The sequence below is a fragment of the Uloborus diversus genome, chromosome 1, assembly GCF_026930045.1.
Source record: "Uloborus diversus isolate 005 chromosome 1, Udiv.v.3.1, whole genome shotgun sequence".
NCBI lineage: Eukaryota > Metazoa > Arthropoda > Arachnida > Araneae > Uloboridae > Uloborus > Uloborus diversus.
Window position 1 is genome coordinate 64604180 of NC_072731.1, and position 72089 is coordinate 64676268.

General features: G+C 34.6%; 1 protein-coding gene across 1 annotated transcript; it reads left to right on the forward strand.

The window, feature by feature from the left end:
• The first annotated feature begins 12330 nt into the window (after positions 1-12330).
• On the forward strand, positions 12331-45874 carry LOC129230058 (protein ABHD11-like). Its single transcript, XM_054864447.1, has 7 exons — positions 12331-12392; positions 15699-15780; positions 34336-34486; positions 35859-36032; positions 40118-40300; positions 44071-44267; positions 45739-45874. The coding sequence occupies exons 1-7, from the start codon at positions 12386-12388 to the stop codon at positions 45872-45874; spliced, it is 930 nt and encodes a 309-aa protein (XP_054720422.1). The 5' UTR covers positions 12331-12385.
• Positions 45875-72089: the final 26215 nt, after the last annotated feature.

Below are 72089 nucleotides of genomic sequence, written 5' to 3' on the forward strand. Positions count from 1 at the left end.
ATATTTTGTTTTTTAATTCAACAATTAGCCAAATTTGATAGTGTCAACCATAATGCATAAATTAACTAATATTGTAGTTACCTGTAGTAAGGTTAAAAGTTTGTTTATGCGTAATGTTAACGTATTTGTGAATTTCATTTTATTGCAGCAATTATTGAAGGAAACATTTTCATATGGTTCACTTTCTTTTTTTCATGCCTAGCGATATTCAGTATAAAAGGAAAAGGCATGTTAATATAATATATTTTCAGATCGCTTGCTATTTATTTCTGAATCATTATCGCTATCATATTGTAAAAATAGGAGTTTGCCTATTTTTGAAACATTTTTCGGTTCAATGCTTAGGTAATAGGGATTTTTCTTGTAACATATTGACACTAGATGGCAACAGCAGCGTGTGTGCATTAGAGTGGACCAAAAAAAGGATATTTTCTAGAAACAACTTCTAATAGCAAAAAAAAAAAAAGTTTGTACGTATTGCCATCCGGGATACTTTCACGCCGAGAAGAACACCGCGGCTACGTACCGTCCTATAGCCAGTGCTAAGGTAGTACAGTAAAAATAGGGATCGGACCCAAACATCCAAAAAAAAAAAGCTAAACCTGGTGCAAATTGTTTATTACCCTCGCAATAAGAACAGGTAAAAAGTCCCACCCAATTGTGCGTCGGGTTTTGGAATGGGGGGGCATCTAAAAATTGCTATTTTGGGTATTTTTCCAGAAATTTTAGAGTAAATTTAAAGTGGGAATATTATGTTTTACTAAATTTAAAATCATGAAATTAAAGGTGTTTGACCCCCAAGAGGGATGACGTAACCCACCAATGCTACAGATCCCCCCCTATCCCCATAAAACGAAGCAGTACCCCCGAACCCCTCTCCATACGTTTCATATAGAAACATTATTTTATGCCAAGTTAAAGTTAGAAATCGAGTGTGTCCATTTTCCAAGATCGATGATGCACCTCCTCTCAAAGCTACAGCACCCCCCCCCCTGCTTCACCAAATAAAATAAATCCTCACCCCCCCCCCCCCCCTCTTCCCTTTTATTTCAAGTAGAAGTATTATTTCATGCAAATCAAAAATGCATTAAATCAGGACTGTCCACTCCATAAGAACAGTAGCTCATCTCCCAAAACGAAATTATATACTAAAATATAATCTTTCCCCCCACCCCCTCTAATGGTGCACATTTGATTAAATGGCCAGAAAAATTACGCTGAACTGTTTTTTTGCTTTCAAATGATTTTTCCTAAGTTTCTAACAAAAAGTTTTTCTAGATCCTCAGCACACTCGTTATTGTTGCAGCTATGTCTAACACAGTTTGTGCATATAATTCAGCACTTCAGTCCACTTTCAGACTTTTCAAACATTCACTATATCTAGTGAACTCCTCAGAGCAAGCACAAGGTTTGAGACGCAGAAAGTCTTCTAGAGCAGAAGGTTTGGCTGTTGTAATAGGACGCAGATTATATTTCTGTGGTGCTTTCTTTGCACCCATCAAAAATGACACTAGCTTTCCCATACTTACAAATTACCTATACACTGCATTGCTGGCATATTTCCTTGAAGTTTACAGATCATTACCAAAAATATGATCAAGCAGGTATCTTCCATCTATTACATATGAGGCAGTGAAAAGCAAAGGGATGCAAGTGGGAAAATTAAAAATTTGGAGATAATCAGTACAAATGGTTGGTGAACCTCTCGTCTATGTTGAGGCAAGAGATGGTACTAGTAGACCTGGTAGTTGCTTCTATACAGCATAATTTAGAAAAGAAAATCAATGAAAACCTACCTAGGATCAGCGCATAACTCGTACCAAAAGTTTTTAACAATTTGTTATTCCATCTTTACTGTTCATACCATTCGGTGTAAAAGATGGTTTGGGCTTACACATCTTTACCAATAGTAACTACTCTCCTAACAGAAGCTAAAACATAACTGTTTACCTCCTTTACAAAGAAATGCCACAAAATTGTTTGCCTTTCAATATCCTTTGATGTTACTACCCGAACGTTAAAGGTCTCATCGCAACTCACCTTATCATCAGCGAGCGATACCACTACCAACTTGAGAGGGATGAACTTCTGGGGGCTTTAGAAACGGATTGTGATTTCCAAACTGAGAGACAAAAAGGTGTAAATATTTAGCATTCTATTGTTGTATTGCTCATTGCTCTCATCAAGACTTGTTCTATCGTTGAATCACTACAGGTTCTAGACCACCTGAATTTGTCACTGAGTTAGATCGTTGTATAGCTGATGTTTGATGTGATCAATTTTTTTTTTTTTATCGCATAATGTACTCAAAAGTTTGAGATAGTGTTGAAAGTATATGTCCGCCATATTTAGCATAATTCACATAACCAGCTGCGTAAAAGAGAGGTAGCTTGGGTGTTTGCAAATGAGAACCCCCCACCCGACTTAGAGAGTGCAGAATTGCAGCATTGTCCGTCTCACTATTGGCAATTTCCGGTTTGTCCCCCCCTTACGGTGATGGCAAAAGATTGTAGACTAGTTGAAGTTTGTTAATCAAGAAGAAGTAGGGAAACTTTGCTCAATTTGGACTTTTTTTATGCTGCACAGGAATTTTGTTTTCCAGCGCTCTAAACAGTTTAATAACTCCAGTCACAAATAATTTGGTTACTGAGCTCGCTTAGATCTTTTAGAATTATCATTCTGACATTACTATATCATTGTGTGGCATTTTGTACTTCGGAAAAAGTTTAAATCAAGGAAATTTTTTCGTGAACTTCACTGCAATAGTTGATTTTAGAATATAAATTCAGCCCCCCCCCCCACCAAAAAAAAAAGGGAAGGTGCACCCCTTAAGTGTGACGGAGTATCCATCAAGAATAAAAGCCCTCAAAAAACAAAGAAACACCCCTTGAAAAAACTGCCTTAAAAATTCCAATGACGCAAAGCCTGCTCCATGACCCCCCCCCATTCCCCCCCACGCCTGTGCACCCCTGTTAATTAGAATTTTTTTCTGTTAGAGTTTATTATTTTACTATTATAGAGTGGTTTCTGCGAGTTTTGAGAATTTTTTTTAAGTAATAGAAATTATTTTTATTTAAATAGAGGATTATTTTGTCCCCCCTTCCCCCCAAAACCCGACGCGCAAATTGCTGGGACTTTTTACCCCCTTCTTGCTGGAAGGGTAAGAAGTAATTTGCAACAGGTTTCACTTTTTTTTTTTTGGATGTTTGGGTTTGGCCATTTTTTGGCCTAATTTTACTGTACTAAGGCAGAAATACATGAAATACACCGTCAGCTCAGTCAATTCCAGCCGTGGACTACAGTTTCGGGCTCAGTATGCAAAACAAACGCATAATTTAACGATCAGTGACGCTTCGTGAGAGGAGCCAGAGGGGGCCCAGGCCCCCTCACTTTTTTCAGACAATAATTTATAACTTTTTATTTGTTTTGCGTTTTTTTATGCGTACGTGCTTGAAATTAAAAAAAAAATGGATTGTGTATCTTCCTGCTTATAATCCGCGGATTGCCTGTTAAAAAGTGTAAAATTAATGAGGTGTGTATTATAAGCTGCTCCAGATTATCTGTGTCTGTGTGCGTGTGTTTTTTTCCCTCGGAACCTCAATATTTACCATGGAGCTATGAGTAATAAGGAGACGACATGAGCGAGATACGCTGAAGCCGTTTCGGAAGCTTAGTTAACTGTTCTTTTGACTGGCAGCCATCTTGTGGTGTTCAAAACATTGAAAGACTGCATTTCATAACATGGTGTGTTTCTGATGTTCTTTTGCACCAAAAGGGTTCACTTTTTGCAATTGCGATTTTTATAAATGGTTCGATTTCGCTGTTACGATTTTTTTACTTGATGCTTTTATTTTGATTTTATATCGACAAAATTTTATGCTGTAGCCATATTATATATTATTTTTTAAAAAAATGAGCAATAATTCGCGACTATTGGGAAAATTCGCGAAAACAGCGATCCCCGCACTTTTTGCGTAGTTACGGTAATTATTTATTCTTTATTCCCAGTCAGACCATGTAAAATCATAGCAGAATGTTTAAGTATTCACTTCTTTAGCATCTGCTTAAAAGGGATGGACCAAAATCGGGAAAATGATCACGTTTTTGAGTGTTTTTTTCAAAGAAAAAAATCGGTAAAATTTTTCGGAAATTCTGGCCCGCGTATAAGTCGACCTCCAACTTTAAACATCATTTTTTGTAATAAATTTTTCGACTTATTCGCGAGTATATACGATAGTGGATTACTTGCTCAAGGTCTTTTGGGAGCTCTTTTATTACCATTTTTTTAACCTTCTCGTCTGTAATGTTTATATTCTTTTGCGTTATTTAATTTATAATTAACCGACATTTATTCAATTACTATTTTTTTTTGTAATGGCAGCAACAGTGACAGTAGAAATTAGAATGATAAAAATGTTTTGATGGAATGAATGTTTTTCTCACCCGTTGTAGGCGCAATCTATCATTTTTACTTTCTTCTATATCTAATATATAGAAGAAAGTATTGGATTCGTGCAAATTTTCGAATTTCGAATTTTGACGGATTCGAACGTTTTGAGGTGTGCTGAGTCCATTTCGACCATTTTTGGAAAATGTCTGTCTGTCTGTGTGTGTGTATGTATGTGTGTGTGTGTGTGTGTGTATGTATGTGTGTCACGTCTGTGTGTGACCAGTTTTTTGTGGCCGCTCTACAACAAAAACTACCGCATGAAATCGAACGAAATTTAGTACACATATGTGCCCCTATGTGAACTTGTGCCCATTAGTTTTTGGCACGAATTCCTCCAAGGGGGGGTGGAGCAATGGGACGTTTTTCGAGTTACGCGTGCTTGCTATTCCTCAGGAAGTTACTGGCGGAATCAAACAAAATTTGGTCCATATGTTGGTATTAACAGGAACAGGTGCTGATTCAATTTTGGTGTCAATAACTCAAACGGGGGTTGAGCTATAGAACGTTTTTTGTCGTCAATTGTGACTGCTGTATCTCAAGAAATAATGAACGGAATGAAAGAAAAATTTATCGGCAAGTAGCCCTTAGTGGGTATAAGAACTGATTTTATTTTTGTGTCAACAGCTAAAAAGGAGGTAGCGCAATCACCCGTTCTTTTTTTCCATTTTGAGTGCCCTATCTCAAGAAGTAATGCTACGTTCTGGTTGAAATTTGGAATATATGTGAATCCATATGTAAACAGGCTTTGGTTCTATTTTGACGCCGATCGCTCCAAGAGGTGTTGATTTTTTTTTTTTTTTTTTTTTTTTTTTTTGCGAATAAAAATATTTTTATTAATGCAACAATAAGAAAGATAAATCGTAATAGATTATCGTCTGCGTATTTCTCGTGATTTTAATTGTATGGAAATGATAGGAAATATTATCTCAATGATTTAAAAATTTTAACTGTTGCCATCTTATGTTTGTTAACAAATAAAATATTTGTAATTCATTCAAGCAAGGCTTTTAAAATAACTTTCAATTTTCGCTCTTTGCTTTGCTTTTGCAATAATTCAGACATTGGGATAGTCGTCAAGTTTTTGCATGTGTCATTTTGTTTTTGTTGGGAATATTGCTTCCTCGTCAAGCATGGGGAGGGATCAGAAAAAAAAAAAAATATATATATAGAAGAAAGTTTCGTGATGGCCACAACATACTAGTTTATTTTATGTCAATGTAATTGCCCCTTAATTTATTTTTTGTATATTTAAAATTTTTCTCAGCAAAAATACTTCTGAAAGCTGATCAATATTATTCTATTATCCGAGGGCTTCTTAACGTTATCTATGGGTAAAAATTTGGTTATAGGATTTTTTGTTCGTATAAGCGGAGCATTCGTTTATCCTTTACCTAATTAAGCAGGCTGACAGTATTTTCTTTAATCCTAAAGTACAAGTGCTGTCCAAGAAGTATCTGACCTTACTGTTTTTGTGTGAAAAGTGTAAATAAAACTATTTTTGTTTATAATATATTTAAACTCATTTCACAGCAATTGTTCAGTTTTTGTTATTGTTCTGAATCCTTTTATTTATACTTCTGTGGTACAATGCTTTTACGCAAGTCCTTTTTATGTCGAAGTGGAATATTATAAGGGTTTTATTTCCTGTACGTTTTCAAAAAGTAATGTTGTCCTTGATTCAAACATTGTAAAATATTGTACTCCCTTTATTTTTTGGAATAAATATTCAAAAACACATTTTGTTGCTCTGGAATGTGCTTTTCAAAACTGAAAAATATATTTTATATTGATACAAGTAATATCCAGAGTAAAAATTCCTGTTTTTTTTTTGGAAAATAATAAACAAAATTCGGATTTATTTGATTTAAATCCGATTTTTTTGATTCTATAGAAAAAAAATTAGAACATTTGTAAAATATAATTAAATTTAATATTGATATTTTTCTAAATTTACCACTATTATATTTTGAGTATTTCAGTAAAAAGCTTTCATGACATGATGAAAAATCTGTTTCATACAAAGCATATGATTCTTGTAAAATTTAATTAAAATGACATATTAGTGCACTTTAAATTGGTAAAAAAAGAGGAAAATAAACAAATTGGCCTTATAGCATATGTCTTTTTCTAATCTTCACTAGCTTTGTTATTTTTTTTTTTTTTTTTTTTGTATAAAAATTATATTTTACAATAGGAAAGAGCTGGCAATTTTATTTGCCCACTTTCTGGTAAAGTATTTCGAAAACTGGTCCCGAGACCATCTACAATTATAGTTAACAAAAAATGTATAAACTTCAATCTCTTCGATTGATGATTTCTCAAAAATAAATTTATGAGCATACTCTAAATTTTTTAACAACAATTTATGCTTGGAGCAGTATTAATAAGTTTATCTTTTCCAATGTGTACAAAAATGCACACAATATAGCAACAAAGTATGGAATTTTTCTGCACACCCATTTTATATCTATGTGCAACAAAATCCCTCATTGTTTTCATAAAAAAAGTTCCTTAATCCAGTGACTACTTATTGAAAAAAATATTGTGCAGACACAAAAAAAAAAGAAAAAAAAAATGTGGTAAAAGAGAGATAATTTAAATAAAAATGGTCAAGTGAGGAAAAACACCTAGGACAAAATCAATATAATGAAAGAGGGTTAGACTAAAAAAATTCAGAACTAATAAAATTAAAAAAATTCAGGGAGATTTCCAGGGTTTAAGTTAAAAAATGATTTAAATCATTGACACCCAGGTAATATTTTTGATATGTAATCCTAAAGTATTCAGTAAATAAATATTTGTAATATTCATTTTGATTTGCATCTTCCCTTTTCAAAAAATAAGTTGGGAATAAGTAATTCAAATCAAGTGGAAAAGGCTCTATTCATTTTCTTATTCCCATCTTTCAATTATGTTTAAAGCTCTTTTTGAGAACATTTACTTAATGCAAATTATTTCGTTGGTTTTAGTTAATTTTACTTTACATAATACTTGATGAATAAAGTATTCAAATATCCAGTGGTTTAAATTTATTTCAAACACGATACGTAAAGGATTTGTTCGAAAAAAAGTCACCGTTCTTTATATAAGAGCCTTGAAATTATTACTAGACGGTTGGAAATAAATTTTATACCCTGCTTTTAGCATTATTTTTGATAAAACCTCCTTCGCTCTGAAAAACACACACACACACACACACACCCTATACCAAAACAGAATATATGCACAGTAACAGCATTTTAATTCTTGAATTAATTGAAGAGCTCTTATTCTTAGAGCAACGATTTTCCACCATTTCTTTTCATTAAACTGACGGGAAAAAACCCTGGATTATTGCTCTTCAGAAAACCATAAATTATCTATTATTGTTCAAAAGCAAAGGCATTGAGTCAACCAGCGCATCGAGTCGAAAGCGTACGATGAAAGCCACAAGATGGCCGCGAATCTTCGCGGTTGCTTCACTTCCACTGCGGAGTTTCAGTGGTGATGTCTTCTCCTTATTACTCATAGCTCCATGATATTTACAGTAGGATTCACCGAGATCGTTACCCTGCCTGTATGTTGTTTATTTTGCTTAACTTGAATATTCTTCTCATGCGATACACACTATGTAAGATAAACAACGGGAGGAGGAAGAAGCCTTCATTTGCACAAGATTAAACCGTTCGCTCCTTTTTCGACTCTTTGTCTTCAAATAATCAGCGTACTATAATGACAATTTAGAAAAGAAATCATTATTTTTCAGATTATTTTTTGTAATAGTTTTGAAAATACCTTACAAGTTATGACTCTTTTACGTTTTTAATTTAGTTGTTAAAATTGTATGTTCAATCAAAACTTCTTTTTTTTTTTTTTGCATCGTGCATATTTCAACTAAAAATCAAATATGCATGTTTCAACACACTAAGTTATGATTGAAAGCTAAATAATAATAAGAAATTCTCTTCATGATTTGAGCCGCACTTTTCTCCGTTTGTGGTGTCATTTTATTGGAATTTTTGAAAACTACAGGACTACTTAAATTGTCCTTTCTGACCCAGAAAAGTTATTTTGTCTTTTGAGTGCATTATGAAAAGTGCTTAGTATTTTTTTTTTTTTTTTAATTCTGTTATTTTAAATTACTGCTCTTGTAGTTTTAAAGAAAATGTGACAAGTTATCAATAATTTGAAGAAAATAAAAAGAGTTCAATATATTTTTTCTTTGTCTGCATAAAAATTCTGAATCTTGCTCATGGGCGCCAGCAGATCCATATGCAGAAAGGTACACCCGCATGTAAATCGCTACGAATTTTTTTTACTAGTTTTTTATTTTATTTATTTATTCATTATTATTTTTTAAATTTAGTTTATTTTTATTATATTTATTTTAAAGCAAATACCGAGATGTATTTTCATCTTTGTTAAAGTAAGTTAATTAATTTATAATTTTTACGTATTTCTCTAATCACAATATATTTGCACTTTTCAATTTGGCATTGCTTAAAATTAAAATTTCTCTTTTAAAATAACTAGTTAGTAAAAAATTAAAAATAATATTAGTATTAAAATATTAAATTAATATGACTTTTTATTTTTATTTTATTTTTTTTACTTTGAAAAGCCAGGAGGTAAAAGGTGCCTCCCTTGCAGCCTCTTACCAGTGCTGCAAAGGAGGCGTACTGCAGCGCCGGAAAGCCTACTAGACATAAACGTGAGATTAATAATTTTGGTGATGTATTTTTCAGTTTTTTCCTATCTGATTAACTAAATTTTATTTTTGAAAGTTAGGGGTGAAAGTTCAAAACCCTGCCGACAATCATGGACCTAAACATGAGAGTAGTATCTTTCGTGATTTAACTTAGTAGTTTAAGTATTTTGTAGCTTGTCCTGCGTTTGAAAGGAATTTAGTTTTACTTATTCCATACAAATAATTATTTTTAAAAAGTTTAAATATTAAAAAAATATTTTAAAAAAATTTAAACTAGGGGGGGGGGAGGTTGCGAGTATACTCATGATCTTTCCTCCTCACTTTTTCAAGGTACGAGCCGCCATTGAGTAACGTTGATGGCATTGGGAGCGTGGCGTCTGCTGTCGAAATTAGGTTTTTTCGTAAAGAAAAATGTTAACTAGTTGTGCGTGTAGATGAACGAATAATGATGATAAAGAAGAATGCAAGGAGCAGGAAATATCCCTCTATATCTTTCCATATTCAAATACAGAGCTAAAAAAATAAATCGGTTGTCAAGATCAAATCACGATTGTCAAGGTTATCACGACGGCCATGAATGACCACAAGGATTTTATCGGACTAAAAAAGAGTACTGAAAGCCATCTTGTAAAAAGGAGGAATACAAATTTTATGCCTCGAGCTGCTGAAGAATAGTAAGTTATTTCGTCATTAATCTAAACTTTATAGTCATTATATTAACATCAGTTTTGCCCATGTAAAGTTGAATGATATGTATAATAACTCGTGAATTTTCATTTATTCCCATTAAAAAAAATCAAATAATGGAATTTTTATAAACAAACCATTCTTTTTTTTTCAGTTATTGATTTTTTATTTATTTCTTTAGTTTTGAGTATAAAAAAAGTTGTAAACTTGTCTCACTATTAGTACAAAAAACTATACCACCAAGTGCAAATAAACTATAAATTATTTTCTCTTGTTGAATACAAAGGTTTATTCTACTAGACTACTCAACTACTTGAATTCGTTCTTATTTCCTTCATCCCCGAACATTAGTTCTCAGGTTAAATACATTTTCAACATTCAAACACAGCTCATGCGTTCCAGGGATTCAGATCTATTAATTGTAAATTAATGTGATATTTGTCAAGTAATATAAATACTGTACAAAGTTTTAATGATTAAAACTAGTCTCTGGAGCTGTGCCATATTTATATCTTTTTAGTAATTTCTTGTTGAAGAGATGAGGAACACTTATCATTCTGTATTTATCATTGAATGATTCAACATAATTTTCTATACTGTATATATATTATGTAATTTCGCCAAATCTTGTACCACAAATTGAATGACAAGTAGTACAACTTTAACGCAAAATTACTTTTCTGAGTACCTACAGGTCTGCTTTACTGTTAGGCTATGTTCGGTGTGAGGACCCATGGAAGATATAAACATTTTTGACAGAGCTGTAGTCTCGTTTATCAATAAAAATTTCTTTAAAAATCCTGTTCTCACATAGATGATAATTTTGAGTTATAAAAGTTAAAAATATATCTCTGAGTGCAGGAAAGATTCCCTTTATATTTTGATCTATTAATGAAGCATATTTTTTAGGGTGGCAATTAATTAGTCTATTAATTTAATCAATTATTTCTTTATGTTTTATAAACAAATGTACTGACTTGAAATTGGACAAGTAGGGGAACATGGGGCAAAGTGAAATAACGGGGCAAAGTGAAATGTTCAAATATTTACTCTACTTTTAGAGCCACCTGCCTAGTCGATAATTTAACTATGTAGTAACACATGTAGTATTTTTCAGTCTCGAAAAACTTACCTCTAAAGATCAAACAATATGATAATACAAGCAATTTTCAAAAGTTGATACTCATATTGTAATATTTCGTTGTAAGTCAAAAATTATTTTTGTTATTATTAAATAGTACTTATTGTTATTAATATTTTAAGTATTTATTGAGACCTACTAATATACGGTGCAGTATTTATTTGCTTAATATTAAGCTTATTTGTATTTCAAATGCTTTGTACAGTTAGTCAAGTGCATGCGGGGCAAAGTGAAATACAGTCCATTTCATTTACTTATTCAACCTTTTATAGAATCATTTACGTATTAGAAAATAAGATGCTCCATTCATTCTTTCATTTAAAAATCCCCTTATATTTATATTTGTTCATTCATTCACTTATTTTCTTCTTAGTTCGCTATATTATGCAAAAATTTAATATTTTTCACGCATTAACTTATTTATGTAATATTTTATTCCTTTATTGTTTCATTTTATTTTCATTTCTTCATTCATTCTTTTATTTACTCATTTATTCTATCAAAAATATCTTTAACAATCGAATAAAAAATGTTTCATTAAAAAACTATTTTATTTTTCACTTTGCCCCATGAAAAAAAGAAGGGAAACATTTCCACCTTTTTTTAAAGGTACAAATTTACTGTCAAAAATAAAAAATAATGTTTTAGTGCAAATTTTATTATAAAATATAGTGTTCTTTCTTTATGTACCGTAATTTTCAAAACAAATTTCCATTTTTTTCGTTTTGAAAAAAGTAAGTGTTCTTAACCATTTCACTTTGCCCCACATTCCCCTACAATTTTTTGTATTTTTAAAATAATGGCAGGTAGCTAGTCAATTATATTAATCATTTATAACTTCATATTTGATTGGCAAATGTACCAAACCACAGTTAGTTAAAGCTTATCCGCTTCAAAGCGGGTTTTTTCAAATGTTTGTAAAGTTTGATGATAAATAAATATTGAGTTTGAAATAATACAAAAATCACTTTTGATTTTGAAGTTCAAGAACCCTGATAGGAAATAAAACCGAAGTCGTTGCGATAAAAATCCTAAAACTACAATTTTCGAGTGTTCTTCAAAAACCTACCCGCTTTGGACGACCCTCCCCTAAGTAATTACAGTAATTTTTTAACACTTTTTTTAAACGTTATGAATTTCTTTACTTGAATTCTCAGGGGGAAATGCTATAACTGTTACGTCTATTTCCCCCCCCCCCAAAAGGATATCAAGGTCAATGTTCTGTAGAATAATATATTCTCATTAGATTGTAATGTTCTAAGAATAAAGGGATGGAGTTCGTCTGTGATAAAACAGATAACTAGAAACAATCACATTATTTATGATAATTTTATCAGTAACTGATTGCATAGAAAATTTAGTAAGCTGTAAAGTATAGTTCATAGTAACAAACCGTAAAAGCTAAATTGTTCAGTTTAGAATGTCAGGTATGTATCTTAATTTTAACTTTTTTCCATTAAAATCATATTTGTTTTTCGAGTTAATTCATTAAAATTTCTTTTATTATTGATGTTCATTTTCTTTTGTATAATTTGACTAACTGAGAAAAGAAAATCGCCTACTATAATCTTTCTTTTCTTTTCTTTCTTTATTCTTGGTATATTTAGATAATTTTTGATGAAATTATTTTAATGTAATGCCGTTTTGTTTATTAGGAAAATAATTTAAAGATTTCAAAAAAAATGTCATCATTAATTACCTTTTACTTATTTATTTATTATTTCTTTGCTACTGAAGATTCTCAAAAGATTATAACGTGTCCCCCTGTCCCCGTTTAACCTGTGAGACCTCTATTTCAGCAACTGTTAGTCCCAGATGCTTGCTGGTCAAAATAAGGTGCGGAGCGTTCAGATATTGAAAGTTTGAAGCGAAAAAGAATATTAGTGAAAAAATACGAGATCCATCTTTTACACGGACCCTTGGTTCCCAAGCTAACACTTAGGGAAATAAGCTCCCTTGAAAAATAATTACAAAGCAAACAATTAGTACGAGAAATATTCATCGAGATATGAAACACATCTTTTATGACTGACACCTTTTTATTAACAAATAGCCGCCTTCGGCGACCAGCTGGTCCGCCTTTTTACGCCATTCGTCTTTTCGTGCCTGGGTTGCACCCTTCGGCGGCTGCTTAGACAATTTAGCGACGGTATTAATCAATGTTTTTCTTTATGCATCAATATTATCATTCGCCTTTTTACGCCAATGTTGCCGCCTTCGGCGGCTGCTTAAATAAATTTCGTAGCGGTATCAATCAATCTACATATATCTATATCATTAGTAGTTTGAATAAAATATTTTCTAGACCTATCTCCAGTTCCGTCGTTTGGAATACTTTAAAGGAGGGGAGGGGAGACTCAAACGGCGTACTCTTCATGCAATTTTTGTCGAAAAATAACAAAAAGCACTCCCACTTTTATGTGAAAGCATTGTTTTTTCAAAGTCATGATGTGTGTGTGGGGGGGGGGGCATTGACACCCCGTTGAAGATTTTTAAATGACGGGCATGTCTCTTTCTTGCAGTCCATCTTTTATATCGACCTCTATATTTGTCTATCTATCTATCTAGATATACGATCTATGCATATCTACCTCTAACAGTAATTAACAATCTTTTTTTTATATAAGTATTAACTCGAACAAAAACATTTTTTGTCCACTCAATCTCTATCTCTGTATCTACCTAACCTAACCGCCAATCCGTAAGAGAAACAAAAATCATGCAAAAAATCGCGAGCTTTATTTATTTAATTAAAATAGCCCGCAAAAAAAAAGAAAAAAAAAAGGCTCTATGTTCCCCGTAGTGTGCAAAAAGTAGCGCTTGGAAAAAGATAAAAAACTGAAAAAAAAGTAAAACGATTTCAGTTGGATCACGTGATGAGGTAGGTTCGGAACTCAGCCGGCAAGCGAACAGCTCGCATTGCGATCTCCATTAAAAAAATTGTAAAAAAAAAACTCTTTCGTATTTTTAAAAACTTTTTTCTTCTGAAGGGGGCGGAATGTTTTTACTATTACCAACTAAAATTTTAGAATTGAGGGTTCAGTACTTTTCGCAGGATGGGCTTCGAAAAAAACTAAACCCAGGAAAAAATGAAAAAATAAAGGTTTTTTCAAAAATTTATAAAAAATACAAAAATTACTCTATTTTCAAAATGTTTTCATTCATCATATTTAAAATTAAATTTCCTACAGTATAGTATAAAAAATATCCGTCTGGCGCGATTGGTTCGGGGTCTGTGAGGTTAAAAGTACGAAAAAGTGCTAAAAATAACATAAAACATTAAATAATTTTTTTTGTAATTAAAATATCAAAAATCTAAGCCCGAGGTGCACATCTTCAGCAAAAACCGTACCTGCATACCAAATTTCATCTTTCTAGGCATTACCGTTTTCCCGGGATGCGCGCCACACACACACACACAAACATCTTATTTTATTATATGTATAGATACATTTAGAGGGAAATATGGCGGGGTTTAAAAATATATGTGTGCATGGAGTGTGTTTTTTCAAATTCTACGAGCAATTAATTTTAAATAGCAGTGAAATATATATATATATATATATATATATATATATATATATATATATATATATATATATATATATATATATATATATATATATATATATATATATATATATATATATTACTTCGATAGCCTGTCATTCTTCTGAAAGGGCTATATGTTCCAATGTCATCTTTTACACAGTTCCTCAAAACTTAAAACTCGAATATCTCCTTGTGTTTCGGTCGCAATTGTTTCAAATTTTTTGTGCTGGAAAGCTGGAATTGTCTTTCAATGGAGATTTTCCTCCTAAATATAAGTTAGGGGGCCTGAGGTACGTAGCACAAATTGCAGATTACTGCACACAAGTGTTTCATCGTTACTGGGAACGTCTTTTTCAATGCAAAAAGTAATGAACTTATGGATGAAAAGAAATCCTACAAAAGCCAAGAGCTAGATAAGCATACAGCTTAAAAGATAAAAATAGCGGATTAGCCAAACACCAATGAGGAAATTATAAACGGAGAAGGAACAAATAAGAATGCAAACAAAGGCCAAGAGCTTTCTCTGAGGCACAGTAAAGCCGAAAGAAAGAATTCAGTTTGACAAAGATTAAGCCGAAGCTTAAAGAGACTTTTATTGCGCATTCAAGAAAATTGCTTTATTGTTCTCACATTGACAAAAGCCGTCTCTTGTTTTCTGAACTTTGACATCCCCTTTGGGATTGGTGGTCAATTGTCACGTGACTTATTTTAATTTCTCTAAATAACCAACGCCTCCTTAATTATAAATGCCTATTGCATTTGCCTTGAAAAGTGTACCGCCGTCAATGTTCGCGTTGACTTCTGGTACGGAGGACAGAGTCATCTGGCGGCAATGAGACTAATGCGTTACTATGACAATTGATCCAAACAATTCAAATCAAATTGTTACTTGGTTAATTTCAAAATTTAAATTTAGAAATTAACCACTTGTGTTCTTTGCTATCAATTTCTAATACCTTCCGATAGGTGGAAGTGGCCTCTGTACCAAAATTTACTTATCCTCGTTCCCTTGATTTGTGTTCATTTTGGCTCTATGTTAAAATCGAGAAACAGACAGGCAACAGTTTAAGGGACCGTTGAAATAACTAATCGAGAAAAAATCACACCACCTAAGTTTTTAAGTTGAAATTCATCGGAAATTTCACCGTTTGCAAAGTTTCTTTTTGTATTCTTTTTTCCAGGTAATATGATGTACCTAGCAAGTGCCTTCTTTGTTCTGATCTCCTTCCAGCTCGTGACGAGTACTCAAATCACGAATTTCATGTAAGCATTTATTCATATCTAGCAAAAATACCCTTCGTTACTTGGGTCAGTAATAATTGTGAGAAACAATCACTACTTTCATTCATTTTCTTTTTTAACTGAAAGAACTCAAAACACACCGCTTTGACGTGGTTAAAGATTGAGCTTCTTCCGTACCCATAAAAGTGAAATAGCAGTAAGTATAAAGAAAACAAAAGCAACGAAAACACGACGTTTAAGCACATAAAAATTTGAAGAATTTCAAAAATATGAACTAACAAAAAACGAAGATCATCAAAAAAACCGTGCGCTTTATTTATTTAAAAAAAAAAAATAGTACGCACAAACACATACGCAAAAAAAAAGTACGCTACTATGTTTCCCTAAGTGTGCAAAAAGTAAATTTTCCAAATAATTAAATGACTTTAAATTCATGTTTGCTCCTGAGAAACCTTGATTCAAAATTTTCATTATGATTATTATTAACTAGCTGTACCCGCATGGCTTTGCCCGTAATAGAAAAATTAAAAGGCCTTTTGTTCGCCTGTATATTTACAAATAATGTATGGTGAATTTCCTCGCCAATTGGCTTCTACCCATGTTACGGTTCCACATTATGATAATTTCGTAATTTACTCGTACATCTTATGATATTTTTGTTCTTAAAATTGGAATAGAAAAAGAACCACATCGAATTTTCGAAAAATCGCTTCGACGTGCACATCCACATGCTACAAACTAACTTTGTGCCAAATTTCATGAAAATCGGACAAACGGTCTAGGCGTATGCGCGTCACAGAGATCCTGACAGACAGACAGAGATCCTGACAGACAGACAGAGATCATGACTGACAGATAGAGATCCTGACAGACAGAGAGACTTTCAGCTTTATTATTAGTAAATATATTGCTGTTGTAAGGCAACGAATTTTTGTAACAATGGATTTATATATAATCACTTAATGCGGAAATTACATGAAATTTACTGTTTTCCATTGTAGCTTTTTTAAACTGAGTTTTTAGGAATAAATTATAGCCTACGTTGCTTCCTGAGAATGTAGCTATCTTTAGTGAAAAAATGGTTAAAATCCGTTCAGTAGTTTTGAAGATTACCCCGGACATCCTTACATAGAAAAGTAGCCATTTATGTAGAGGATACAAATCCTAAGAAAGCAATAAATGTCATGCTTGCTCCAGAGAAGCCTTGATTCAAAATTTTCATTATGATTACTTTTAATATTGCTGTTGTTAGGCAACGAATTTTTGTAACAATCGGTTTAATATTTAATCCTTTATTGGGAAATTACATGAAATTTACTGTTTTCCATCATAGCTTTTTTAAACTAAGTTTTTAAGGAATAAATTATAGCCTAAGTTACTTCCTGATAATGTAGATATCTATGGTGAAAAAATGGTTAAAATCCGTCCACACACAGTAATTTTGAAGTTTACCCCGGACATCCTTACATGCAGAAGTAGTCATTTATGTATATAGACTAGAGGACCCGACAGACGTTGTTCTGTTCAAACTTTGTAAATTGAAAATTTGAAAATTTTCAATGAACTATCAAGTGTTTGAACCGTTTCGTTGAAGAAAATAAGTAAAAAGAAAATATTTCAAGCTGTTTGATTGAGCAGTTGTTTAATTAAATATTTTTTTCTTCCATACGTGTTGGAATGTTCTTTCAGCCACACTCAAAAGATAAAAAGCGTCTTCAGATCTTAAATGTAAAAACTAACTACCTATCTACAACAAACGGGAAATCCCGCTGCAACGTCCCCCATATGAAAAAATAATAAAACAATCGAAAAAATATCGTTTAAAAAATGATAAAAGTAAAAACCATTCAGTGAATATGCGAAAATCAGTGATTCCTCCCTCCCCTCCCAATGTAAAATAAACACTTTCTTCACCTAAAATTACTAAACACTCTTTAAAAACGAAAAACAATTCTTTGCAATTTGAAATATTTCGCCAAATAAACAAAAAATACAATAGATTACATCAGCAGTAGATTTAAAATGTAAACAAATGATTACGCAAATCTATTTTTTATAGTCAAAATCGCCAAGCCACCACGTTACTGTAATCCAGCCGATCAGTGAGCGAAGCTAACTCCGACCGATTAGCGGTCCGATCTTTTAATCGAAAAATTTTTAAAACTTCATATATTACCTAATTTGTTCTTTCCACCAAAGAAAAAGATCTCCCACTGCACTGATCTTTTTTGTACAGAACAACCCTGTTGTAATTTATCTGGACGAAAATAAAATTTGTTTCGCCTTTTAATTCCATCATCTTTTCATTTAATAATGTACTCATTAGTTGATAATCCTTAAAGTATTCTTGGCATTGGTGCCAAAACTCAGACGGATTTCAGCCGAGAAACAACTGTTGCTACGTACGGTACTTTCTGATCATTTTTTTAGGAAAACCTAAAGCACCGATCCGGTCACATGGTTCAACTACGACGACAGAACCAGTGGCGGATGGGACAGCATGAACCGGCCCTGGCATTTTACAGGCCAGCCAAGCCCTTAAGACTTGCTCCTTGAGACGCTCCCTTGGGGCTTTTTTTTTTTTCAGATGTAAAATATAGAGCGGATACATTTTCTAGTTTTAAAAGGGAGTCACCATTAGAATTTGAGTATTAAATTAGGAGAACTGCGTTTAGGAATGTGGAGAAAAATAATCAATAATACAAACACCTGCATAGTAAAAAGTGTAATATTTGTGGTGATGACGGGGGGGGGGGCACTCCCCCAGAATTTTTTTCAAATTATAGCTTTAAAAACGTATTGTTAGCCTTTTTAAATGATCATGGGCGATGTTTGCGGGAGGGACTTTTTGGAGAATTCTCCCCAAGCTTTTTCAAAATCCGAGTCCTAAAACATATGTGTAAGCTACGTTTGGAAACACTTGGGGGGGGGGGGGGGTTAGGAATTCTCTATAGGCAAAACTGCTCAATTGAAGTTTCCAAAGCGCCTATTTTGGGGACAGTTGACGCTCTTTGGGGGGAAAGGCTTTTGAACTGTAATATTCGTGCAGATGATGGGGTTCGGGGGCACTCCCCCGGAAAATTTTCGAAATTAAAGCTTCAAAAACGTATTGTTATACTATTTTTAAATGATCTTGGGTTATATTTGCGAAAGGGGGTACTTGGAGAATTCCCCCAAAACTTTTTCAAAATCAGAGCTTTAAAACGTATGTGTAAGCAATGATTGGAAATACTAGGGATCAGGGAGAAGGGAGAGGTTCAAGAATTCTTTCTAGGCAAAAATTTTCAATTGAAGTTCTTAAAGCGCCAATTTAGGTGACAGTTGATGCTCTTTGGGGGGGGGGGGGGGGGCGTGAAAAGAGAATGAAAAATTTCAATGAACGTCTTTAAACTATCTTTGAGAATGATAGTTTAAAGAAGTTCATTGAGAGCAAAGATCCGGTGCCCTCCATCCCTTCCAAAAAATTTCTTTCTAACTAGTTGTCTAAAAAATGCATTCCAGATCATCATAGGTAATGTTAGGGAAAGAGGCTCAAGGATGCTCTCCAAGAATTTTTTTGTAATTGAAATCCAAAGAAAGGGATTGTTTGTCTTTAATAACGTAAAAAGGGACCGACAATTCTCTGAAATTGAAGCTAAAAACATTGATTTCATCGACATTCAATGACGTGAGGGGGAGGAGTATCGGGGTATAATTTGGAATTGGAGCCCATAAAACAAAATTTAAGACGGCATTATTGATGATGGCGAGAATGTTGGGCACGAAAAATTTTCGAAGTTAGCTTTTAAAACGCAATTTTTGACGATCTTTGGTAATGTTAGTGGGTGAAGCTGTTCAGGGACCTTCCTTCGGTAATTTTTCGAAATTTGAATTCTGAAACACAGTCGTAGATGATATTCGCTGATGTTACCAAAGGCTCTTATTAAAAAATCTTTTCGGAATGGAAGCCCTAAAAAAGAAATTTCGGATCATATTTTGGTGATGCAAGGGGGAGGAGAGATTCGATGTCCTCTGAAAATTTTTTAAATTGTAGCCCTAAAAACGAAATTTTAAATGATCCTTAAAGATGGGGAGGAGGCGCTTCTGCAGGGTTTGGGTTATCACTCTCCTGGAAGCTTTTCGAATTTGAAGTCCTAAATACAAATTGTAGGCCATCTTTGATAACAATAGGCGATAGGAGATGGGACTGGGTTCCGATTTAGATAATTCCCTACCTTCTTTCAAAATAAAATTTAAAACACGTTTTTTATTTACCTTGGAGGTGTAAAATGAAGGATAAGACTCGAAGATCTCTCTCCCTTCCGCATTTTTTTTGCTAAGTCCCTATCTTTTTATTAAATTATTGATACAAATGTTATGGAAAACCTCCCCGCAGTATTTCTTTTCCAAAACCATTTTAGTTCTTTGGTTTTTTCATAGTAAAATTTTCAATTTTCAACCTGATGTTTGAATTTGTTTGAAATTAAAGTGTGTTCAAGATTCGTTAAAATAATATTTTAACATTTTGGACTGATGTGGTACTTTTCAGTGGCACCGTAGGTCTTCTCCAAACTTTATTTTACTTTAAATATCCTCCAGATAGAATATGTTAATAAAGTTTTACTTTATTTTCGTTTTATGCATTCAAACGCTTGGTATTCATTACAATATTTTAAATCTCCCTTACTGCATTTTAATTTTTTTTTCTGTTTAAAACAATCTTCGGCGGCCCCTATGAAACCGCCATAATTATTTATTTATTCATTTATTGTATTAAGTTGAAACTTGTCAAAGGTTTGCAGTGGCGCAGCCACGGGTTTTGGGGTTCAAACTCCTCCCAGAGCTCGAACACATTCATTTTCTCCGTACAAATCAAGGGAAAAAGAAGTGTTTCAACTTTTCCAAGAGTGACGGATTCAAAAACAGATCTAACTACTTTAAATGATCGGGAAGCAGCCACGAATTACTTTCCAATTCTTAAACATACAAGTAATAATTCGTGATAAGCACCTCTATGGGTATAAGAGAGCTAAAATGAGCTTAATAAACAGCAACAAATTATGGTTAATCAACACTTCCAGCACTGAACAAATCCTTTTTAGGGGTTCCTTCCCATTTCTCATTGAAATATGATACAGTTATAAGTTAGCATTTGACATTCAAAAAGAAATTGGTGTATCTGAAGACAATAGTGGAAATTTTCAATTTTGAAAATCCCCCCAGAGAAATTTTCTGGCTGCGCCACTGTAGGTTTGTACTATGTACCGAATCCTTTTTTCGTTGAAAAAAAAAATCTTAATTTGTCAGAATGTCTCGAAAATTTTCATCTGCCTTTATGAGGTAAATTATAATAAAGAACCTTGGGTGTTCCTAAATAATATTGAAAGGTTTAATTGTTTAATAATTAAGGGTTGCATTTTCTTTCAAAAATTTGCTAAAAAATACTTTATGTCACGCGAATTGTACTTAGTATTTTATAACTACTTTTTTTTTTAAATACTGAGAATACTGAGAACGTTCTCTTTATTTTATTTACTTATTTATTTTTTACATCCCTAAATTAAAATTACCAGCTTCAGTTCTATGCCTCCCCGGTGACGACCCTGCCTGTACATAGTCATTGTCCCCTACAGACTGTTATTACAGGCAGCTGTTAGAGTCTTAGAAGGTCTTGGACAGTTATGCAACAAAATTATCTTATCGGCCGACCGATGAATTTACAGACATACAGTAAAACATCTGATTACTCACAGCATAAGTTTCCAGAGTTTTTTTTTTTCTTAATTTTGTAAAAAATTACTTTTCTAGCAGCAATTTTATTTTAAGTCGTTAAGAAATACACCATGTTATTACGATATTTTCAGAGATATTAAAATAGTTTTGTTTTGTTTTTTTAAGAAAAAAAAATGAAAAGAAAAATCAGGGTCTTTTTTTTCTTTTTTTACTATTCAATTGAAAGATTCAATGCGGCCCAAACAGAGGAGGCCCACCGGGCATTTGCCCGGCTGCCCGCCGGCCCCATCCGCCACTGGACAGAACACACGTTTTGCATGAACCTTCCAGTACTTAACTTAAAATATATCACTGGACCTAAAATCATTGTTTTCAAGAGAAATGAAGGCTTCACTCTCTACGTTTTATCTATTCTCAATTGTGTGACATATCACAGTAGGAAATTTCATTACAAAAAGCAAAGCTGGCTTTCTTATTGTCCTTTGGCAACGGGTTAAATATTTATTTCAATTCTCGCTCAACAATAGGTTAAAATAAATATTAATCATTTGGGAGTTATAACCATTCAATGTTTAAATTAATTAATTAATTAACAAAAACGTTTCCGATCCGATCCATCGCGCTTTGAAACCATGCTTGCCACAATTTAATTACACACAAAAAATTTGATCAAAATCGGTCCAGCCGTTTAAAAGCCTTATGGTGAGAAGCGTCCGCACAGAAGATTTTTATATATTAAGATTTAAAGAAAGGGTATTTACAGTGGAACCTCATAAATCCAGACTAATTTGGGTTTCAAGTCGTCTGAATTAATGAAAGTAAGGATTAAATAAAATAACCTATCAATTAAGCCAAAGTACGTTAACAAAGTACGGTACTCATTAAAAATAGCATTTTAAATTCAAGAGATTGAAATATAAAACTGCATAAGGGAATATTACACAAAACGGCTTTCAAAAATAAACAATTGCGCTAACTCACCTTTTATTTGTACAGTAGTATGTAGTGGAAAAGGGGGCATATGTAAACAACTTTTTCATTATTTTATTTTACAAAAAATATTATCAATTTTTAAGAGCAAAAACGTCTCCATGATTGAAAAGTCTTTTCATTTTGTCATGTAATTTTTCCCTAATTTTTTAAAGCATATTTCTTTACTTTATGGAATTCTTGAAAAAATGTCTTCAATTACTCACATGCAACATGCTTATAAACATAATGAAATATGATAACGAAAAATTAGGCATGATTTCTGTTACACTTGGACTGGTGAATGCATCCGTATCCTATACCAATTGTATTGAACAAAAACATTTTACCTGAAGGAAAAGAAAAAAAAAAAAAACATTTGAAAAGCACATGCAATCAATACGAAAATCAATATTGGGTCAATCCATACAGGTTCGACGGATGAGTGCGCTAGACCATTTTTAAGTTTTTGAAACATATCCTTAAAAAAGCTGCATATGAAAGATGTTTAAAACCACTTTTATTTTATTTTTTAAACTGGACCTTTGATTTGTTTAGAGGTCATCAAAAGTGGTTTTCGCATTCAAAAATGGGACTTTTAGAACTTTTGGCCAAAATCTATTTGAAATACATTTATGGTAGTTAATTTTACGCTTTGATGTTAAAGTGCATAAGATGATAGTCTTACATGCTGAGTTACGTGGCTGTAACTTAATAACTAAAATAATGGCAACAGGTTAAATCTCAAGGTCAAATGTAAAAATCTTACTCACTTCAAGGGGGTATAATTCGCGTAGGGGACGGAAACACGACATGAAATATGGCAAAAACTAATCACTGGAACCACGCAAATAAGAATATGTAAATGTTGCTGTGTGTTTGTTTACCCTTTATAGATTAAAACTCCTCAAAAGTCGGAAAAAGGACAAAAATGACATTTTTAGACCCCCGTAAACCAAAAGAGGATGGAATTAAAAATAAAATTTCGTGGCCAATTGAATGTTCCATTCAAGTACTATACATGTTATATATGTTGTTTTGTGTATTTGGTTTGTAAAAACGATACAGGTCTTTGAAATTGAGTAATTTTGCTAGTTAATTCACACACTAAAACAGAAATAAAAAGTGTGAAAACTTCATTACACCTTCTTAAATTGCATATATTTTGCTCTAGATAATATTGTAACGGATTCGGTGCGACTTCCACTTCTGGATAAAAACACAGGAAGTTTATTTACACTATGTACAGGAAAGATCGTCAACAACTGCTAAATTATTCATCAGCAATTAAGCAATTATCACACAACACCGTAAACTCAAAGTTTACACACGTATTTACTTCCAAATACGAAAACAACACAGCGAAATGCCTCGCAATAAACAGAGCAAATACGCTCTCAGTTTGAAATCTCAATCGAAACTCAACTTTTTATCCATCGCTAACGGCTTATACACACACCGAAAAGAAATCTCTCAAAGATTCCAGAAAATGCTACAACGTTCTACAACTACACTTTCATTGATAAAATCAGTGAATGAAATAAGAAAAAAAGAATAGGGGGTTGTATACTTTAGCCATATGTTAAGGGGTTGTATATTCATTACGGGAAACTATTTACAGGTTACGTTAATAGAATAATTACTATTTACAGAATTTGTAACATTGCCCTCTTCCCAAGGACTGCACGTCCCGGGCAGTACAATCCCCAGAAAGGGTGCAAACTTTTATCACAAGTTCACAAATACACAAATTAAATAATAACCAATAATGCATAGGAAACACAATAATAACAAGAAATATTACTAAACATTAAAAGCAAAAAAAAATTATCTACAACTTTTATGTTATCAACCATGGTTGTTTACGTAATACTCATGAACTATGGCCATAGTATGGGGCTAACCGATCATAATGTACAACCCTAGGTTTTGCATTAGGTGATTTTTGGATCCTCACTACGACGTCTTTTAGTCGGTTAAGGACTTTGTAGGGCCCATCCCAATGCGACTGCAATTTGGGTGACAGACCTTTCCGTCGGATGGGATTCCATAACCAAACCTTGTCGCCTTCGTTGAATTCATGTCCAGTAGACCTTGTGTCGTATCGGGTCTTCATCTTCTCCGCCGCGATGTTGATTCGCTCTCGTGCGAAGTTATGAACGTCTTCCAACCGGGCCTGGAGATCCTGGATGTATTCCTCAGGCGATGCAGGCGCATCCGGAGGACGACCGAAGACGAGATCACAAGGTAGCCGAAGCTCTCGTCCGAAGAGCATCTGAGATGGGGCATATCCGGTAGTCTCGTGGACAGCAATGCGGTAGGCCAGCAGGAACAAAGGTAGCTTCTTGTCCCAATCCTGTTGATTTCTGGAGACCATAAGTGAGAGATTATTCAGGATTGTGCGGTTAAATCTCTTCAGCATGCCGTCCGATTGTGGGTGTAGTGGTGTTGTCCTAGTTTTCTCAATTCCGAGATTTTGACATAGGCCCTTAAACACAGCAGAGATGAAATTCCTCCCTTGATCGGAATGAATCTGCAAAGGTGTTCCGTATCTCGAGATCCAATGTTGGACTAGAGTCTCTGCTACGGTGGTAGCCTCTTGATCTGGAATGGGATATGCTTCCGGCCATTTGGTGAAGTAGTCGATGGAAACAAGAATGTATTTGTTCCCATCAGCAGTTCTTGGTAGAGGACCCAGGATGTCGATACCAATTCGTTCGAAAGGAGCTCCAACGTTGTACAGATGTAGCTTCCCTCTGCTTCTTTTCTTCGGTCCTTTACGAGCAGAACAGGCGTCACAAGAATGGCACCACTTCTCCACGTCATCCTTCGCCTTGCTCCAGAAGAAGTGCTCCCGAACTTTATTGAGGGTTTTCAGCACACCAAAATGTCCTCCAGTCGCACTACTATGTATTTCTTTCAGAACATCTGAAATCCTTGATCGGGGAAGTAGTAACTGCTACCTAGACGTTTTGCCGTCATCAGATTCCCATTTTCGGTACAGTACGCCGTTCCGTAAATGGAATGAATTCCATAAAGCCCAGTATCGTTTTGTTGCAGGACTAAAGATAGAAACGTCCTGCCAGCTAGGTCGCCGACTGTCACTCTCCATGAACTCCAAAATTGGTTTTATGTCGGGGTCTTCAAGTTGATCTTTTCGAACTTGGTCGTCACTCCATGGATCAGGTTCTGATGATGTTGGAGTCACTGTCACCTGATAGGCAGTAGGGCTAGTCGTTCCATACTGTTTCTCGATTCGGGAACAATAATTGCAGTTCTCAGGACAGGGTCTCATTGATAAAGCGTCTGCATTACCGTGAGACAACCCTTTTCGGTGCTTGATCTCCATGTCATATTCCTGGAGCCGCTGTATCCACCTGGCTATCTGGCCTTCTGGATTCCTGAAGTTCAAAAGCCAAGTTTACGAGGCATGATCTGTCCGAAGCAGAAATTTTCGGCCGTAGAAGTAATGATGGAAGTGTTCTACAGCTTTCACTATGGCCAGTAACTCCTTTCTGGTGACGCAGTAATTTCGCTCCGACTTTGATAAGCATTTGCTCCAGTAAGCGATGACATGTTCATTGCCGTCAATTTCTTGGGATAAAACAGCTCCGATGCCTCGTGGCTCGCATCAGTGTCCAGGATGAAGGATTTTTCAGGCTGAGGGTAGGCGAGGATAGGCGTTGATGTTAAAGCCTCCTTCAGTCATAGAAATGCATCTTCGCATTCTTTGGACCATTCAAACTTTTGCTTGCCGTCAGCTTATGCAAAGGTCGTGCAATGTTGGAAAAACACTTTACAAACTTCCTGTAGTACGTGCAGAGCCCCAGGAAACTTCGCAGCTGATGGATGCTTTCGGGACGACTCCAACTCTTGACCGCAGATACCTTTTCTGGATCGGTTTGTACACCTTCAGAAGAGATGATGTGACTAAGGTAGTTCACTTCCCGGCGGAACAAATTACATTTGGACGGGCTTAACTTCAGATTGGCCTCCTTAAGCTTTTGCAGCACCTTCTTAAGGTTTGCCAGATGTTCTTCGAAACTGCGTCCCACGATGATGATATCGTCTAAGTAGAACAGACAGGATTCGTAGGAAAGTCCTCTTAACACTGTCTCCATAAGACGCTCGAACGTAGTTGGTGCATTTCAGAGGCCGAAGGGCATCACTTTGAACTGCCATAAGCCTTGTCCAGTTGTAAACGCTGTCTTCTCTCGGTCATCAGGGTGTATCTCAACCTGCCAGTAGCCGCTCTTCAAGTCCAGGGTCGAAAACCACTTGTGTCCGGAAAGAGTGTCCAAGATGTCGTCTATCCGTGGAAGAGGGTAACTGTCTTTCTTGGTGATTTCATTCAGCCGTCGGTAATCGACACAAAATCTGGTGGAGCCATCTTTCTTTCGGACCAAGACGATGGGAGACGCCCAAGGACTGGATGAGGGTTCGATTACATCGTTCTCCTTTATCTCTTTCAGGAGGGTCTCAACCTCTTCCTTCTTGGCGAACGGTAGTCGTCTTGGATGCTGTTTAATAGGGAGGTGTTCTCTAGTGTAAATCCTATGCTGCGTTAAATTCGTACGGCCAACATCCTCCGATGTAGAGGAAAACAGATGCTTGAAGTCGTCCACCAATTGTTCCGCAGCAGTTCTTTGATCTTTTGATAATGACGCACTCCCAATTAACTTCGATGTCAAGCACTCGGAAGACACAGTCTAGGGGGAATTGATTCTTCTAATGATGCAGTTTACTAAAGTACAAGTTGCTAACACTTCACCTTTTCGGATATTCCTTGGCCTTTCACTCACGTTGGCGACTCTCACAGGAATTACATCCTTAGAAAGGTCCACAAGCGTAGATGCCACCAGCACTCCCTTTAGGCTATTGCTTAGGTTAGGGTATTCAATGAGTCCAAATCGAAAACTATTCCTTTCTTCAATGGAGCCAGGTATTAATGATTCTGACCTTGAGGGAATCCATAAATCTGTTTGGGCTATTATTTGATGAGCGGATTTTACATCATTTTCAACGTTGAAGATGGCTATGTCTTCTCTCATCGAGTGCAGTTCATTAGTCTTGAAGCCAAGGGTGAAGTCGTATTTCTTTAAAAAGTTCAATCCGAGAATGAAGGGGTCCGTGATATCCGCAACGAATGCCGTATGATGGTAGGTGGCATTCCCGAACACTATTTCCAAGTCCACTTTGCCCTCAATCTCAATTTTGTCGCCTGTCACAGTCTGGAGACTTACGCGTGGCGATGTGCACAACAGTTTCAATCCAAATTCACGAGCCACGTCTGTCCTAACGATTGTCACATTGGCTCCACTGTCGACAATCAGTTTGCAAGGATTCCCATTTACATGGGCGTAAATGAAAAGTCCATCTCTGCCACTACTAGTAGAGGAAATCTGCAGAGCTCTGGTGGAGGTGATTTCTTTCCCTCGCGTAGCTTGGCGAGCAGGATAACTCCTTCAGTTGCTTTTCACTACCGCATTTCCAGCACTTCTGCTCTTGTTTCTTTTGGGCTGTTATGCTGTTCAGATGTCTTGCCAAGTCACCGAGTTGTCTCTCAAGTTCAGCGAGGTGGGACGACCTGGAATCAGACTCATCAGCTTCATGAGTCCGGATTAGATGGCGATCCACACGGGTTGCTTCTTGGGCGGCCTCGTATCTCATCGCATACTCAACAGCAGAATTCAAGTCTTTGACATCCGCCATCCGAAGAGCTTTCTGGATTTCCGGATCTCGAACCCCGTCGATAAAGTAGTTGAGTGCCAGGTTGTCTCGAACATCCGCAAGACAGTCGCAAAAAGCAAGATGAGACAATCTCTCGACGTCCGCCGCTAGCTCTTGCAGGGTTTCCCCGGTTTTCTGGAAACGGGACTTCAACTGGAGTCGGCTGAAATCTTTCTGGCACTTCTCACCGAAGCGAAGCTCCAACGCAGATGTGAGGGCGGCGAAATCCAGGCGCTGGCTGTCCGGAAGGGTCTGGAGAATGCCCGCTGCGTCACCTCTCAGGGATGCTGCAAGATGACAGGCCTTGGTAGCAGAGTCCCATCCGTTCGCTTCCGCCACTATCATGAATTGAGTTTTGCAAACCTGCTACGAAGTTTTCCCATCAAATGTGGCAAGTTTAATGGACGGTCGAGCAACCGATGTGGGAGCGCCAAACTGTACAGAGCTGCTTTCCGCGGTCGCCAATCTCCTTTCCACGTCCTTAAAGAGCTCTTCTTTAAGTAGATGAAATCTTCTATCTTCTTCTTCAAATTTATTTTCTACAGCATTGAATCGGCTTTCAACGGTATCAAATTTTTCTTCAATAGCATCAACTCGATGCTCTATGTCATTAAATTTATTTTCCATCACAGTCTTTACCGAAATAAGGTCGTTTTTAATTTCTTCTTGGTTAGACGTTAAGTCCTTTTTCAGCACCGTTAAATCGCTTTTTAACTGGTCTTGATTTGCCAACATACTTGCAGTCAAATCACTTTTTAATTGGTCTTGATTAGCCGCCAATTCATTTTTAACATAGTTGATTGCATCAAGAAGTTGTTTTAATTGTTCATCCATTGCGCGAGTAATCACCATAAAAACAAAGTCTATAAATTCTAACAGTCTTTATGAAAAAAAATGTCCAAAGTCACACTTACTCCAAGAAAGTCCTAAAGTAGCCCCACGTTGGGCGCCAAATTGTAACGGATTCGGTGCGATTTCCACTTTCTTGTAATGAAAACACAGTTCTTGATAAAAACACATTAAATTTATTTACACTATGTACAGGAAAGATCGTCAACAACTGCTAAATTATTCATCAGCAATTAAGCAATTATCACACAACACTGTAAACTCAACGTTTACACACGTATTTACTTCCAAATACGAAAACAACACAGCGAAATGCCTCGCAATAAACAGAGCAAATACGCTCTCAGTTCGAAATCTCAATCGAAACTCAACTTTTTATCCATCGCTAACGACTTATATACACACCGAAAAGAAATCTCTCAAAGATTCCAGAAAATGCTACAACGTTCTACAACTACACTTTCATTGATAAAATCAGTGAATTAAATAAGAAAAAAAGAATAGGGGGTTGTATACTTTAGCCATATGTTAAGGGGTTGTATATTCATTACGGGAAACTATTTACAGGTTTCGTTACTACAATAATTACTATTTACAGAATTTGTAACAATATATTATACCGAAAAAACATATTGTAAGCATAAATATAATTATTTTAATTTGATAACTTCGAATTATTTGGACAAGAATGAGTAGTTCATACTTGATTAACAGCTTAAGTAGTTAATTTATCGACTATACTGGTAATCTACACATACAAATTTTCTATACATACAAACATGCTCTCTGTACAATAACTTATGAAAATTTCCTTAAACTAATGCAAAAACATTATATACATAATTGGAGGAAAAAAAAGTGCGTTTTTCATTTCTTGTTTGAATGTAGTTTTGAGAAAATGAACTCACACAGTAGTTCTGGTGGTGACACAGTATGTGGCGTACTGAAATACTTTACTCAAAAACACTACAAAAATAGAAAATTTTTTGTTAATTTATGTAATCACGAAACGGATATCAACTTGAGAGCTAAATGGCGTTTCTAGTATGCAATATTACATGATAATAGACAATGTAACGGAATCAGAGGAACGGTAAAAAGATTGATACTAAGACTAGCTTGCAAAGAACTACTAAAAGTCACATTTTAATTCCTACAGAAATGTACACCTTCTGCATTTTTGCTACTAAATATTGCATGTATCCTTGTGAGCACTCAGTATATTAAACTAGCTGAAAAAATGCTGCAAGAAAGGTTTGTCTCTGCAAATAAAATTCCCAATACAACATCTAATCACTGCTTTATGCAACCCTATTTAAATATTATCACAGTAAAAGTATTGTTTACTAGCAATAGAAGTGAAGAATAGTGTGTTTCTAAAAACACTATTAAAAAAAACTCATTATTGTCAAAACGGTTATTACATAGCTTGTGTTGATCACTAAATTTAGAACCCCTGTCATTGTCTTGGTCCTGGTACAGTTTCAGAGTATCAAATTATGAATGTGGCTAGTTAAAGCATTGCAAAACACCATATAGTTGAGTCATCATTACAACTATAGGACTACAAGGAGAGTTCATTTTCTTAAAACTGCACTCAAACGAGAAATAAGAAACGCACTTTTTTAAATTCAAATTTTGTATGTATAATGCTTTTGCATATGTTTAAGGCAATATAGATAAGTTAATCTACAGAGCGTATATTTGTATGTATTGAAAATTTGTGTGTAGATTATCAGTATAGTATAGTCTATAAATTAACTGTTTAAGCTGTCAACAAAGTATGAACTACTCATTCATGTCCAAAAAATTCTAAGTCATCAAATTAAAATAACTATTTTTATACTTACAATATGTTTTTTACTTCCTTTTACAAAAAGGGAAGTATTGTATCCGCAAAGACATTTTCACTCAAAAATCGACCTTAATTTCAATTTTGCTCACCCCCAATGAATGTTGAGTTTTTTTTTCGACTCGACCACACGTGGATAAGTGCCTAAGAACGTATAGACAGGCGAACTATCCATTTTTACGATTCCTGTGTTAGTTAAAACGAGTTTTCTCGTGACGTCTGTATGTATGTATGTATGTTTGTGCATATGTGCCTATGTATGTCGCATAACTCAAGAACGGAATGTCCTAGAAGGTTGAAACTTGCTACGTAGACTCCTAGTGGGGTCTAGTTGTGCACCTCCCCTTTTGGTTGCATTCGGGTGCTTCTATGGGGGGTCTTTTGTCCCTTTTTGGGGGGAAATCATTGTTAATTTCGATGTAAACTCAAGTGGTGTTACAATTTGGCGGACACTTGGCGATAGATCGCCAGTCTTTTGGTCGCCAAGTTTTGTCTCCAACTTGGCGACAAATTTGGCGATTTTTTTTTAAATCTTGTTTCTATTAGGCCACTGTTGGTGATATTTAGAGAGGAAACTATTGAATCACATTAAAATTACCAATAATGGGAAAATGACATTAAATTGGAGTAAAAGGAAGTCATCTAAGTTCAGTATAATATATTATATAGAGCACAAAATACGTAAATTCAATGAAGTTTTTACTTTTTGTTTCTGTTTTAGTGTGTTAATTAACCAGCAAAATTACTCAATTTCAAAGACCTGTATCTTTTTCACAAACCAAATACACAAAACAATATATATAACATGTATAGTATATGAATGGAATATTCAATTCGCCAAGATTTTTTTTTTTATTCCATCCACTTTTGGTTTACAGGGGTCTAAAAATGTTATTCTTGTCATTTTTCCGATTTTTGAGAGTCTGTAATCTATAAAGGATAAACCTACGGGCGTTATCCCCCTTTGAAATGAGTAAAACTTTTACATTTGACCTTGAACTTTAACCTGTTGCCATTATTTTAATTATTAAGTTACAGCCACGTAACTCAGCATGTAAGACTATCATCTTATGCACTTTAACATCAAAGCGTAAAATTAACTGCCATAAACGTATTTCAAATAGATTTTGGTCAAAATGCAAAGGTCTAAAAGTCCAATTTTTAGCCTACTTTCCCAGTAAAAGTCAGAGAAAGAAGAAAAAAGCATGAAAGAAGGCTTAAATATATCCCGAAAATCAAAAAAAAAAAGTCAAAAATAAATAAAATAGTTAGATGAATATTGAAAAATTAAAAATTGGAAAGTAGGGTATTGAGATGTGGAAAAATGTCTGTCGGTCTGTCTGTCTGTCCCCCCCTAATAATTCCATATTTCACTTTTTGATTTGAACTATTTTTTGTTCAATTTTGAACAGTTCAAAAAAACTTAACATTAGCACCTACGGGGAAATTCAACGCAATTCCGAACTGTGAGGCGAACTTGCTTCAAACAAGCTTTGTAGGAAAAAGATTTTGATGAAAAACTTGTATATAAAATATCTTTTTGATTTGAAAAATTTTCCGTTCAATTTTGAACAGTTCAAATCCCTTAAAAATAGCCCCTACAGGGAAACTGAAAGTCAATGTAGATTCTGTACTTGAAGACGGATTTACTTCAAAGAAATTTTGTTGCAAATAACTCTTGACGCCAAACTCCAGACTTCGACTCCGAGAATTTTGGGGCACTTGACTCCAACTCCGACTTCTGTGCCCGACAATTAATCGGACTCCGACTCCCCGACTTCGACTCTGACTTCGTAGTTTTGGCAAAAATTCATACACGGAGGACAAATGACTGACTCCTATTCTTAAATATTCGACGCCGACTCCTTTATCTCAAAATGAGATTGACTCCGACTCCGCAGCTATGGTTTTAACTGTGAAATAATTATTGTTGATATGACTTGTTTTTATTTTTACGTTAAAGTTTCAATTTAGGTACTCAGTTTTGGGCGAATAAACTCGAAGTCATTTATGTTTCTACATAAAGATATGCGCAGACGATTTTTTTTTTTTTGACAAAGAAAATTATTTTTTTTAAGTTGACATATTATTTTTTTTTTTTTTTTTTTGGGGGGGGGGGGGGGTAAGTGCATTAATTCATTTAAAAAAATGTTTTTGGCAACAGGGGAAAAAGAAACGATTTTTTTATATGATGTATTTATTTTAAGGAGCTTATTAATTTTAATTATTATTTTTTCGTTTTGAAAGCTGTTAAAGATTTTTTTTAATGGAAAAAAGTGTATTAGCTGCTTTGTTTAAAAGTTACTGCAATTTTATTTGTTCTTCTTTTTTTTTACGCATAAAATTTTTTTAGATGAGTGGGGAATATTTTATTCCTAGAAATCAGCTTAAAGTATTTTAAAAATATGTTTGAAAAAATTTGCGATTTTAGCTATTTTTGAGAACATTGATCAGGTACTAGAAAGTAGTATGGGTATACGGGAAAGTAGGCTTGTCTAGTTCTAGACAAAACTTCTTGTTGCTAGCGAAAACTACTTTTATGACCTCTAAAAAATCAAAGGTCCAGTTTAGAGAAAAAATAAAAGTGATTTTAAACATCTTTTGTGTGCAGCTTTTAGGCATATAAGTTTCAAAAAAATTAAAAATTGTCGAGCGCACCCATCCGTCGAACCTGTATGGATTGACCCCGTTTTCAGTGCTCCAGAAAATCAAGTTTGAAAGTTTAAAATCCTAGTTTTTCTTCATTAAACGGTAAATTTTTGGGTGATTTTTCGCCCTGATCCTCCTTTCTTACCCTTTTAAATAGAGCAACAAATTCGACTCTAGTTTTTTTTATGCAGATGGAGTTCAAAGTGATCTCCATTTGAATAAAAAAATATAAAAAAAGAAAAAAATTTGAACTTTTGACATTTTGAGTTCAATTTATGTTTTTCGTAATCCTTTGTGTGTGTGTAAACGTGTGTGTATAGTGGTGTGTCGGAGTGTAGGCATGTGTGTGTGTGTGTAGGGCATAGACGCCACTGCCCATGAGTAAGACAGCGGAGTTCTTCGAGTTAAGTTTTATGCATAAGCCTTGTATGAAAGCGAACTATTTGTAACCATGGTGACCAGAATTTGTCCTCTTAATAAATACTAAAACAACGAGCTAAACTTATTCTTGTCGCCGTGGCAATCTGAAAAATCAGAGCAACATCAACCAACTTTGGTCAAGTGAAAATAATAAATAGTTCGTGATTGCTCAAAAAAAAAAAAAAAAAAAAAAAAAAGAAAAAAAAAGAAGAGGGGGGGGGGGGAAGAAAATACACTATTTTGTCTTTTTTCCATGCATTCTTCATTTATAAAGAGAAATCTAACTCTATGTAAGAGCTCAAGTTATTTTTACCTTGTTGGAATGATTAAAAATTTGGCAATAAAAAGCAAAAAATAAACGTAACTTCTTGTAAAGAGATAAAAATTTTACGTAGGTTTGCTCCAGTTAATCTTGATCATGAATGTGCTCAAAAAAGTGGGGATATTCAAAGTGAAGTGACCATTATTCTAATACACGGTATGGGAATGACGAAGGAAAACTGGAATGGCGTATTTGAAAATCTGGTTTTCTCGTCCGGCAGAAGGGTAAGTGCGCATTTTTAATTCATTCTCTCTCATTTTAAATTAAGTCTGATGAATACTAGTATACACACATTTGTTTTGTTCGTATAGAGCTACCGATTAATTTGGGCGGTTGATTTTCATGACACTTGATGACGTTAGTGGCTAGTGCGTTGCGGATTAGAGCCGCTATATATACAGGCCGACGCATCAGCTTAAGTTTAGCCTTTTTGGATCGGATTTGTCACTGTTGCAGAGCTAGGGTTACCAGAGCAAAGTTTCGGACTTCCCCAAATTGGTTAGAAATAATATTTTATTTAATGAACAATTCACGAGCCGCTAATAATTGCTCGTACTGAAAAATTACCAAATGCGATAACTTGCCAGAAAAGACAACCACTCAAACACGCGCTCCGATCCAAAATGGCTGATCTTAAGCTGATGCGTCGGCTCGCATATATAGGATATATAGGGGCCTTAGATGCGGGGATTATCCATAGAATATTTATATATGCAATCAGCTAATCGGTAATCCATTCGAGCGCTCCAAGTTAGTCGCCCGGTGAGACCGGGTAAATCAGTTCCTCTATTCGAACACACTCATTATCAAACTTGCAGATGAGCTTTCTGCTTTGCAAATAAAAAATGATTAAGATTTTTGGCACAAAATGAGGACTGAAGTTATTTGCACCGGGTTGAACTGTTTAACGTGCAGAAATAAACTATTTCATTATAACATTTGTTGTATCTTATTTACACGTCACTTTCACACTTTTTATGCGCATCTCTAGGTTGTACGTTAATTTCCAAACACCTACTGAAAAAAGGGAACGGCCACTGGCACGATCTGGCAACATGGGCTCCTTAGTAAATGTGGGGCCCATGACTTTAACTTTCGTTTATGCGTTATAGATTCAGATCACCACGGTTTTGCCCAGGTAAAATGTTCAATGCATACCGTATTTATTATTCTATGCTTTTTCAGGTATGTGCTTTCAAGACATAATCTGTTAAGTGTCAGAAAAGGGTGTAAGAAACCAGCATAGAAAATTATATAAAACTACTTTCGATTCATCACTCCAACTGCAGTCTGAGGGATAGTTTTAACATGAAGTCTAATGTCTTCAATGTTTCGGGTATATCTTAACTATCATGTTTGGTCAATGACAATGGATTTTGGTGAAGGCTTTTCAAAGTAGACAAAGGTATACATTGATCACAGAATAACATCGCATTTATTAAAGTAAAAAAACAGTGAAAACAATAAATTATCAGTAATTTAGCATGTTTTCTTATTTCTGTAAATTAATCTAAGTATTTTGTAATGAACCATTTTCAAATTTATTCTGATCTAAATTGCAAATCTCTACTCATGCCAACGGATTAATTGTTTCAGGTGTGTCGCGTAGATTTACGCAATCATGGCAATAGTCCGTGGTCCAATGAGACAAGCGTGGGTGCTATGTCTCACGATATAGTTCACTTTTTGGATGAAATTGGAGCGAAGAAAGCCATCCTCGTGGGACACAGTCTAGGTGGAAAAATAGCAATGCATACAGCTCTCAACTATGTGAGTTTTGACTTGAATTAATCTTTATCTTACTACTATTATATATGCGAAAGTTTGTCTGTATGGATGCATGGATGTATGGATGTTTGTTACTCTTTCACGCAAAAACTACTGAACGGATTTTGATGAAACTTTACAATAATATAGCTTATGCATCAGAATAACACATAGGGTAGTTTTCGTCCTGTTATGGGGCGCAAAACCCCCTTAGGGGAGCAATAAAATACAATTTTCGTATAAATTCTCTAATATAGGGATGAAAAAATACTTGCACATATTTACATTATATGTCCATCGAAAGCTCTGATTTTTCTGCTGAAGATGGCACCTATTCGAAATTTCTAAGTAGAATAAAAAACGAGTTATGAGCTTTTTAGTTCCATGTTCGAAAGCTTTCCTAAACTCAATACAGTATTTAGTGTATCATCTCAACTCCCTGTCGATAGCGACAATTGTTGTATTGTTGACTATCTTTGCTTTTCGTGACTGTTCAAGGCTTTACTCAAATCAAATCTTGAAGCATGATTTTTGCACAAGATTGGCAAATAATATATGATTTGGCTGATCATTTTCTATTTAAACGGAACTTTAATGTAATTAATGGCTTTTATTATTATTTATGCTGATTGAACACTTACTCATTATCCAATCAACCAGCAGATCGCCAAAATTTTTGCAGAAAGATTTCCGTAGCTGAATTTGGCAGTTTTTTTCAACGTCGCTGTTTTTGAAGCTGAAGACTACGTCATAATGTTTCTCAGCTTTCACAATGTAAACAAAATATCGCCAATCAAAGAATCTTTAAAAAACTTTTTTTACTGTGATAAATAATCCAGCAACTAAATTAGGCAAATCCATAAACAGCCCAAAAACTTCCATTAATTTTCCTTTTTGCACAATTTCAAACAATCGCCAAATTTTACTACTTATTTTGGAAACATTTCGGATGAAACTCTTAAGCACCATTTTATGGTGACCAAAAGTATCTCAGCTCCTGGCGATAGTATCTTTGTAACGAAAATTAATATCATATCGTTTTACAAAGTATGGAAAGAAAGAGGGAGCATCATCGAAGGTATCCCAAAACGATTCCCGCAAATTCGGTAATTGAAATTTCCAAAAATAACTAAAGCAAGTATAAAGGGATTACGAGCAACTTCAATAGCAATACAGAGAAGGATTTAGACTCCATGTTAAAAAAAAAGTATCAACAAATTAATCTTTTTAAACATGAGAAGAATAATTTCATGTTTTGGAAATTTGTATATGCGTAAATATAGTTCTTTCGTTTTCTAAATCAATACTATTTTGTTCTTTATACTTATTGCTATTTTACTTTTATGGGTAAGGAAGAAAATCGATTTTTAATCGCGTCAAAAAGATGTGTTTTAAATTCTTTCACTTAAACCAGAAAACAAAAGCAAGTAACGATTTTTTCTCATAATTATTACTGACCCAGGCAACGCCGGGTATTTTTGCTAGTTAATAATAAAGCTGAAAGTCAGTGTCTCTGGATGTGTGTTACGCGCATAGCGCCTAGACAGTTCGACCGATTTTCATGAAAGTTGGCACAGAATTAGTTCGTAGAATGGGGGTGTGCACTTCGAAGCGATTTTTCGAAAATTCGATTTTTTTTTTGTCCCAGTTTAAGAACATTTTACCGAGCAAATTATCACAACATGGACGAGTAAATTACCATAACGTAAACGAGCAAGTCGCCGTAACGTGGGCGAGCAAATTAACATAGCAAATTGGAGAGAAATTCATTACTCATTATTTGTAAATATACAAGCGAATCAAATAACCTTTTATTTTCTACTACAGGCAAAGCCGTGCGGGTACCACTAGTATGTAATAATTTAAAAGATTGCACTCCATTGAAGGTCAACTCTACGGTAACAAACTTGTCAATTGAGTTGTTTCCCTTTCTAAAAAAATATTTTTTTCTGAAAGAGTATGGTCAGAAACATGCGGTGAGTTACTCTTTTTTTCCCTCTTAATTTTGGCTTATTTTCTCTCTTAAGAAATAATCTTGAAAGACGTTCAGTCGCTGTTTTCCTTTTCACAGCCGACGTCACAAGTGACCAAGTCGCTAGGGTTACCAGAACAAAGTTTCAGAACATTGCCAAACTTCACAAAATGAAAATTTCATTTGACAATTCTCGTCTCGCTAAAAATGGCTTGCTAAAAATCACCGAAAGGCGTTAGTTTTCCAGAAAAGGCAACCACGCGCTCCAGTTCAAGATGGATGTTTTCACTTAAGCAATCACACGATAGAACATTTTGTTTTAGAAATCTGATATTTAAAAAAACTAATTTAAATTTAAATGTTGAGTAAATAAAAGTACTTTTAGGCTCCATGTTGTTATTATTATTATTATTTTTTTATTATTTGCTTAATTCTATCCGTGTCCGTGACTAAAAGTAGAACTTTTGATTGCACTCCGATTGTTGCAAAAAACTTCAAATATGTTACATACTTGCTTCATTGCACGATCTGTACAGAAAACGTGAACTCTACTTCCACGCAATGCAAATAAATTTTGGAGATTTCGAGAAACAATATTGAAGTTACATTATTTTGCTCAGTAATGGACGTATCTCGTACGATACGTCCGATACTGAGTTTCAAAAAGTGTTCTCTCAATATTGTATTTGGAAATATTCAAAATTTCAATGCATTACATAGAAGTGTTTTTCATTGAAGTTCATGCAACAAAAAAAACGTGTTTGGACACTTTGTAGCGTGTGGTGTGCAACGATTGGATGCCTGAATTGCCATATCGATTAACTCTACTTTAAAAAAAAAATCATTTCTGCTTTAATAGTACTTAATCAGTGCTTAGCGTGTGAATTTATATTAAAGTTTTGGTTTAGTACAGTACATTTCTGACCTTGTGATGGCAGAAAATGTAACACGAGGTCCTATTTACTCCTATGGATACATATAACACCATCTTCTCCATAACTATTCTCTACTTTTCGTTTTATGGAGTCGGTCGGTTGGCAAGTGAGGCATCCAATTACTGATATATCTGTTACCGTGAAATTACGTTAGTTAAACATCCACGATGTAGACCAATCTCATGAGAAATCTTTATGTATTGAACTTTTCCTTCAAGGAACATTCATGGCTTCTTTTTTTCAGCGGGATACCGCAGTTTAAAACCTGTTTACATGCGCGACCTTGAAAATTTCTTTTGTAGTTTACGATAAGCAAAACTTTGAAGGATACCTTCAACTTTTGTTAAGCTAAGATTTTGAATATTAACTATTCTAGCTTTAACAAGATCGAAAGAGAAATAGTGACTTTAAAATTCTTCTGATTGGTTAAGAGAGAAATGTATTGAAAGAAATAAGAAATATTTGAACTAGGACGATTCTTTGATTAAAACATTAATGCAAAAAGGTGGTTGAGTGGAAAGCAAGTTTCTTTTATCAGTTGTAGTAGTTTAAGCCGATTCCAGGGTTTCCTAATGCTTACATTTTGCTCATTGAGTATTTATTATTAAGCGACGACTTCCGGTTTGCAAAAATTAAAGTGATAAAATATATTGATTGACATTTAATAATTATAAATAGTTCAAGTGCATCACATAAAACAACCCTAATAAATTCAATCATATTTCTACGGAAAAGAATCATAAAAAGGTCTGTAGAATTTTGAACATCGTACCAGAAAATGCAAATCGTATGCATAAGTGAGTATATTTGTTGAAAAAGTAAAAACAAAAAATGCATCATACTTACTTTAACCACACTAAAATTAAATATGTGGCCAAAAATGTATGCTTACTTGGTTGGAAAAATGGTTTTATTTTTTTACGAACAAATAAATACATAAGCTCAATATACGGTTAAACGATAACTATTTTATGTGTACTGGAGAAATTTATTGATCATGTGTCCACCACTTTAACAGTCTTATAATACTGCTTAAATTATACACTCAATATATATATTTTTAGCAGAATGTATCTGCTAGAGACCTCTTAGAAAACTTGAACTCTCCGTTAGAAATTTTCTATTCATTTTGCAGTCAAGTTAAAGTTTCTTTACCTTTAATAAGTGTTAATTCTTTTCAGGCAGAAAGAATTGAAAGTATCGTGGTTGAAGACATAACTCCGAATCTCAGTGTTATCATCGAAGATACTGTTATGTTATTCTGGAAAATTTTCAAACTGGCAATGGATAAAGTTCCAAGTGGGTCCAGCGAAACTGAAGCAAAGAAAATCTTCATTTCTTATATGAAGCATTTAATGAAGCAGGTTTGAATAATTACAATAGAAACTAACCTACACAATGAAAATCCGACCGCAACTATATATGTTCGGCTAAAGGTCGCTTCTGAAGTTATTGTGTGTCCGGGACAATGACGACCCGACGTTGTCAAACTTGGTGATATTTCGGGATTTCTCGCCAAGTTTTGCACCAAAAATGTCACCCATTTGGCTACATCTTTAAAATTTCACACAATTCCTTAGAATCCATTAAGATATGACACCCTCACTATGTTTAGCCACTGCAAGAGACGTTAATATTAGATTACAATTTCAAAATTCCTAATTCAAATGAACCATAGAATAACACCCTGAATCCATTTTCATGGGTGGACCAGAAAAAAAAAATCGGCATTCTGCAGAGCAGTTAGCCTTAGTGTGGAAAATTTGTAACTCCCTAACACTAATTACTATTCAAATTTTCGTGATTCTGAGTTTGTGTCTTCTGATTTGGCAAGACACTTAAATTTTACAGACTTTTAGACGAAAATCAAATAAAGAGCATAATTGATGACGATTTTAAATTCCGCAGAGCTTTTACCCTTAGTGCGGGAATTTTATAAGTTCTCAACACAAATTATTGCGAAAAATTTCAAGCCTGTAAATTCACTATTTCTGCTCTAGCAAAAAGCCTGAATTTTGAGAATTTTATGGTGGAAAAAAAAAAAAACTCTTAAATACGAGTGACACATTTCAAAGTTGCTGCATACCTAATGCGCTTCAATACTTCGAATTTTTAATCGCATTAAAGGCTTTATCAAACCAGCACTTAAACCAGAACCGTCATTCAGCACGGCAATGGCTCCCCACACATCCTTAGACCCCCCATTTCCTTACAAAAAAGGAAATATTGTATTTGCAAAAACATTTTCACTCAAAAATCGACCTTAATTTCCATTTTACTCAACTCCGAATGAATATTGAGTTTTTTTTCGACTCGACCACACGTGGATACGTGCCTAAGAACGTATAGACACGCGACATATCCATAATGACGATTCCTGAGTTAATTACAACGAATTTTCTGTTTGTGCGTATGTACGTATGTGCGTATGTATGTCGCATAAATCAAGAACGGTAAGTCCTAGAAAGTGAAATTTGGTACGTAGGCTCCTAGTGGGGTCTAGTTGTGCACCTCCTCTTTTGTTTGCATTCGGGTGTTTCTAAAGGGGTCTTTTGCCCCTTTTTTTTGGGGGGGGGGAATCATTGTTAATTTCGATGTGAACTCAAGTGGTGTTATAATTTGGCGGACACTTGGTGATATATCGCCAGTATTTTGGTCGCCTAACTTTGTCGCCACCTTGGCGAATAATTTGGCGATTTTTCAAAAAAATCTGGTTTTAATTTGGCCACTAAAGGTGATATTTAGAGAGTAAACTATTGAAGCACATTAAAAATGCCAATATAGTCGGACCTCGATATAAGGTCATTCCTCGGGACTTCACGAAACTGACCTTATAAGCGGGTTGACCTTATAACCGATTCATATATATTCATTGATAAATAAACATTTAACTCATTAAATCACTTCAAAATTTAATACGTTCAAAACTATCAGTTAATTCGGTTATTATAGTTAAATTGAGTTGAACCAATTTAAATTTTTGGAATCAGTAACAAATTTTGAAATTATTTTTTAAAACTTTCATTTAGAGTAAGGTTGCATTCAAATATCCCCAAGCAAACAACTGATGTGCAACTTACCTTACTTAAAATTGTCATTAATACAGAGCTAATGTGTTTTTTCTTTAATTTAAACAAAATGGTTTCTAATTATTTTATGAAAATTTCTTCAGCTTCTCATGACTGGGAAAAGAGTGCAATATGTACACGCTGAGTGCCCGCATTACTGCTTCATATTTTAGTATCATTGTCTTAATGCTCACTTGCTACTGCATTCTGTGCACTACCTGCTACGTTAATAGGAAAAACGACTTTTCACTTTTTAAGGATCGTATATCGCGGTGAATTCGTGGAAGTGAATCTGTTAGGCACTGAAATTATTCAAAGTAATCTGACAAAAGTGACCTTATAAGCGATTAATGTATTATGACCTGACCATATATCCGATAATACATGACATAGAATTCCTATTCAGTGAGCCGGGACTTTAGAAAAGTGACCTTATATGCGGGGTGACCTTATAAGCGGGTGACCCTATATCGAGGTCTGACTGTAATGGGGTATTGGAGTAAAATGAAGTCATGTGATGCACACATCAGCTCGTTTTTTTTTTAATTGCTGAAAAAAAAACCTTTTCCAACTTTTCGGGGGGGGGGGGGCATTTTGGTGAAGGGCACACCGGGACACGTCCCTGGACTAGACTAATAGGTTGTCACAAGTATGAAGCTTGGTGCCCGGATAATTTTAAGGCATTTGAAAAGCCATTTATTGGTCAAAATGGGTCGGCAAGGTGATAAATAGGGAAAAATCGATGTCACGTCTTGTATCACTGATGCTTAAAGTTAGAAAAAAACAATCCAGTTCAATTCAAATGAACGTTTTACAATCTACGGTATGTAATACTTCAAAGGAAAATAGGACTGAGTAACTAAAAAGTAACCAAAGTAAATGAGGTAGAAAAATTGTAACAACTGGCAGAAATGAAGTCAAATTAAAGTGAATCGTACAAAATAATAGCTGAAAAATGCTTCATACGCCCATAAGTGTTGGAAAGAATCTATGGCTATCGTGTCCACGCCAACTACACTTGGATGGTTGCATAAACTGCAGTTGCAGTTGCGGACCTACGAAGTAAGACCAAAGATAAATATGAAGCAGAAACGTGCACGACTCTCCTGGAGCAAAGAGAAGCTCATATAGGGGCAACAAGGTTGAAAAATATACTCAGTAATGAATATCTTTTTAAAAATATCTATGAAACAAAAAGCTGAATGGGTTTTTCACTTAAAAAGTACAGCGTATGAGAAATCTTGTGTGAGACGTTTTCTCAACTTTCAAATATCTTCTATGGTGTGTGGGTGCATGAGGGTTGCTGGAATTGGGCGATTTTATGTATCTTAAAATATAACCATATGTGACTTTCGCTGTTTATCAATAATACTGCATGATACTTCATCTGAGTCACAGCAGTGACACATTCAGTGACGCATTTTATCCTTCAGCAAAGACTCTACTCTGTGTTAAAATCTCTAAATCAACTAGTAGATTTTAAACAGAAAGAGAGACTTCGGTATTAAAGTGGTCAAACAACTCTACCGATCTCAATACGATCAAGAATTTGTAGTACTGTCAAATTTAAAAGAAAGCGGTTCACGACCGAATGCTCGCTCGCCAACAAAATTGAAAGTTGCCACGTTGAGGAGGGTATGGAAACAGTGTTAGAAGCGTTTAATGTAAAATGTGGTAGAGTATCAAAGAAAGTATCAAAGCATTGTAAATCTAGCAAAATAATGGCGCATTCAAGTATTAATGTTGTTTCTTTTGAAAATGTTTTCCTCCTTTAATTTAAATATTCTAATTTTTTGACTCAATGTAAAGTCTCATTACTATAAACTGTTGTATTATTCTACCTAAGATTAGTTTTAATTAAGTATATTTGAAATGAAATGTACACATTAAGGCCTAAGAAAGGTAGCACGTTCATTTAAATACCTAATTTGCACTTATATTTGGTTAGAATATACTTTTTTCCAAAAAGTGAAAAGCATTCTATTAGTTTGAATTTGGGTTGTATTTATACTAGCATAACCACATAATAATCAAAGCTAGCTATAATTTTTTTTCTTATGTTTTAGTTACAAGCAACAATTGATGATCAAAACTACTTTATCGCTCCGTTCACTTGCTCCAAAGAGAAATGTCAGTGGAAAATGAATGTTGATGATATCTTGCCCGTTCTTGAAGAAGATGTTCACAAATTTTGGACTCCTAGTGTTGGGGTTTTCGAGGGTCCTGCTCTTTTTATGTACGGGACGGAGTCCATTTTTCAAGTGTAAGACCTTTTACACACCATAATCTTTTTATATTTTTTTCTGGCCTTGAAAAAACTGATATGTCGTTTGAAAGCATCGAAATGCTTCGGAATTTAAGGTGATGTTTCATAAAGTAATCCGCTGTTAAAGTTGCACTGCTACGTGACTTTTCACAACACTTTCCACATTATTTTTTTTTAACTCAAGATAATTTTTTTCAGCATTATTTTTCATGAAGCAATTATACTCAAAAAAAAAAAAAACACGTTATTTACTCTAAAAAATGTCATGAAACTTTAAAATTTTATTTCTACTTCTATTATTTTACTGCCAAACCATTATTTCAGCAAAAAATAAGATAATAGGGTGAGTCATAAGATGTGATATAAATTCATGCCCATGCCCAGGATCTTGTAAAGGGAGGAGTTTTAATGTCTTTTCCTCCTTACCAATATTGTTAGGAAAATATACCACTGTTTCAGATAATTCATTTCTGTTTAATGGTAAAATGAAAGGTATAGTAGGTTCAAAATTTCCCCAGAGCCTTTTGCTTAATGTCAGTTATATTACCAAAACTAGGATATTTTTTATTTATGCAAGGATTGTTATACCCCCCCCCCCCACACACACATACTCAGAATGTAAACTCTGGTAAAGCAAACTGCTCAGTCATTTTACAACAAAAAACTGAAAAATATGCAGGTATAGTGAAGCCTGTGTAAGTTGACCACTTGCGGTGCACTACTTTAGTCTACTTTAGTGGTCAACTTAAACAAATGGTAAACTTGCAGAGGTTGATTTATGTGATTCAGGACTATTTCTGTGCTTGAAAAAAGCGGTCAATTTAGACAAGTGCTCAATTTACGAGGAGGACTTTATGGGTTTTACTGTACTGCCCTTTACTTTCCAATGGCAGTATGACATGGAAAATGTTTCCCTTTTTTAAGGAAGTTCAGTGATAAAAGGAACGTATTGAAACGACATGTTTAAGAAGGAATACTTTCGCAAAACTACTACTGAAGTACATGCAATATACCGACAGCCCTGTTATCTTAGCCAATGACTACACTTTTGCACTTTTTATGAATTCATCAGTCTGGAATAGGGAATACGCGAGCTGGAGGCAGATGTCATATCATTAAAGTTGAGAGGGCCAACAAAGTGGTAGTCAAAGTAAATTTATTTCGCCGGCGAGAATCTGCAGACATGGTGCAGTTCAACTCATAATTTAAAGGCAAAGTTCAGATATTAAGCAGCAAGTTACCGCAATTATGTAGTTTTCTTTTCTTTTTTTTTTGGGCCTTAGCGCTGCCTTTTGGGCGGTAAGTTACTGCTTAATACTGAGAAAGTAACTCAACTCAGGGTCAATTACCTTTCCCTATTGCCCAAAAGAGAGAAAACCATTGTCAAGGTCATGCCTCACTTTATCAGAGTCACACTACGCAAGTATTTTAACATGCATGCTCAACAAGAGCTTGTTTATTTTTTTAGCGCTGACCATGAACAAGATATCAGAAACCTGTTTCCAAAAGCAAAATTGGTTGCCTTCGAAGGAGCTGACCATTTATTACATGGGATCTACCAAGACTTCGAGAACGAAATACTGAAACTAATAAAAGATTTCTAACTGTGGTCCTGTGTTCTTTCTTTAGAAAAACGTTTTAGTTATTAGCTATAAATGAGTCCATAAATTAAACTAATTTAACTCATACGTGTAGTTTATCGAGAAATAAAAATACTGTTCCTCCTGATAAAAATCGTCAAAAAAACATATCCACAGATACAGTGGTAGTTAAAATTATAAGGACAAAAGAAAAATCTCCAGATCTTGGCTGCAGTTGGTTGGAAAGTTATGTAAATTTCATGCTTAGAAACTAATGGTAAAATATACTTTGTTTAGTACTTTTACTGGAAATGCATAGAAATTTCATACAATGAAGTTTGAATTTATACATCCTTGTCATTTGGTCAAAATTATAAGGACAATTAGATTTATGTGTTCTAAAAAGCAAAATTTGCATTTTTTTTTTGTTCTGCACACTGCACTACATAACAATATAAATGCTCAGTAAACGATATGGGACGTCACATTCTATTTTTAGTCATACTGTTAGGTACTAAACTGAAAGAACTTGAGAAAACGAAAGTGGTTGCTTGAATAACTTCACGACTTACTGTACGTAAAATAGCAACAAATCTGAATAGATAAAGATCGGTCATTTAGAGCTTTTTCAAAAATCCCCGTAAAATAAGGACCACAAAGACGAACAGGTAGGAAATTTTGTTTCCGTGTATTGTGAAACACGATGATGAGACGAGTTTGCTCCAAAAAGCAAACATCAAGACAGATGGGAATTCTAGTCACAATGCAGTTCTCGAACTGTTCAACATGTTTTACAAAAAAAAAAAAAAGAAAAAGTTTTATGGCTTGCGTTCGACGAGCTCAACCGGTAGCTACCGATTAACCGATCACGTGACAGGTAATGATCACGTGCTTCATCAACAGCTTAAAATGGTAACCAGTGCGGGTAACCGAACGCTGCGGTTAGTAACCGATTACTCATTGGTCGACCGGTAAGGTTTGTCGAACGCAACCATGGTGTGAAACTAATGTCACGACCAACTTTAAAAAATTCATAAGAGATCAAGGGTTGAGCGTTGCCAAACATGCTTGGTTATGGGTTAAAAGTGGGACAATGTAATCTTTTCATGTGCGAAAAAGTTTAATTAGGATGGACTAGATGGTTTTTGCTACTTCTGTTACGATCTCTGTGAAGGAAAAAAAATATCAACGCGTACATTTGGAGGCTGCGCACTAATGGTCTGTGGAAGTTTCGCTACGGACGGAAACTCTACCAATGTTTTTTGTGCATGGCAGAATGAATTCTGTGAGTGATGTTTATGTACTGAGCAGTATTTTTTAAAACCAAAAACACCGTTAATTACTATTTTAAACAATTGAGGCAGTGAGAAGCAAAGGGATGTAAGTGGCAGTATTAAAAATTTGGAGATAACCAGCACAAATGGTAGGTGAACCTCTCCTCTGTCTTGGGGCAAGAGATAGTAATATTAGTAGTCCTAGTAGGTGCTGCTGTACAGCACGATTTGAGAAAAAAATCAATGAAAGCCTACCTAAGAAGTTATCTTTATACGCGTTTTACTCAAAACTTGAAAATGTCCACTTACATCCCTCTGCTTCTCACTGCCTCAATTTGTTCCAGCAGGGTGGTGCCTAATTTCACGTTTCTTTAAACTCAAAATTAATGTTTGCTGCTTATTCCGTGAAATTTCTGTTTTGGTCCCCACAAAGGGCTCGATCTAAGTTTAATGGTAACTTTGTGACCCGAAGTATGAAAAAATGACATTCAATGTCGAAACGATTAAGAACTTATTTTCGCCATCAAAAAAAGAGAGGTTAAAATTTTTCAAGAACGTTCTTCAACTTTCATGACATTAAGACTGATAAAAAATAATTGAAAAAAAAAGAGGGGAAATTATTGATTACTAGGGTTTTTCAAGGCAAAATGCTCGTTGTCTTTATAATTTTGTCCAGTTTTGACAGTGACATTTTTCTATTAATCACGGTAAAGCGTATATATTTTCAAATATTCTGCTTTCCATGACGATTCAAGCAAAGAAAGGCACTTTGTGTTTTAGTTTCACTGAATTATTTCAAAAGCAACTTTTTTTCTGTGCAATTTTCTGCTGTCCTTATAATTCTGACTACCACTATAGGAAAAGAACTGTGCCAGGAAAGTATGCTAAAACCTAATCGGGTAAAAAAAATACCATTCTCAATAACACAAGAGGTCTAAAACCTAAAAACAACAAACCACACAAATTAATGAACATTTTTCAAAATCTCATTAACAGTTTCCCATTTTTTTTATTGGTTCTTTGTTTTCAAAGCTTTAAGCTATGCTTACTGAATAAAGAAAAACTGTCCGAAACATTCTGACCACGTTTACCGAAAAAGTTGGGAAATGGCCAGTTACAAGTTAAGAATATTTTATTTCAATGAGTGTAGAAGGGGAAATTGGAAAATAGCGAGGGGATTTTCACGAGCGCTTAATTATTCACTTCGATGTCTCCCTGCTTTGAATGCCGCTAACTGGTATTCTTGAAAGTAAAACATGCTTCTGTTTCCACCTATGAATCGAATCTATACAATTCATTGGTGATTGAAAGGTAGTATAATTATTAAATATTGCATAAAATGTTGGTTAGTGTTCTTCAAATTATTTTCATCTGTCTCCAACTTCTAAAGAAACAAAATTCTCTCAGAAAGTGATTGGAGACATACGAAAATTCGGAAAAATTACCCAGTGGAGACTGGGATGCGACTTATAATGCACTTAATTATTATTTTTATTATATATATATATATATATATATATATATATATATATATATATATATATATATATATATATATATATATATATATATATATATATATATATATATATGTTTTTTTTTAATTTCTTACCCTTTAATTGCTTTCTTTTGATGAAAATGCACATAAAAGTCTCATAGAATTTGATCAAATTTTAGGGTTGCTACCAGTGATTAAAACTACGTTCATTGTGAAAAAAAATGGTGCAAAAATAAACTCCCTATTATCTATTGTTATGTTTTTAATCAAGATGAAATTTGTTTGTTTAGGTAAGAAACATAACACAAATACCTATCTCTTATACATACTTATACATACCATAAAATTATAAGCACATAATGATTATGGGTATAAAATACAACAACGGTCGGCAACTTAGATAGACGAAGTTGTACTTGAAAATAGTTGTTTTATCTTGCTAAAAGATTGTTTTGTAAACCAATAAAAGAATATTTTCAGACACAAGTATAATGTTTGCTTTGAAATTGATAAAATAGTGTCTAAAAAAGTTCCAGTGACTAAAAAACTTCGTAAAATTTTCAAATAACTTTTGATTTAGACGTTAAACTGAAATTTGTTCCAGAAATCAATATTCAATAACTCTACTAAAATAAAAAGCGAAACTCAAAATATTGCCACGATCGACTCAAAATGAGCTCGAGATCGACCGGTCGATCGCGATCGATAGGTTGCCTGCCGCTGTATAACAGTGCCAAATATAAATGCCATGTATACAGGGTGAGTTTGATCGAATCTGCCGTACGAAAGGGGGAGATAGAAGAGCCCAAGCGGAGCGTAGAACCACCCATTATCGTGTCCAATCCTTAAACTTAACCGAGTTATGGTAGATATAAGGCAAATGAGTAAGGAAAAACAAAGTTCTGGAGAACGACCGATTTCTGAGAATACTGTTGGACCTATACACAAAAATGTACATCTTTGGAAAGAGCAGACTAAATACTGCAAAATGATCCTTTTTTCATCAAGATGTCAAATATAAAGGCCAAATAAAGATGCCGCTGTACAGCGAGCTACAAGTTTTGAAACATTGGTCACACTCGGAATTGAAATGGTGCCAAAGTTTTCAATCGACATTTTCAAAAACAACCATATGAGCTGCAGTCGGTAAAATCAACCAAAAACTGACCCATTTCAATAGCTTTCAGATGATGCAACAACAAATCAGGTTGTGCTTCAAGTTCAGCAGAAATTCATGCTTTTGTTTGAAACGGTGTAAAAATCTGCATTCGTTGAAAAAGGAAAACTAGCGAAAAGTCACACATTTCAGTTTTAAATTTTCTGTTACGTAAGCATGTTGCTTTCTTTGTTTAACAAAATTATATTTTTATACCAAAATAATAATTTTAACACTTTATTAAGTGAAAAAACGCAAGAGATAACAATAAGTAGAAATGAAAGAAGTATTACTTTCCGTGCTTTTCACAAAGGAAAAATCAATAATAAAAAAGTTACACTAACATGAATGCGTACATTTAATCAACGTTCAAAATTTACCACAACTGCTGAAATTGGAATATGCGCTTCCTAAATTGCACCGTAACACTAAATGATATAATAACTTGCATTTGAACTGTGCAATCTTTTTACAGGATTTGCAATAGAATTTCTTTTGCTTTGGGCTAACTTGGCGCAGTGTTGATGAACCCACGGATGGCATTTCATCCACTAAATCATGTTTTGCACCATGGCAACTATTGTATTGTGCGTTCATGAGGAGAAGAGACTTCGGAACGCCTTCCCGAAAGCAAAGCTAAGTTTAGCGCGGGGGTGATCGCTACCGCTTTCAGTTGAGACAACCCTAAATTTGGCGGGCATTTAAATTTGTAAAAATGTCTTTGTGTTCTTTCCTTTCGTTTCTAGCTTCGCGTAATTGTCGTCTACGGGGAATCTATACTTTTTAAACTGAAAATTTCAGAACAAAAATATTGTATTTACAAAAAAAGTAAGGTATTTTGTTTTCCGAATGAAAAACATTTCTATTAAGGATAGGCTTTCTGAGTTTTGAACGATATCCTTTTAAACACTAACGTCCTATATTCGAAATTGCAAGTGCGCTGATGAAAAAAAAAAGGGGGGGGGGACAGGAAAACTTCATTGCCACACAGACTGTGGCATTGAAATGCTTAAGCGTTGCGTTCGTTTTGAAGACTTAATATCTCTCTCCATCTCCCTCTCCCTTTTCTTGAGGGGGGGGGGGTGACTCAGTAGCTCTTACGGGTTGGGTCTTTTTGATGCATCTGTATGGATTGTACAAAATTTCAGATCATATAGAGCGGATATACAGTCAGTAGATCTACAGTAGCAGTTATTCTTGAAAAGTGATGAAAACATTATTCGAACAAAAGTTGCCCCCCCCCCTCTCCCCCCCCCCAAAAAAAAACTTGGTTGAACTGGGCAATTGTTCCAGAAAGGATTTACATATGTGAGAAATAAAAGTAAATGAGAAAACAATAAAAAATCAATCTGAAATATTTAAAGCAATTGACTATTAAAATCAAGGCTATTTCTCTAAGTATTGCATGAATATTAATGTTTAGAAATATGTAATAATTTGCGATGCGTTATAAAAAGTGTCTTTGGTTTGAATACTGTTTTAAAATTATAGGTTCATCGGTTGGGCCGGTTTAAGAGATGACGACTACCTCCAGGGCGAGTATTTTCAAGGCGGGGGGGGAGGTAACCAATTTCGTTTCTGGGGGGGCATAAACGAAGTTAGTTATAACACTTCAGTACACAGTAGCCTAACGTAAACACGGATTGTCCATAAAGGACGTTACACTTCACCTTAGCCTCTCCCCTCGTCACATCTCACGCAATGTTCGATGAACATATTGCTATAACGAACGATTTATTTGGACCAAAATATGTGAAGTCATATTTCTTATAATCCCCTCCTTCCCCCTTGAGACTAACTGTCCGAAGTTCATGAACCCCGAACCCTCTCTCCCTACCCCTTTCAAGCGTGACATCATTTGTGAACGACTCCTTAGGTTTGCTCTAAGTCACCAAAATCGCAGTAACAATTGTTTTAAGGGAAAAGACCGGCTCCCCCCCCCCCCTCCGGCAAGGAAAGTGACTCAATTCAAAATCTGGGAAAACCGTACCGGCTATTGATTTAAAATCTAAATTTAGTGCTTTTTCTCGACACAAAAACCGCAAAGAGCTCACCTAAATGGTGCGGGGGGGGGGGGCGTAGAAACGATTTCATCAATAATGACACATCATTAAAATTTCATAATTTGGAAGAATATTTTTCGAGCTTAAAGTATGCATTATGTATCTATACTTCAAAAACTAATTAATAAACATCACATAATAAGTTGACTGCGCATATTGTAATGTTTGAGACTAAATCACTTAAAATTACTATTGCGTCAAACCTTAATTTTCTCCATCGCTGTTTTTTTTTTCTTGTGGTTGAGTCAGTTTCCTTGCCAGTGTGGGATATGTTGAACAACTGAATAGGTTGACTATAGCAACGTTTCTTGATAAAAATAATGCATTTTACATTCAGAGCCAAGGACGGATCCAGAAACTATTCAAGGAGGGGGCGATTGATTTCACAACCTTACCCTTTTATAAATTCGCAAACCTCCGCCCCCCCCCCCCTTTCCAAACACCATGAAAGATCGTCTCATTTCAATTATTTTGGGAAGGGGAGGGACTTCCTTTTCTACAAAATTGCGGAGGAGTGTACCAAACCCCATCCCTTACCTTAACGCCATCAAAGGTGTCCCATTAAAGTTCCTCTTTTTTTTTGGGGGGGGGGACTTCAATTTTCCAAACTTTCCTGAGAAGAGCCCTTGAACCCTATAACCCTATTTAATATCATCTAAAATCTTCTAAAATTGAGTTTTTGGAACTTTGAAATACTTCCTATACAAAGTTCAGATCTCTATCAGTAATTCGTTAAAAATAAGATATGTGCTACACTTTCATTTTCCAGACAGCAAGAGCTTCGTCAAACTATTGAAGATAGGCTAAAACAATTTTCAACTTCAGTATCAAAGACATGCCGTGGAAGAGTTCTGCATCTCGACTCAAGGAAGGGGCGGTCGCCCCATCGCCCCTCCCTTGTGTCCGTCCTTGTTCGGATCTGTATAAGAATACGGGCAACAAACTTTTGCCTATTTTATGATCCCCACACGTAACGCTGTTCCGTAAAAGTACTGGAAGAACTGAATTACTTTTAGAGTAATCGAAAAAACTTGAATAAAAAAAAGCATGTATATTTTTTCGTATTTACAAAAACAAATAGGTTAAAACAGTAACATAAAACGTTGTTTCAGGCACTTATTCAATTATTCTGTAGATAACCATATTGGCATGTGAAAAGTTTTAATTTTTGTTTTGTTCCTTTTTTCATTTCTGAAGAATAAAAGCCATATTGGAAAAATAAATAGTACTAAAGTATTGAAATGTGTCACACAGAGTGCAACTTACCTACTGAGGCTTCCAAAATTGCTCGTAGGCTTTAAATGTATATGGTTAAAAATGAAGTGCCTAGGAATCGAAATAGTAGTTCAATACTTTTTCATACTGTCTCTACATGATTAGATCAATTCAACATTTTTTTTTACAAAATATTGACTGTTTGAAATGGGCCAAAAGTGAGGTGACACAGAAATATTTTCTGAAAAATTCGAAATTAAAGTTATCGTCTGTCGTTTTCTTTCTTTCTTTTTTTGTTATTTTTTCAATGCGGTGATAGTTAAAAAATCTTTTGGCGTTAATTTTTGCTTGTTCACTTTACAAATCTACGTATTATTTTAAAAATGACTCGTATTCGCAAAGTAACAACAAACACAATTCGAAAACGCATTAATTCTTCATTACATTCGAAGTGAAACAGTTCGAAATATTGCAAAAGTAGTTCATTTATCCCTAAGCACTGTGTAATATTTAATAAACGCTTTAAAGAAGAAAATCGGATCGAAAATAAGGTGAGAAATGGTTGACCAGCGAAGTTAACCATATGCGATTAGAGATTTATAATTAGAATACCTATGAAAAACCCACGTTTGAGAGCTGTGAAAGTTTCAGCAGAATAGAAGGAAAAATTTTCCTTCCAATTTCACCTGCAACTGTTCACCGTGTTTTCAGAAAATGTTTACTTAGCGTGAAAGACAGAAAGTTTAGGATTTCCTTCGCAAAATCAATGATAAATTAACTCAAAACGTATAGAAATACACTGCAAATCTGAAAATATTTTTAAGTCGAACAACTGTCTTAGTAGCACACCTTTTTTTCGGGAAAGAAGGTGGGAGGTAATTTTTTAGAAAATTATGGAACACTCGTCTTCTTATAGCGCGATAACGATGGCCAATTGCAACCTTTCTCAGTGTTGGTCTGAAGCCTCATCCCCAAAAGACGCATATAGAATCTTCCGATACCACGTGTTGGGGGCGTGGCCAAGTCTCAACTTGTGAAAAACGGACAATAATAACTGTTGTTTTGTGCTCCTTCTTTTGCGGCTTTTTCTGTTCTGTGTCCTTTTTCTGTGACGCTGACGTTTTAACGTTTGCCGAAGTAGGTTTAATTCTTCTGCCTTCCTTTTTTTATGCAAAGGTAATATGTGTGCTACCTTAACAAAATCATCAATAGAACCGACGATCATAACTTGATGAGAACTAACCACCGACTCTTCGGAACTTGTATTAATTTTTTCCGTACATTGTTCTTGTGCATCTTGAACAGTTGACACCGAGCATGTAGCATGTTTACTTTGGTTATCTCATCTGGACTACAAACATCTGACTCGGTTGCTGCAAAGTCGCTGTCATTAAACACAACTGTACTAATAGGTCAAACCCTAATTCTAGAGAATTCATTCACAGAATATTGGCCACGCTTGCAATTTGTCCATAAAAGTCACCTAACAGTTCTCTTATTTTATATTGGATGATGGACTTCACTGGATGTTCTCGCATCTTCGTATAACAGGTTTGATAGAAATATGTGGACAGACGCTTGGAAAAGGCAATGTCCAAGGGCTGTAAACGATGCTTAGTGTGTGCTGGAAGAGGAAGCATTATCACACCGTTATCGTGAGCTAAGTTTATAGCGTAGCCCCATATCATCATTCCTACAAACAGCTAAGGCTCTTTCCAATATTTTTCCCGCCTAAGAACAACATTTCCCCTTTTAGACATCTTCTAATACCAAGAATGATAGAAATCAACGTAGCTTGTAATTAATAAAGAAACCAGCTAAAAAAAAAAGGTTAACGAGCACAAATTTCAGTCAAATTTTTAAAAAATGTAAGGAGTTTTATCTAACAAAACTGAAATTGAAGCTTCTGGTTAAAAAGAAAAGAAGGAAAGAAATGATTTTGATGAGGTTGACGCTTCTAAGCAACTTACTTAATAAAAACCAATGTGAATGCTTTATTAACCCTTATTTATATTTAAAGTAATCCTAAATGCACATTAAATGCCAGCACTAAATTATTTTCTATAAAAAATAAAAAGTTTGTTTGAATTTCATGTTCTTAAATTAGACTACCAGTCCTTGTAATTAATAAAATAACCAGTCAACAAGTAACGTGAACAAGCACAAAGTTCGGTCAAATTGAAAAACTATATTTAAAAAAACTGAAATTGAAACTTATTGAATAATGCCTAGTTTTATGGGAGGCAGCTTCTAGAAAGTGTGCTTGCAAGAAACAAAAAGTCAAAATGAATTTCTTTAATTAACGTCCGATATAGCAAAATGTTTTCGGTCCAATAAAGGAAAACACGCCCTTTTCTATTCTTTTATTTATACTATACCTTGTCAACAAGTTTCCCAATCGTGCATGTAAATACACTTCTGTAATTCTCATTAAATACTGTTTACAATACTATAAAAGCAATTTTCTCAGTTCACAAATTTTAATATTATTCTACTAGATACAAGTTCTCAAAATAAGATCGATCACGTTTTCAGCAAAAATCACATAGTAACTCAAGATATGCTTAGCGAAATGTGACGAAATTTCATCTTCAAAAGTTTCAGACACAAATCTTTGTATTTCCACCGGTAGAGTGTAGCACAGAACTCTACGCTACATTTTAAGCCCCCGGTCCAGTTTAAGCAGTGGTCCAATATAGGCGGTTTTCCCCTACAACTACGAGATTCATTTTATTGTTTGTTTTTTTTTTGGAAAAATTTCAAATCGATTGGTACTTCGTTCGACTTTCGACTCACAGCGATTCTCGAGAACACCAAACTTAAGACAGACAAACAGACGAGCCCAGATTTTAATAGTTGTATTGATAATAATAATAATAATAATAATAATAATAATAATAGCACTTGCAACTCTACTTCTGTTGCAACGTTGCAGCATTTCCAAACTAAAAATAAATCAATATTCCACATTATAATTAATAGCTAATATTATAACCAGAAATGTATCAATGTTTTAGATCAATTTCAGCAAATACTTGATATGCGATACTAAGAAGTGATAAGTAATGGAGGTGGTGCATCCAAACAGTTTTTAATGTACATTAATGCTGTATTATAAGCTCACTTTTATTGATTTTTAATCTCAATTATGCACTCAACAACGTCAAAACACGTCGCACCTAGAAGGAGTTGTCAGAACGAAAAGGAAATTTGACATACGCAAAGATACCATTGATACAAGAAAGTGGTTACAAAATGAAAGCAAAATGATTATTTATTACTTCAAAACTTCCAGATGAATGGAGGTTTTAGCACCCTGTTAACTGGTGAGCCATCTCTAGCGTGAACGCATGAAGCTGTACAGGAAAGTACTGCGGCATGATCATATCACATAAAGTTCGAACCAGTTACTATAAACGCACCACTGGTTCAAGTAAACCCGTTTACTGTCCAATGAATAGTCCCAAGATTTCCCAGATGTGCTAGATCTGTGACAAATCAAGTGATCGAGTTGGCAAGAAAAAGTAATAATGCAGAAGAGGGAGTCTTCTGATACCTTTGTAGTATATCACCGAGCATTGTCCTGTTGAAAAATGAGAAAACACATTTGAAAGATGTATGGCATACACGTACCGTTCAGCTGTCTTAGTGTTGCTGTGTGATAGGAACAAGGGATCCTCGGGGTGATGTCTTGGTGTTGCTTTCCCGAGGAATTCCCATACGGTAAGTCACTACGTGACAGGCACAGGGGAACCTCGGGGGCTATGTCTTGGTGTTGCGGATTAATATTAGAGATGACCGAGAATAATAGGGGAAGGTTGCCGTCAATGAACCGGTTCCATGACTAAGACCGCGAAGATATTTTCCGTACCAGCGTTTGTGCAGCCTCGTAATTAGTTTTAGTACCTTCCTTTGTCTGAAAACAGTCTACTGCAGAGTCGTCAAATAGCAAAATTATTTAATCATATTGTTAATTGGTCAGAAAAGGTTTCTACCATTATCTCAATAATTATTGAGATTTTCATTTAGTTATAACATACTTTGAATATCACTGATCATCTAAATGTGAACATTGACTTAAAAGAGTGCCTTTTCAAGTACAATTCCCCATGCTTTATGTTTCATCATGATTCGTCACAGCAGTAACACCTATAAGAATATTCAAAACGACGCAGTTGTTATCATTGGACCACTGGGTGTTTTCATGAATGGACCACCTGACAAAGTGTTTCATTCATGGAAAATCTCCAATATTGATGTACCTTCAACTCAATTACCTTTGAAAATTGCTCCATTGTTTTAAAATAAATAGGACAATGAGAAAAATAAACTCCGTAATTCATGAAAACTCGTATACTTTATTATGATTTCAAGAGGTTTTTTTTTTTTTTTTTTATAAACTTGAATAAAAAATTTAAAACATTTGTTTAGTTTCAGTTTTTGATAGTCCACTCGAAACGCGTTTGGGTTTAAATTTGAGTCGAATTTTGGGCCTCTATGGTATTATGAATCACCGCTTAATCAGCGTACCGTTAGATAGATTTCCAAAAGATTCCGACCTCAGAAAGAGGGTGTAAATTGAGTTTCAAGATTCCGTAAATACACTAGATAACATCTGGAATCAATTAGGTTTTGTTATCATTGTTGTGGTAACTGAAACCGGTGGTTAGTATAAGTGCCTCAGTTGCCAAATCGATTAACTCCATTAAAAAAATCCTCATTTCTGCTTTAATATTGCTTCATCATTGCTCACCATGTGAATTTATAATTAAATTTTGGCAGTACATTTCTGACCATGTGATGGCAGAAAATGTAACACGAGGGCTTATTCACTCCTATGATGGATAACACCATCTTCTTCTTAACTTTTTTTTTTTTGTTTTGTTTTGTTTTATGGAGTTAATCGATTAGGCAAGTGACGCATCCATATGGCCAGTGGACAAGTGAGAGCATTTAACGTGCTACAGTAGCTTACAGAAATGGTGGTATGAACCTTAACGAAGTCTGCCGACAATCTAGAGTCCTGAAAGAAACTTTAAACAGTCGCATGAAAGATAAAATTCGGTTTGTTATTGCTTTAATCACTTATTAAAAATTTAGGGGATAAGCCCTCCGAAATAGGAATATAATTAGTGAATTATATTTCGAAACTACGGAAGTTTTGGAATTATTTCCGAAAAATTGGGGGAATTGGCCTTTCAAGAAGCTGAGAAAAAGAACTTGTCCCACAGATTTAATTAAGACAAAAAGACTGTTAATAGTATAGTCTCTGGTGGTTTGAGACTTAAGCTTTTGGTTTCAGTAATAAAATGGTCATGTTCTAAATCCAACGAGACCAGCTTAAACCTGAGACATTCCTAATCCAGTGGAGATTGGGTAAAAGACACACAGACAAATGCGTGTTTACCTTTCAAAAAGTTATATAAGAAATAGCAACGTCAAATAGCACACTTTGCAGATTACTGCAGATACATGTTTCGGCGTTACAATGAACGTCCTTTCCGATAAGAAATGAGCTTATGGATGAAAAACAGCCGGGAAAAGGTTGGATGTCTTTTCATTCAAAAGCTCATTTTTTCTGCATTGAAAAAGGCGTCCATTGTAACGCCGAAACACGTGTCAGCAGTAATCCGCAATTCAGTCTGTTTGACGTGGTTATTTATTTATATATATTTTTTTACAGACAAATTATGTTTTGGAATTGTTTTTAATTATTTTGGAAAATGGAACTAATTTTAACTTACGCTACTTTAAGTTCACTTATTTTATTACTTTATTTTAATGATTATTCTAAGACTTAAGGTTAATTTTAGTTATTATAAATTTATTAGTATATTTTACTTATTTTGTGGAGAAGTTTTAAGCGGTCTTGATTTTTCATTTGTTTACAAAATAACATATTTAAAATTGTATCCGTATTTTAAATTAATTCTGATGCAAACATTTTACCTTACCCCAAGTTTGAAAGAGGCCCCAATGTCAAAGAAATAAATGGAAGAATACAAGTAGACCACAAAAAACGTTTTGAGAGAGAAGCCCCACACTTTTTGTATAGGGCCTTGAAAATGAAAGCCATATGTATTGAAATTAAATTAGAAACAGCAAAAAAAAACATAATTTTTCATTACCAAATTGTATACAATATTTCATGAACATTACAAAAGACCAGACTTTTGTTTAAAATATGTTTTGATACTTGGTCTATTAGTGCAACTTTTTTGGCACAGATTGATTTGATCAAGAAGAAAAAATGTGAACTTTAAATTGAAAAATTCTTAGTAATTCACAACGTCTTTCTTTCTTTCTTTTTTTTTTGTTTTGTTTGTTTGTTTGTTTAGAAAAATTATTTTGTTTAGATTCAGTTTTTGATAGCCCACTCCAAACGCATTTGGGTTTAAATTTGAGTCGAATTTTGGGCCTCTATGGCATTATGAATCACAGCTTAATCAGCGTACCCTATCTCCCTACTTTTTCTTAGAATTCTTAGTGTTGTAACCCCTACGCCAATTCCAAGAATCTCCAACTTGGCGACCATAGCTCTGAATGTCAGTTTTTTTGAAGCACCAGTTTTCATTCTATTTACACTTGTTTTCCTTGCCATACGTAAAAACCAGTCGTCGAGTGTCCAATCCTGACCAGTATTCTATTATCTTTGTTATTACCATTGGCTAGGACTTTTTCGAAAGTCTTTTTCCTTTTTAATTTTGTAAAAATCTTCACAAGCTCATAAGATATTAATTTTACAGGTCAATGTTACAAATCTGTGCATCAGAGCCAGACTAACCTAAGTCACAAAATCGCTACTTTACAGGAGATAGGGAAAACATTTGTCTGGCGCATGCAAAGGAAAGGACGCGCGCTCTTTTAAAATAAGTAAATAACTACAAAAGATTTTTTTCTTTTCTTTTTTTAGAATTCCGTTTGCATGGCTCCATGTGGACTAGGATTCTTCATATAATGCAGTAACAAACAGAAAATCACAATTTTCGTACTTGCGTCAATTTGGCTCTGAGGTTCAGAAATGAAAAAGTTATTATTTTAAGTAATCCTTCACAGTTTAAATATTTCGGTTCTCGGACTTTTTTGGTCATATGTAATCAAATTTATCTTTTTCCGGGACGTAGAGTAAACTAGGCGGGACGCCGGGATTTTGTCTGAAATCCAAGACTGTTTCGGTTAAACAGGGACGTCTGTAAGCCTACTTTAAAGTAATAGAGTTGCAAAGCGACTTACTTATTCGTCGGTGGTGGTCTTTTACAGGCTTTGGTCACCAAAAAGGTCGTTCTTATGACAAAATAAAATTCTGCCTACAAAAATTCCCATTCGGTAGAAAGCAAAGCAGTATCCAAGAAAAAAGTAAATTACCTACACAAGTTATGCGACGTAAAGAATTTGCTTGGAGTGCGCTCGACAGTTCTGTGGTTTTATCTTCAGTTTGTAATCCTTTCGCGAGAATGCGTCGGGAAGTTGCACTTCGTACTTAAAAATAAGTAAAAACCATTACCTAGCTTCAGCTTCAATCTCATGACGATAAATTAGCAAAAAAATACAATACTTTAAAATTATCTTTTAGTGAATTCATGCGAGGAACAGATATTTTACTAATGGCCTTGGTGAGTGTTACTTCGCGCATTACGTCAGCACTTCCTCTTACTTTTCTGGAGTTTCTCGTTAAAAGGAAAGGTATTTGATAAGAGCTTAAAACTGCTGATGGCGGTAGGATTCTGAGTACACAAAAAAGCTTTTCGTTATAAACAAAAAGCTTTCCGAGATTTTTTACAGTGTAGCAAATATAGGAAAAAAGCAGCGAAGCGTTTTGTGCAATTAATATACATGTGAAAGACAGTTGAGTTTTGGGAAAATATTTTGGGGAAATTTTTAAGCGTAAACAAACATTTAAATGTCAAATTGAACTTTTCTTGGGGGGGGGGGGGGTTGAACCCTAAGACCTCCCCTCTTGTATACGACCCTGGTTTAGCCCCAGGATGGCGGACATGCCGCTACTTTTAAGCTACGATCCAGGGCTTTAAGTACAGCCATGGAGCAATCTTGAGCTGAACAAGACTTTTAGTCTCTTACATTAGTTTCACAGGATTAGCAGTAACTTTAACAACTTTACGTGACATTTGCCGGATTGATTACGTTAATTGATTTAAGAAACATACGTGCATTAAGGCAAACAGTATTTAAACATCATATTCAAGTAAGATTGAAGGCATTTAAATCTGATTAATGGCATTTCAATATGTTTAACTATTTATGTGACATAAAATGTTTGCTACTATAACTGACAGGAAAATTCTGCTTATGAAATCGCCAAACAAAGCAGTGAACTTAAAATGCAGAAGCAATGTTAATATTTCATGAAGTGTCCGTTTCGTCAGGTAATGTTTACTTAACGATGTATAGTAAGTATATCTTAAGCAACTAAGTTTTTAAAAATGTCACTAACCAAATGAAAACATAAAGAATCAGATTTTAAATCTGCTTCTTTCTTTTTTAACTTTTAAACATAAGGATCACATTTACTTTACTGGGTGCCATTATTTTTTCGTTTAAATGTTTACATTGGTACAACGAATTATTAAAACATGGCTGCATAATTTAACAGACGTGAAACTTTTGCTAAAGAGAAAAAATGTCATACTTCGCACAATCATTTAATGAACAGATTATGCGGTTTAATATTTCAAATATTAAACCGCAAAGCTAGAGTAATTACTTTGATAACATAACATGTAAAGTATTTAACGTATGATATATATTTAATTGGTTTTATTAAAGATCAAAACTATGGTTTGTTTGAGATGCAAAAACTTTAATTAAGAGCATAAAAAAGTACCGATATCTCAAAAAAAAAAAAAAAAAAATCCTTATGTAACAAGTTTACAAAATTATGCATCAAAATAAACACAAAATATATGTGTGACTAAATAATTATTCTTCTTTTGTTTGGAGCTTAGTCCTGTATTATTAAAGTAATAGACCCCAACACACACCCACACAAAAAATTAATAAACTATATGTTTTTGACCAGCACAGCTCAAATGACGTCGGAATAAAATCAAAGTATTCGGTAATACAGATATCGCCTAATAATAAGAAGAAGAACTAGGGGGGTTCCGCCCCCTGCTTACTTCTCTCGCCAACCGCCATTCGCCATCTAACGCGGATGACGGCGATTTTAATGCTTTCCCCCCTGAATGTCCGGCTCCTTAAAATTTCGAGGGACGAGACAGGACGGAATGGCTTAACCGAGATGTTCTACATTCAACGGCACCAATATTGACTTGGTAGATAACCCAGGTAGACACTCCTGATAGACAGTCTATAGGAGATAGAACTAAAGACACAACAACAAGTAGACGCTCACAGAAATTACTAGTATAGGCGATAATAAATTATAAAGATGATAATGATAACAATAATTAAATTTTTATAATAATAATAATAATAATAATAATAATACTTACAACTCTACTTCTGTTGTAATATTACCAAAAAAAAAAAAAAAAAAAGACGATTCAGCTCAAAAATTAAAGAGCTGAAATAATGCAGCTGAAATAAAAATGAAGCTAACTGATTCTGATAGAAAATTGTTTTTTTGTTTTTGACATTTTTTTTAACTTCACGCAAATTTTGAGAAAAAGATGTGGCTGCGTAAGATCTCCTGGCAAAGGGCGCCCATATAGGGAGGCAAGGGGGGCTCGATTCCTCCCCCCCCTTTAGAAATTAGAACTTCCTTGTTTTTAATACCTTTTTCCTTTGCAAAAATGTAAAAATATTTATTCTCCAGCCATTAATAAATGAGTGATGAAAAATGTCGAATTTTAATGACTCTAATCTCTCCTGAAATTGGTTTTCATGGGGAAAATATCATGCTAAAACATGGTTAAAATATATGAGCACCCCCCCCCCTTACAATTTTGCATATGGGCGCCCATGCTCCTTGCCATTTATTTTTTGTCAGTTGTCTACACCTCTATATTCCAATGATTTAACAAATTAAAACAGTATTGGTAAAAAAAACAAACGCAAAAGTTGCCTCATCGCTAGAAGGTTCTACGCTTTCGAAATCACGGCAAGAGAAAATCACAAAGAATTCATTTATTGTCGCTCGAATACTGTTAGTTAGATCTCCAAAAATACATCACTGCTCATTTTGAAAAGAAGACTCAATGTCTAATTTTGTCACACACAAATGGACTGTTTTATTGCGCGATTATACGTGCAACTGAGTCGTCAGCTGTAGGATTACATCAGCATCATGAGAACATGCTCAATGAACAAATTCAGCTCTAATTTGTGGATCCATAATTTCTAAGTCTTTCTCTACGTGAGGCTATGCTCATAGAATTACTGTCTAATCGTTCTCTTCATGCCGTTAAATAGGTACGGTCTCTTCTCCGGGTGCAGCGACAGGGATATCTGCCACGGACGAAGCGAAAGCCATATTTAGAGCTTGCATCATAGCTCGCGATAGCTTTCCCATTTCTGCCATGGCCTGCATGGATGCCTTAAGAGTTTCGTCTATATGGGCACGGTCACAACTACAGACTCCTTCTTGTGATGTCGGATTTGACGATGATCCAGTTCTTCGGGCCTGGACAGACAAGCCTTGAAAGAATAACAGGAGAACTAATAAAAGTAGCAGCACAGGTTGAGCAGATGATGACTGCATGATGATTCTTTCTTGTTAATACTCTTGATGATTTCACAGAAAATCTTCTCCTATATAGCTAGAGATGATTTCCCAGATAAGAAAAGATCCAATCACGTGGAATGAATCCCATAAAATACATCAGAAGGTCTCTCAAACATCACAGCTGCCTATAAAGATCATAATTGATACCCACTTTTTCAACCTTGAAATAAAATCTGTTTTTTATATTACTTGTACTTGCTCAATACAGAATAGCTTCGTGTGCGCATGTATATCAGAAACCTGTGACGTGGTAAAAATGATTAAATACACCAGCGGCATACCTAGAATGGGTGACACCCGGGGCGTCACTCACGCTGTGACAATTTGTCGTCCCCCCCCCCCCCGCTCTTACAAACTGAAAAAAAAAGCATTAATGTTCCTTAGCATAGGTAAGAAAAAAAAAGGGGGGGGGGGGCTTCAGTGTTTCGGTTTAATTCTCTGTATCCCCTTATGTCTCCCTGTATGTTAATTTTTTTAACTGTTCAAAAGCGAACAAAAATTGTTCAAATCAAAAAGTGAAATATGGGAATGAGGCGTTCTCGCCCAGATCTTTCGAAAAAAAAAAAGTTTGTTGGAATGGGACCATTCACTCAAAAGTGACGACAGACGCAAATCTACAGACCCATATTTTCCCCATCTCAAGATCCCACTTTCCGTTTCTCCACATTTATTTAACTATTTCATTTATTTTTGCATTTTTTAATTTTTGTTTTTGAGTGATTTTTAAGATGCGTTAAGACTTCTCTCAAAAATTTTCCTTCTTGCTTTCCCTTTTAAAGGAAAGTAGGCTAAAAAACAGAAGCTCCGTCAAGAAAAATTTTATTTAAAGTTGGAGTTATTTTTAGATGAAAGACTATAGAATCTTATATAATTAAAAACTGAGCGTATGTATCTATGTATGTACCTATGTATCTACGTCCAAATTTCTTCTCCCAAACGACAGTGAACTGACCATCGAACCAGGTATCGATGGATTCATAATCTTCCCGTCTTTATGATTGGCTATCTGACACAATCCTCCGATAATAACTAGCGGAGATATCAATTACAAACTATATATTAATTATGACCAGTGGCGGCTCATTCCTTGAAAAAGTGAAGGGACCTGATCATGTTTGTACTCGCGCCCACCCCCTCCCGGTTTTTGAGAAAAAATTTTTTTTAATATTTTTCTTGAAATATTATTTGTGTTAAATAAAATTAAATTCATTTTAAACACAGGACAAGCTACAAAACGTTCAAACTACTAAGTAAATTACGAAAGATATTAAGATTATGTGTATGTTCATGATTACGCGGCAGGGTGGTGCAATTTCACCCGACTTTCAAAAATAAAATTTATTTAAACACATAGGGAAAAGCTACAAAATAAATTACGAAAATTATTAATCTCACGTTTATGTCCAGTACACTTTCCGGAGCTGCACTCCCTACAATTTTTCGAAAGTGCAGTTCCAAAAACGGCAAACTTTGAAGGTTTTTACGGGAAGAGGTTCTGGGGCTCTCCCCTGGAATTTTTTTCAAAATTGAAATCCTAAAATCGGCCAGAAGAAAAATAAAAATTTCGAACAATCCGCGGATAATACGCTGCAAAAACAGGAAGTTTTGATTTAACATACATTTTTAGCAACTAAATTAAAAACGTGAAGAAGTAATAACTTTAAAGGTAGATTCAAAACTAATATATAAAATAATCTAAAAAATAATGATTTCTTTTCTAAATTGTCACTATCACTACAGTACTCTAATTACTTGAAGACAAGGTGTCAAGAAAAAAACAAGCAGTCTAATCTTGTGCAAATGAAGGCTTCTTCCTTTACTATACGTTGTTTATTTTACATAGCATGAATCGCTTAGAAGAACACTGAAACGATGTAAAATAGATAACATACAGGCAGGGAATGGGTCTCTGCGAATCCTGCAGCAAAAAAAAAAAAAAATAAAATAAAATAAAATAAAATAAAATAAAATAAAATAAAATAAAAAGTTATTAATTATTGTCAGAAAAATTGAGAGGGCCCGGGACCCCTCTGGCCCTTCCCACGAGCCGCCACTGATTATGACACTTAGATTTCGACGTAAAATCCCCATTTTTCGAAGGCTTTCCTCCATTCAAATTATTATTAAGTGCTTCATCTCAACTTTCTGCAACAATGCTTTTATTAAAATGTGTAGCGGTGAAGAAAATCAGAGACGAAAGATCTCTTGCCGTTTTTTGTCTTGAATATGAGCAAGTAAAATTCTGTATTTTGTTTTAAAGGCTTCTCCTGTATTTGGGGGATTTAAAATGTTTACTTTTTGGTTATTTTTCCGAAATCTGCGCAAAATTTTGCTGTTTTTTTTTTTTTTTTTTTTTTGGTTCAAGCCTGTTTGTTGAACACACGTCACTCGACAAAAATTTCATTTTCGAGGTGGACCGTAAAAAGCCGGGCGACGTAGCTAGTCAATACATCAAGTTCAACACTCCAGCTAATCCACCAAAGTGAGATGAGTTAAGATGTAGGGATACCATTTCATATCTTGCCAGATTAATTCACCTGGTCAGAATTTCCATCTGGGCGAGTGCGGAATTTAATCAGAAATAACTTCCTATCTCTAAAACCGCTGATTACTTCAAAGTTTTATATCTTCTCGTAGTTATCTTTTTGCGGAGTGAACGCAGCTGCTACTTCTGCAATCGTCTGTAGCTCTGGTTTTTGCAGTTTAGTCAATATTTTTATTCAAAAAATTTCAACAGCGGGAGAAAAAAACGATGAATCTAGGACAGCGAAAGTCAAAAGTTTTAAGATTTGCAGTCACGTACTCCAGAATATTTTTTCACGTGTCTCTGCTTACTTTAAAGCACTGGCTGACTGAGTGGTTGGCATGTCCAGACTAAGAGAGCGCGTTTGCATTACCAAATAGCTGTATTCGCACGGTTATAATAGTTTCCGAAATTTAATAAAAAGACTCTTAGACCAGGTGTAAATTTTTCTTCACGCTTCAAAATAAAAAGAGAGACTCCATTTCGCTAATTAAAATGTAGCCACATAGTTTTATCTAAACTCCAAGCGTGTTCCATGAAGTGATAAAAAACCCTGATTGAAGACAAGTGTCGATGAAAACTCTCTTTCAAAGAAAAAAACATCTAATTTAAATGCGCTTGAAATCCCTCAAAACGACCGTAGCTAAGCGTTTAAAGTTCAGCAATAAAATAACTACTTGCTACATACAATCCGAAAGAAATTGTAAATGCACAAAGCAGTGGAAAATATCTGTTAAGATTTAAAACAAAACAAATCAATAGAAATAAACACTATATTTAAACATGCTAAAATGTAGATGATAATATTTAATTCACGGGAATTAATTTCACTGACCATTCAGCGAAAGATCACGTGTCTCGCTATCTACCAAATGTAAACAGAATAGATTTCGACAAACGTCAGGCATTAGGCAAAGTAATCACTGTGAGCAATATTGATCGCGGAATTAAAATTAAAAGAAAATCTCCCCACCCGAAGACTAAAGAATTTACTTCAAACACTGCGTGCAATAAGAACAAACTCCATCCAAGCTTCCTCTTTTAAAAAATCTAACTGAAATTTGTGCTACGCTTACAGAGAATGAAAATCTCTCCTCCCCCTCCCCCCCAAGAAAAGGTATTTTCATTAAAATACACACCCAGTTGAATATCGATCATGTGAGAACTGCACATATAATCCTACCAAAGAGAATCACGGCTTTTATGCAAAAGCTCATTTTAAGTATGAAAACACGGATTTTCACTGAGCCTCTATAATTTCGGTGAAGGGCAATTCCATGAAAAAGACAACTTTTACATATGGACACATTTTTTTCCCCAATTTTACTGGAATGAGAATGTGTAAACAAAAACAACCATTATGCTTCATTTAGCGTTATCTAACGTTATCTCGCGTTATATAAGCGAAATGCAACATTTTTTAAAAATTTTATTTAAAAAATGGTTACTTTTATTCCAGTTAAAATGAACTTTAAAACTTCCCGTCATTCCTCAACAGTCATTCCATCATAACCCATAATTTTGAATTAATCAACCCAGTGCATGAAAAGTTAAACAAATTGACAGTTTTTATTGTTACTTCTCTATCATAAAAGTATTCATCAGTTAAAAGATAGAATTAATACCGTATTACCCCGCATTATCCGGCATGCCGGATAAAAGCGAGGTTGACCAGCATGCCGGGAAATTCGAATTTTCCGGCATGCCGGATACTTTGAGGTTTGTTTTCCAACAAAACAAAAGTATACATTTCCCCATTCAGTTCCAATCAGAAAGCAAACCAATATAATGAAAAAAAATTAATGAATCCCGAAAATATCTGTGGAAAACGCCCAAGAACTGAACTGAACTGAGTAGTTAAGTTTCGATAAATTAGCCGGACTCGCGCACCTCGTGGCAGTTCTTATCGCAGTTGCTATCAGTTCTTCACATTTCGCGCGAGTTCGTCACAGATATCTTCATTATGTTGTGTTTATTAATTAACAAGTTTTTATTTGCAACTAACATTGTAGTTTATTGTGCTATAATTAAATTTTTCTAAGTTAAAAAGTCCAAGTTGCTTGTGTCACAATTTCTACACGAAGGAATATCTGAAGACTACAGTACAAATGATTTCATTGCCCCGCGACTTTTGGAAGCGTTGAAGAGGTTAAAAATATGTTAAGAGTTTTTGAATTTAGAAACTTACTTTGACGCGCAACAATATCCTTCTTTCAAAAAGCAAATGCGTATTGTATATAATATGAGCTTGTTATTTATGGTAGGTCTTTATTAATGGATTGAACTATATGTCAATAAAGAAATCAATTCAGAAGCAATCATCGTTACTGCTATTTGTTCATAGTTTTTTAAATAGATTATTTTAGGTTGATTTTAGAGAGGTAAGTTTGATTTTCATTTATTGAATAGCTATGGTAAATTCTTTTGCACTGGTTTAGGGGCGATCACTTACTGCTTAAATGTTTGCGTGGTTTTAATTTAATTTTTATAAAAAATATTCGGTATTAAACAGTATTTTTCTTGTTAAAATAACAAATGACATTGTTAGTAAATATACTTACAAAACTAAACTGTTTATTAATACTAATGAGATATGTATAGAACTTATATTCATTTTAAAGCTGAACATATTTTTTTATAGCATTAAAACGTTCCCTAACCTCGATTTTTTCCGGCATGCCGGAAAGGACCAGCCAAGTGCTATTGAAAATCTGGTGACCCCCGAAATTTGTGGCATGCCGGATAATGCGGGGTAATACGGTACACAATTCATAGAAATTTTGTTTTGTAGTAAAAAGTCAGAAAACTTGCTTAGAAAAAAGTGGCATTTCGTCACGAGGTAAAAAATAGCACAAATATTGAAAAAAAAAAAAAATGCAAAAAAATATTTTTTTCGGGTTTGTTTTTCATCTTTTAAATGTTTACGATGAAATACAGAGAAAAAAAATGTCAGTTTTAATAAAAATAATTTCCCTTTAATCACTTAAACATTTTTTTTTTTTTTTTGTCATGACTGTCGTTCTGTCACATATGGAATTGCTCTTAATTAAAAGGCATCATTTTTTCCTGTTATAATCAACATAATCAAGGCTGAGGATCGCTTTAAAAAAAATTTTTTTTTAAATCATTTTTTATGAAATTAGAATAAGAAAGAAGAAATAGACGATGAAGCTAAATGACGCAACTGCGGCAACGAAATTAAAACATCAACTGGAATGGGAAGAGATTTTTGAACTCGATTTAGTTAAGCCTTGAATGAACGGAAACGATTTGTAACCATGGTGACAAAAATTTAGCTTAAGAGCAGGCCCCAAAAGATCGACTTTGGCAATCGAAATTGAGACTTTTGTTTGCAAAAGGCACATAATGCATCCCTTAATGTTCCTGCGCATTGTCCAACACCTTTCGGGGCCATAAAGCGTGGGTGGACGCGTGAACAAAACCGGTAACCGAACTGCAAGACATTTCGGCAACTCGCGCACACCACGTTTTTAATTGCAAAACCGACGACCGAATTGCACGACATTTCGGCAACTGATTCGAAATAAATTAATAAACGCGTAGCAAAATAATCAGGCACCTTTCCGGGGCCGTTAAGCGAAGATGGACGCGTGAATTTGAGTCTTTAGCAATCTTTAAAAACCGGTAACCGAACTGCCAAAATGTCGTGCAGTTCGGTTACTAAAGATTGCAAGAATGTCATGTTTACGCGCCCATCTTTCGCTTAACGGCCCCGGAAAGGTGTCTGACAATGCGCAGGGAAATTAAGGGATGTATTATACGACTTTTGCGTGCAAAACCCTCAGGTTTGGTTGCCAAGTCGATTTTTTGAGCCAGCTCTTAAACTAATTTGTCCTCTTAACAAATATAAACTAGTATGCTGTGGCCATCACGAAACTTTCTTCTAAATTTTTCTTTTTTTCTGATCCCTCCCCATGTTTGACGAGGAAGCATGGGGAGGGACCATCCCAATGTCTGAATTATTCGCAACTCCAACGAACTATAGGGGGCACTGCAGTCACTGTCTAATGGCCGACGAAAAAACTAAAACAAACGCACGCCGTAGCGTAGAAAATGCTAATAAGCCTAATAATTTTTGTTTGTATGCATGACTTTTTTGTTTTATTCTTTTTAAATTAATTTTCAAAGTCTTGTGGATATTTTGGCCCATGTAAAAAGAAATGAGAATTCAAGAAGCATTACTAAACATTAGAAATTAATACAAATTCCGTAGTTGTAAGCAGCCATTTCCACGATGTTGAATTCGAAATTTATCAGTTCTTGATGAAACTACATTTTTATTGTAGCTATACGAACACTATAAATATTTCATGTAAATAAACAATTGTTTATCAGTGTTATCAAAAGAGGAAGATGAAAGTTCTTTGTTTTGTTTGGTTAGCGCTAATTGTTTTACATTCGGTTTCGTATGTTTCTAATTTATGAATTATGATTTAATTCTGTTATACATCATCAATAAAATTCTCACGGATACATGGCGGTAGTTTTCTTTTAATTAATCTTCCATTATTTCTTTAAAGTTATCGAATTCTGTTATCTTTCTATCATTTTAATCGACACATGATAAAAAATAAAAATGGTTTGCAACTGACATGCAAAATCTCGCCAAGCAAGTGTTCTTTGTTCGCACAATACTAAAACGATAACCCTAAACTATAATCGCACTACTTTGGCGATGAAAATTCTCAGCGTTAAACATTTTTCGTTCCGTTCTACGATAATACTGCATAATATCCTTCTTTTGAGCTTAAGATTAAGAGAAAAAAAGAAAACCATATTCTTACAAATTCACACAAAACAATAAAACAATTTACCTTGTAGAAAGTTATCCTCTTCCAAAAAAAAAAAAAAATGCTTCGAATAGACTTGCAGATGCGAAGTTTGTTAATCCAGAGTTTTCATGTGCTTAGGATTTCACGCCATTTATGACAGTCAATTCACTTTTTAGAGGGAAATAATAAAGACTAACATTATTTTCAGGAGCTCGAGAATAACATTAAGGGACAAAACACTTTCTATTTCTGAAAGCTATCCAAGACACATCGAATGCTTTAATAAATACTCATAACAAACTGCCTATATTTACGTCAACAGACACACATGGAACGCAATGTTTTAGTTTTCCCGGCAGTTATGTAAATCACCGCAAGGTAGCGTATTCGAGCGCTGAAGTTCCGAATTACAAAAGCAAAGCAAAGAGCGAAAATTGAAAGTTATTTTAAAAGCCTTGCTTGAATTAATTACAAATGTTTTATTTGTTAACAAACATAAGATGGCAACAGTTAAAATTTTTAAATCATTGAGATAATATTTCCGGTTATTTCCATACAATTAAAATCACGAGAAATACGCAGACGATTTATCTTTTCATATTACGATTTATCTTTCTTATTGATGCATTAATAAAGCTATTTTTATTCGCAAAAAAAAAAAAAAAAAAAAATCAACACCTCTTGGAGCGATTGGTGTCAAAATTGAACTAAAGCCTGTTTACATATGGATTCTCATATATTCAAAATTTCAACCTGAACGTAGCATTACTTCTTGAGATAGCGCACTCACAATGGAAAAAAAGAACGGGCGGTTGCGCTACCCCCTTTTTAGCTGTTGACACCAAAATAAAATCAGCTCTTATACCTCAACCCAAGTTTGAGTTATTGATACCAAAATTGAATCATCACCTGCTCCTGTTAATGGCAACATATGGACCAAATTTTGTTTGATTCCGCGAGTTACTTCCTGAGGAATTGCAAGCACGCGTAACTCAAAAAACGTCCCATTGC

Bases quoted from the DNA above. Each gene is read 5' to 3' on its own strand.
- LOC129230058 (XM_054864447.1), top strand. The intron at 34,487-35,858 runs GTAAGTGCGCAT...TAATTGTTTCAG, and splicing joins TTTTCTCGTCCGGCAGAAGG to GTGTGTCGCGTAGATTTACG. The intron at 36,033-40,117 runs GTGAGTTTTGAC...AATTCTTTTCAG, and splicing joins TGCATACAGCTCTCAACTAT to GCAGAAAGAATTGAAAGTAT.